General features: G+C 43.5%; 1 protein-coding gene across 1 annotated transcript; it reads right to left on the bottom strand.

The window, feature by feature from the left end:
* Positions 1–32749: 32749 nt before the first annotated feature.
* UGCG (UDP-glucose ceramide glucosyltransferase) lies at positions 32750–59213 on the bottom strand. The gene is made up of 9 exons (XM_090038853.1): positions 59010–59213; positions 44684–44825; positions 40514–40616; positions 39743–39844; positions 39309–39421; positions 36467–36645; positions 35539–35625; positions 34854–35043; positions 32750–34203 (listed from the first exon to the last, which is right to left on the bottom strand). Exons 1-9 carry the CDS (start codon positions 59105–59107, stop codon positions 34033–34035), a joined length of 1185 nt encoding a protein of 394 aa, XP_089894979.1. The 5' UTR covers positions 59108–59213; the 3' UTR covers positions 32750–34032.
* Between the last annotated feature and the right edge of the window lie 12876 nt (positions 59214–72089).

The following is a 72089-nucleotide window of genomic DNA, read 5'->3' as shown; positions in this document are numbered from 1 at the left end:
AGCTCTGGTGAACTCCACGGGGACTCTGGTACTGAGCCCCATGTAGTGCCCCAAAGTGATACCACAGTATTTGTAAATATTAGTAGAACAGAGTTATGAGCTCTGCCCTGAATGTCACCAAGCTGCCTTGAAGTCCCAAGGGGCCACATCTTGTAAACCAGGGCTTTTCATGGGGTGCTCTGCATCCGGGGTCTAGTGCCAAATCCTAAGGGCCTTGTTACATGGGACACTATGGACATGTTATATCTGTGTGGGATTATAGTCAGAACGTGTTCTGAGCAGTCACACCATAATATTTACTACACTCTCTAATATGCACAGTTTGCTGATTGTCAGTCCCAGCCCTGGGAGCCTCTGGGATGTGGACACCTGGCTTTCAGCTGGATCTTGGAGGAACTGGACAAGTGAAAGATCCAGGATGGTTCCTCCTGACATGCGTGACTTGTCTTATCCCACATGGGGGCTTGGTACAGCAGAGCAGTCCCTGGCTAATATCACAGCTAGGTAAGGGCCATCTCTGTGGAGTAGTTAGAAGAAAGCAGAGCACATGTTACTTAATACAATCTGGAGATGCTCCTCACACAGACTTCTAACTTTGCAATGATACAAGTGAACTATACATCTGTTTTACTGCTTGAAGATGTGGACCCTTATGTTTTAAGGGCATTTACCACATATTAAGTGTAACGTGCAACATGGCCCTAAGAAGTGCTGAGCCCTTGCAGTTCCCAGTGCTCCAAGTGGAAATTGCATTCTGCACCTGGAAATCTGTCTGGAAGGGAGGGTATCTGTTGTCAGAGTGGGTAGTGAAAGGTCCCCACCCACTGTTAGTTCTCATGAGACAATACAGGCTATAATACACATATGCAAATAAAGGAGTAGGCACGGCAAGTGATTACTTCACCTTCCTGTTCCCGAGGCAGGCAGTGAAGTGAAGCAGTCAACATCACCTGAGGCAGGGCAAACTGCTCTGCTCTGGAGGTGGCACCAAGTCTCCTGACCTACATACTGAAAAAGGCAAGCTGCAACCTCTTGAGCACTAGGAACAATTTAAGGGGTTTTTCTTTTGAGTCACTTCCTTTCCCATGCTGAGTGCCCTCAACACCATACAGGATTAAGCCCTGAGGAATCAAAGAGCAAGGATGGCTCTCCTAACAGCCACCCTGGGCCATAATTATCCATAGTGTTGAGCTATGTCAACTCAGTGGAGCATACAGCTAATCATAGGCTCTTCTCACTGCTTCAGAACCCACTGCCCTGCCTGAAATGAATCACAGCTGTACAACCACTTTCCTCTCTTGTTCTACCTTCCATATTTATTGGGCTCCTGTTGTCACTGCATTATTTAAGTGCCTCCCAGGCTTGAATGTATTCCTCTTTACCACACCCCTGTGTGGTGGGGCAGTACTGTTATCTTTGCTGTTCAAATAGGCACAGAGGAGCATGCAGAGGCTGTGTGGTGGAACAAACCCCAAATCCCCACCTCAGTTAGTGCCATAACAACCAGAGCATCCTTCCTCTGCTCGCAGCTTGGGAAGCAAAGCATCCTTAGAACAGTCTAATGTAGCTCACACTGAGTGTTTTCTGTCTGCACTGCCTTGAAGTTTTAATCAAAGGGCTGTCTGTAGGTAGATTCCTGCATCTATACTTAGGCACCTCAATAAGAGGCTTTTTGAGGACTGTGTATTCGTAGTCATCATGTAATATATTTGTTTATTCCATTTAAATCCAAAACCATTTGCTTGGGAAAGCATTTTGCAGTTCATATTTGTGAAAGGCATTCTGTCACATTACATTTAGTATAATTATTCATTATTTGATATTCATTATGTTTCTATGGTCTCCTCATTATTTCATACTTATTAAGTTTCTATGGTTTTTGGCATTTTCGTGAAGCTTATGGCCACAGAACAGGATAAACAGGCTCCTTATTCCACCTCTATACAAGGTAGCATTGTAATTGGGTAGTGCCTATCAAAGGACTAACTGGAAATCATCTATGTACTGCTCCAGCTTTCATAGGGGAAGAAGCTTTTCTGCAAAGAGCAGGGCAGGGGAAGAGGAAGGAACTTGAAAGTCAAAAGAATTAAAAATCAGAACATGATGATGTGTTTGAATCTATGCCCAGAGGCATGCTACAGTAGCTGTACAAGCTACTGTACACAAGCCAGTGTTAGCTATAGACTTTGATTCCCCTCACCCCCTCTGTTTCTATCACAAGTAAAACTGTCTGTGCAGAACACCCAAAAAGTTAAGTGTTTCTTTTGGACTGCCCAGTGCATAGATGGAGGTCCCTTTGCCAGAAAAGTCATACACTGTTGCCTGTTGAGCAAAACCCTTATGTGTGAGAATAAATCAGAACCCCACAACCTGCAGACCCTTGTCAACTGGAATTGCATGAGCATGTTCAGAGAACAGACTCCAGTCCCTAGTTTTTGTTTGGGAGGGATAGGGAAAGCCAGAGCCCTTATGTATGTCCAGTTTGCACTCACACACCAAGTATCTGCATAATAATTTTGGTTCAAGTTACCCACCTGGAAATGTAGGTACATATTTGTCTGTCTTCAACCTGTTATGGGATTAGTTCAATATCCAGCTTCTTATCTACTTTGTAAACCACACAAAATCGGTGCCTTACTTTATGGGCAGAGGTTGGCAAAAATATAATGGCAATTTGTATAAAAATCTAATCTTAAAGGGTATATAGTTCAATTCATTAAAGATTTAATACAATAAAGTATTCTATATTCATATATTATATTATATATATATATTATATATATATTATTCATTATACCTTTATATAGATAGATAAACCTATATATAGCTATATATAGTTAAAAAGTCTCATATAGATAGATAGATAATGTATATCATTAATATATTACATAATATATTAGGATATTTTTAGGGTTGCATAAGAATGTAAAGTACACTTGTATGCAGTCTTTTAAATTATTAAATTGTTAGCAGATCTGAATTATCCTAAGACTTAACATAAACATTATAATCCAGAAGGAATCAAACTATAAAGAAATAAAAGTAAAAGATCAGAGAGGAATAGTAACAATAATGGATGTGGGGGGAGGTCTCTTCAGCTGGAACATGAACTTTTCAAACTTCTGAAGTTGCCAGCACTTCAAACCTTCATCACAGGCATGAGTTATCAGGGTTCCAGACACATTTCATTATCCTTTTTGTCCATTTCTGCTGTGTCTTACAAAGTGTGAATCAATGCTTCACAGATGCCTGTATCAGATGTACATGAGAAACCGTTTGTAACCATTGGAGCATGCCTTCAATGCACAGTACTTAGTCAGTATTACCACAGTTGCCAGCACTGTTTTTCTTAAAATCCTGCTAGTTTTTGTCCAATTCTAAAATGAGTAAGACAGTAACTGTTTAGTGCAGTTCACAAAGACAAATGTTATTTGTCCAATATCACAGTTCCTTCCTCCGGTATTGAAATATACTTCACTGTGTGTTAGGCCCTGCTGCCTAAAACAGTGGTGGACACAGTGCTTGGGATGCTGATAGCTTTTTTTCCTAGTACAGAACTGACAGTCTTGCTGGCTGCTTGTGTAGTTACATGAAAGAAAATCCCAACACACACACACATGAATGATAACCTACGAACAGAGCTCTGGCTTTCAGTTCCCCATTCCACCCTTGCATGCACTGTAGACATGTCTAGCAGTACAGGAGTTCTCTTGTTATAATGTGGTGGGGCACAATGATAGAACAAATATAGTGTATATTTGTAGGTACCAAGAACCAGAGAGATGAGGACAGCAGGGGGGTATCAGTACTGGGGAAGAATCTCTTTGAGGAGCAGAAAGGCAGGATCCAGTAGCAGAAAGGGAATGATGCATGTATAATTTTTGAGCCCTCAGTAGAGTGGTACAAAATGCACAAGCACATGCATTCATATACATGCAAATAATATTTTATTTTATTTCTGTCCTACTACTGGAACTTCACCTTTTGTGTCTCTGCCTCTACAAATTTATCAATGTTCTGGTCTAAGTTAAATTTCCTAGGCTTCTCATTTTCAATAGACAATATTGCCAACAAACAAGCCTTTCTTATCCCATTGTGCTATGCAGAGAATTCTTAATTATTCTGAGTTTCAAGAAAGAACATGCAGCACTTGATATTGTTAAGAAAATGGTTAAAAACAACACAATCACTGTACATATTTCAGGAAAAAAAAACTATGACAAACTACTTTTATCAACAATCAATAATTTAGCCAAAACTTCCACTGTAAGTATTTTCACAATTTCTGATTTTAGACTAACTCTAAATGCAAGTAATTGTCCAGGCAAGGAGAAAGAAAAGTCCCTGTTGCATTGTTTCACTAACTTTTCGGCTTCTTCATACACTCTTCATCAGTTACTGACACAAGTGTCTTCAGCAGAATTACATTAAACTTGGTAACGATTTCCAGCCAAAGAATGAAAACAATTTGACACCTGAACTAAAGTACATCCAAACAGCCATAGTAGACATTAACTTTGAAATCTCTCTCGGCATCATTCAATCTTTCATCCTCACATAATTCATCAATATATGTTTTCCACCTTTAGGCTGCGGGCCCCAATGCAGTTGAACTGGCTTCATTGCCTATTGCTCAGCCCCTGGCAGAAACTGCCCTAAAGATGGGAAAAGTTGGCTGAGGCCTATGCTTATAGAATAAAAGCTTAGCCTGTAATCAATCCTATCTGCTGTCTCTCTGACCTTGTGTACACAGCAGGCAACCAGTACACTGCAATCCATCATCCCACTTCACAATGTTTATCATGTTGATATGGCTGTTTCTGCCTTTGTACATCTTACAGAAGTAGCCCCTCTAACCCCTCTCCCCCCAGTATCTATTGTACTGGAGTGTCTTTAGAGTTCCCCATGGCAAGCCTGAGGTATCTTTTGCATTTCATGCCAAAGAAAATGCTGTGATTCCTTCCATTTTGTGAGGGTGAACATAATTTTGTCTATAAGCAGACAGCTTTCTGGATCTTTCTTTGCAGTGCTGAGCTTTCTCCAAAAGCTCTTCCCTTCAGTGGGACTGGAGAAAATTCAGCACCGGTAGAAAAGAGGAAACATTTTTACAACACATTTTGCAAGAGCTAAGGCATTTCCTTCATTCTTGAATCCAAAGAAATGACTACACAAGTGCCGTTACATGCGTCACACTAGTAAACAAAGCAATCCTGCTTTTTAGGCCAGTTTATCTCAGCACACCAAAGTCTGACATTGATTTCATAGATTTCTAGGGTCGGAAGGTACCTTGTAGATCATCGAGTCTGACCCCCTGCTCTAGGCAGGAAACAGCGCTGAACTTTGTTTTTGAACCCTCTTATGTCCTGGCAGACAACGCCAGCCCCATACCTATGGAAGAGAAAACTAGAATTAGGGGCTAGAAGGAGAGCAAGCAAAAGGGAGTGCTACTCTATGGTGCAGGCAGGTGGGTAGTACCTGGAAACAAGGGGAGATCTGGCCTCTGCTCCAAAGTGGGGTTTATTTGCATGAATTTATGATGTACTCCAAGAAGCCAGTCATACCTGCCCAGGTCGTGGAGATAACATTACTGTGACACTTGCAAGAGGCCCATGCTGTACAGCTTCCTGTTTGTAGGAGACTGTATCTTTTGAGGAAGATTTGGGGTCATTTGGCAAAGTGTCAAGACTCCTGAGCAGCTCCTCTGGCTGTTATTTGTGTTCACAGGGCATTCCTACATGAAACATTTACTGCAGAGTAGACTAATTAGCCCGGCAGTAAATATCTGGGCATCTACATGTACAGGGCTATTAGGCTGGAGTAAACTAATAAAATCTGCAGTAGGATAGTACTTGTAACTGCAAGTACTATCCTGCTGCAGGTTTTTCACTCTGCAGCAATACACATGTAGATGCTTACAGGGCTGGCTGAGGCATAAGGGTTCTTCAGTGCAGGGACTGCCTGCTGGCTAGCTCCATGCTAGAGCACCTTCATGGCCCAGCCAGCCCCTTCACAGCACATTGAGCCAGGTCTGAGCAGCCCCAAGCTGGCAGGCTGACCCTCAGACCCCTGCCAGCCAAAGCAGCTCAACATGCTATGGTCCCGGGCATACATGTAAAATCCAATAAGCCCTGGAGTTTATTGTATTGCTTTAATATGAATGTGTAGACACATCCACAGTGGTACAAATGTTCCCTGCTTAAACAATGCCTGAGTAACAAGGCTTTGCATGTGGAGAGTGGGGTCAAGAGTAAGGGAAACTTTGTTCCTGCTCTCCTTCTGTCCAAGCTGCCAAGTTACAGAGTTATTCCATTACAGTCCACAGCCACTGTACCCTGCCTTTTAAGTTGTCATCTTTATACTAGCAGTCTTATGTGATGGGAAGAGTAATGATGTGGTCCACATGGTGATAGGCAGGCATAACAGCAATGGAGCCAGAGGCAACTGATAGCATACCAGAGGGGTGGATATAATATAGCACTGGCTGGGGTTAGGAAAGGAAGAATAGCTTCTCACTTGTGCTTTACAGTACAGCAGATTTACTAGGTGTTTTTAGAAGAAAACTGAATCATAAGCCATTTGGAGCCTGTGAAATGACTGGAATCCCTCAGCCTGGGAGGGATTTTATCCTAAAAGCTGGAGGAGGTGGTTGCAGCACCTGCAGATTGTCCTGGTAGGCAGCAATCCTAAAGGACCGCCATAGGGGGCGGCGTCATCCTCTTTCAAAGATATTTGGATCCAAGCCAGAAAGTTTCTCAAAAATGGCACATTGTCTCTATTGGGACTCAGCTGGTCCGGGGGTGTCTAATGTTATTCCAGAAAAACAGCTTTGGCAGTCCTATCTAGACTCCAGTATTCAATGTGCCAGAAGGAAGGTGTTTTTTCTTTGCCAGATGGAAAGCAATTCAAATATTTTGTCGAGTCAGCCTGGCTAAAGGAAGATTTGGTACCTTCAAAATACCCTTGTAGATCTATATTTATATATTAATAGAGAATTATTTAAACAACTTCCTTTCGAGGCAGGATCAACTGTCTCAGGTGAAACTCAGGTCAAAGTTTTCCACCTTCTCCTATTTTTGCCTGTTATGTCTAGGTGACATCCTGCTTTCTGGGTACTGCATCTATACTTGTGTGAGGTCTGCACATTCATGCAATGAGTGAAGGCTGTGAGCAGATTCAGAGTAACACATTCACTCTGTTCCTTCTCACGTACACACTTTTGATTTTCTTTACCTTCTGTTTTCCTCCATCTTAAGTACCTTCTTAAGTAGACAAAAGGTAAGGGTCCTCTACTGCTGCAAACCCCAACAGCACCATTGATATCAGCAGAGATAAATCAGTTGAGAGAAAGCACACTTTGCTTTTTGTGTTTAGGGAATGGTAACACTTTCTAATGGAGCCAAAGTAAAGTCCCTAAGAGCTAACTTTAGAGCCCTTGAAAACCAGAACTGGATGTGAATTTAGCAGCTCACAGGTATGTGCCAAGTTTGCCTGGCAAAAAAACACTTGGAAGGTCATTTTCAGTAGTTAGCCCTTGGCCTTCAGACTCCCTCCCCCTTAAGGCCTGCCAGAGCCCAAACCTGGACTTATTCCAGAATACTGTAAGACCTTCTTATTTAAGCAGGCATTTAGCACGCAAGGCTAAGTTGGGATGTTGTTTGGAGAGTTTTTGTTTTCTGTTTCCTGGTAATACTCGACCTGCTTCTGTAAGTTATTTTTCCTCTTAGAGTAAGCTGTCCTGAAACTTTCATTGGACGAGTGGCCTATAAATCTAATAAATAAATAAAAAGGATAAAGAAAATGCTGATTTAGAAAAACCACTAGAACCACTCCGTGTTGGCAACTGACTGCCCAAGAATGGTAATAGATATTTTCCATCTTTCACTGCTTTGATGACAGGCAGGAAGATATTGGCCTCTTTATACTGGCTAATCCTCAAGCTTCCTGGAAAATGTATTGCAGTATTTGGTTGGCTGACTGCTGGCAAGTGATTATAGAGTGGCTTGGCTATAGGCTGGCCCAGCACTTACACTGCAGTACTCTGGCTCCACGACACCTGCCCCCCCCTTCCCCTCAATCCCAACTAACTGTATCTGGACTGTGTTAGTGTCACATGACTTGCTAACTTCCTTGTTATAGTTGTGATGATCTCTTGATCTTAGCAACATCCTATTTCCTCTAGCCGTTCCAAACATTTTGCATACTTTAGAAATCTACCTTTTGGATGCGTTTTGAATTGTATATCTTGCAAATCCACTGATGAATGGATCCAGGGAGGTGTAAATGTCCTTCACTCACATGGAGTCCCTTAAAGATTAAAGGCACTGGCCCCTCTCTGGAGTACTGCACAGGAATGGGCCTTTGATAAATAGCTCCACTGTATATTACTGTTACAGAGCCCGGATGCAGTGGGAGGGCTGAGAGAGGTAACACGAATGAGATCTCCAAAGTGAAAGGAGTCACTCAGTCTAGGCTGAGTTCAAGGATTTGCCTCTTAATAGTGTTGCCAGCTCTTGCCATTTTATCAAGACCCACACAATTCTTGATGTTGCCCAATACCCCCAGCTCCTTGGAGTTATGAGGATGGAGCAGCCCCTCAGCTTGTTCAGTGGGGCTCAGGGTCAGTTTTGGCTTGACAATATCAGATACTTCAAGAGGGGGAGCTCCTCTTATTTAGCTTTTGCTGAATTGAATTAAACTCCCAGCTTAAGCCAGGGGTTCCTGAAGTTTTGTTGACAAAAGGCAATTTCAAAGGGGTAGTCTTGGGTGGGCTGCTTTTGGCTCATGTGCTACACGTTGGGAACCTCTAATATAAGACACATACTATAGTAGTGTGCTTGTGCTCTCTGCCACTGCCACCAGTAACAAGTCCAGATCACCAGCCATTTATAGCTGACCTCCAGTTTTGATTCAGAGCCATATTACATGCCACATTGTGGAAGAGAGGAATATGAGGGGGAAAAAACATTCCCCATACTCCAAGCAGACAAGAAAAAGAGGCCCCAGACCTGCCAGCAACCAGGACAGAAAAAAAAAGGTAAGATCGCACTCTGTGAATTGAGGGTGGAGGGAGAGATGTTATAGTCTTAGACTGAAATCATCCCAGGTATAAGGCCATTGCCTTTAAAGGGGTTACCCCAAGGAATTGTGTAAACTAGGAATGGGAAAAATATGGCCTGCTGGCCTTCAGGTCAACAGCTGCAAAGTCAAAGGGATTTGGCCTGTAGGGAGCCAGCAGTTCCAGTTGTTCCACTGATACTTGGACTACAGCGTACGAACAATGTTCAGTGGCTTCTAAAACAGCGAAGAAGTCTTGTGTCCTTTGAAAAATGCTAACAGACCCCTACAACTACGTCCTTCAGAGCAAGACATTTTGTTTCCCAGTTCATAGCTCTTATTTATACAGGAGGGCCAAACCTGGTACAAGCTGTATTAGCAGTTCTGAATCTGACTAGCTGCTGCCATCGTCACAGCTGCTGTTTGCATGGTTGCCTAACAAAGAGCAAGGATCTGATACGGAAGCTTTGCACAGGGACACTACAAAGCCAGGGATACTGGAACTCGGGAATATCCTTTACGGTGGGGGGGGCGGCTGTGAGAGCAGCACTGGGTAGGTTAAGAGCATCAATCAGGGGTTCCAATGGGTGCTAGTAGGCAACAAACCTTGAGGGAGTTGTGACACTCACATAGGACTGGAAGCCACCTGGGACAGGGGCTATGTTTCTATTCATTGTACAGCATCTCACATGCTACAGCAATACACAGAGTAAATAATAGTCACTCAGGGAGAGAGGGCCTCCCTTAAATGCAGTTAGAAGTAAATGCAAATAGGGCATTGAAAAGGAACACCAGAGCCAGCAATATTCCAACAGGAGCTCAGATTCTGCCATGGTAAGCATGGTACAAAAACATAGCTGTTGTCATCATTTGATACTTATATCGCATAGCCAGCAGAGATCTCAGTGTAGTAGACACTGGACAAACACACATGAAGATAAGGGACCTGCCCTAAAGCGTTTCCTACTTAAGTGCCACATTCAGAAACTTATTGCAGGGAGTGATCCACTTGCCAAGTAGCCCGCAGGAAGTCAAGCAGGCTCTCTGTATGGCTCTGTCAGAGAGGGATGAGCAAAGCCCAGTGGGCATTTTGAAGTGAGCAGGTAGAGTTGGGACTGAAATAGCATTTTTGAGCAAGTTGCTGGGATGGCAGGAGAGAATGAATCCATAGCTCTCTTGTGGAGGGAGCACCTTGACAGTCGAGCAGCTTCCCTGTTCTGCCTCCCTGCCGCTGGACCAATTAATGGCGGTAGATGCACAGGAGGAAAACTAGAACTACTCAGCCCTCCTGCATGGGAGGACGCTACCTGTGCTGTTAGCTGCAGAGAGAAATTGTAGTGTCAGCTCTGCAGACTCTGCAATTTATCCCTAAGGTAGCAAACAAAAGCACAGAGCTATTCTATTTCTACTACAGCTGCCAGCTTGACTGTAGAAGAGGAAAGAAGAGGAGAAGGGAAAAAAGAGAGAGAGATAGAAAATGGAAAAGAACAAAAAAGGTTGGCAGGAGAGAAAAGGAGGGACAGCAGCTTAAAGGAGTGACAGCAATAAGAAGACCTTTTCACTCTGGCTCTGACATCCTAAAAAGTTCACCTCAGGGTTGATGTGGGTGCCAGAGGTTTACAAACTGTATTATCAAAAACCTCACTGGGCTGCCATCAGCACACATTTGTAAATGTTCCCAGTGGCCAACCCAGCCGGTCACCAGCTGCACCACATATAAAGCCTGTAGAGCAGTCAAACAAAGAGGTCTGCTTATAGACCCCTCCCAATTCCTGCCCTGAGTCCTCAGTACCCAAGTGACAGCCATATCCTGTGGCACCGTTTCAAGAAAAAACACCTCAACAGATCATCCTTCAAGGCTTGACTTCAGCAGAAAAGCTAGTCATCATCCTTCTAGGGCATCACCTCCACAAGTACCTTTCCTAAGCAGGAGGGAGCTGGGAGGAAAAGGTGCCATGCTTCTGAGCCAATGGCATTTACCAGTCAAAAAACCAGACCCTCATCTGGTGCCAATCGACAGCTCCCCCAGCTTATGTGGAGGTACACAGATTTGCCACAACCAAGAACCTGGCACTTAGGGAAGTGGACTGGGCCCTTTGATGTCTGGCAGCCCACTTCACTTCTCTGTGCTTTGGTTTCTCCTCCCATCCTTTGTCTTTCTTGTCTATTCAAGCCATAAATCTCCCAAAGTAGGGAACGCCTCCCTTACTTTGTTTATACGGAGAGCCTTGCTCAGTGGGCCCCCCTCTTGCTTGGGGTTTCTGAACTCTGTGGTAATGATGATACAAACAGCTGCTGGAGGAGATCCAGTACTGTGGTAATCATTATACCTGCATCCCACAACCAGCAGGTAAGCAGGGACAGAACTCAGCTCCCCCTTGGGAAGACACAGGATCCTGTTCCATAAGCTAAAGGAGTATCACCTTTAGGTGCAACATTAGAAAGGCTTACAGAGATACTGTCAGTGCCCTCATCTCCCTGATTTACCTGTAGCAAGTTCGGGTGTTTTTGATGTTTTTAGGTATTGTGCCTAGTGCCTTGTGCAAGAAGGTTGTTCGCAAAGTTTTAAGAATAGGTTAGACAGACATTTGTCTAGGACAGTTTGGATATGGACATTAGATTACCTCTGGAAGGCCCTTCCTGCCCTACTTTTCTATAATTCACACAAAAACACCTGTGTGCACCCCATTGGAGATTGCAGCCTGTTCTGGAATCCAATTTATTCTGGGAAGTTATTCTATCAGTTCCCAGCAGTTGTGTCTACACCAGCAGCAGACTGTGCAGTTGTTACATAAGCAAGTACTAAATGACTGTGCAGTAACTTGCATTACTGCGCAGTACCATCCCCGCTCATTTTTTTTCAGATGCTACTATGCAGTAGTGGCATGTCATGGTTAGTGCCTGGTAACGCCACTGCATGGTAGTAACAAGCTACTGTGCAGTAGCTTGTTGCTACTGATGGTATCATCTTGCGTAGATGCATCCAGTAAGACTTACCCATTTGAATCTTCAAGCTTCATGGGTGACTGGTACCACCTTAGTCAAGGGGGGCACATGCCCCCCCAGAAACCAGTCAGCAATCGGGGGGTCCCTTGGCGGTCAATCACAGAGCTCCCACTCCCTGGCTAGCACTCACAGTAGGGGCACCAGAGGCACTCCTGCCTGCCCTGCCTGCCCATTGCCTAAGCAGGGAGCGTGGCCTGTCAGGGGTTCACCAGAGCTCTCAGGGGGCACACATGCATCCCCATGCACCCTCTATGTGTTGCTACTGTTCAGCTTCAATAAATGGGAATTGCTTGCATTTTCCCTCCCACAGATTTATAGGACCACTTACTCTTTGCCTTTTTGAATGGAAACTCCTGCTGACCACAACAAATAATGGAAAAATTTGATCTGGATCAGATCTATTCGGCTACCTATATTCCTTCAATGTTTCTTCTGCTCAAGATGCATCAGTGAACACAAATAAAGCCTCAAGCAATGGATTGTTCACACCATTTGCAACAATTGCTCTAATTACTCTGCTCCTCCCTCGCCCATCCACTGGTTTGAGATTCAGAACCTCAAATCCAGTGCTGTATTCCCCACATCCATGGACCAGAGTAATTGTTGTCATCTTTCCAATAGGGTCCAACCCTGACGGCACAAATGTTTTCAACCTCCACACCCCACCACCACAACTATGTCCTGGGGAAAAAAAAAAATGCAGTAGCTAATGGGAAAGGACAAACGGGCACAAAGAGTAACCCCAACACATGCTCTGCATTGCTGTGGCATCATGCTCTCCTGCCTCAGGAGAGAAGAGCACAGCAGGGGGTTGTCTCACTTTCATTTTAACCTTGGTAAGGGAGACTGCACCTGTTATTTATCAACCTAATATTCATCAAGGCTGTTTGGCCTTTCCCTCCCCAAGTTCCCTCTTCATAAAGGTTGTTTTCATAACGGTTCGTAACAGCCAGGTCACTGGTGACACGACCCTAACAACACTGAGATTTCCCTGTGTCACTAGCAAGAAGGAAGGTGTTTTCTGGTTATATCTTTTATTGGATGAACTGTATGGTTAGGAAAGATGTTAGACAAGCTTTTGGGCACAAAGTGCCCTTCATCAGATTGGTAAAGAAGTAAGTGCAGTGTAAGCTAAATACCACTACTGAATCAATAGGATATTTTTAGCTTATAAGATGTGTGTAGTAACTTATGATCTGGGTAAAGCACTGCAAAAGAGCAGTTAGGTTGGATATTTGCAACATCATCCAGCACAGCATTTATTTCCCTCCCCAGGGAACTGATCACAACTCCCTTATGAGTCTTTTCATTGATGAAAAGCCAGGATTTTCTTTGCCCGATATAGTGCAAGGTTACTACTTAATAAAAAATTGCCCCAGGTTCAGTCTATGCACCTGACCAATTGACTTGTATGAATCATAGTCCCGTGCACAGCTTCAAAGTTACACAGCAGTTTAAACAGTTATACAGTATCATGGCTTACAACATGTTGCTTCTGCCTTTCAGTGGTCATGCTCTTCGTATTGCTAAAGAGGCTTTCACACCATTTGCTCAGCGTGGCTCAGGATCACGCTTGGCTTGGCAGTGTTAGCATACTTCAAGATGAGGAGTGTTTGTCTTATTTAGCCTTTGCCAAATTGAATTAAATTCCTCATTTAAGGATATAAGCCAGGGGTTCCCAAAATTTTGTCCCCAAAGGGGAATTTCAAAGAGGTGGTCTTGAGTGGTTGACCACCTCAAAGAGGTTTGGAGGCTGCATTTGGCCTGCAGGCCACGCTTTGGAAACCCTCGATACAAACTAAATGGCCTGGCAGCATGGCTGTACTCTCTGCCATTGCACTTGAACTATAAAGGACTGGGTCAACAGTCATTTATAGCTGACCTCCAAATTTGATTCAGATTTATGTTACCTACTCATATACACATGCATGCGTGTATAAGTGAAGAAGGCTTGATTCTGGTACCAAACCTAAACAGAACAGATCCCTACCACGTAGCACATATAAAGTTGCAGAGGGCAGATTCTATGGTATATAAATTGTCTTTGCTGCACAGGCTCCAGTGAAGCCATGACAACTTTAACCAACTGAGAATCAGCCCAAACTGTCAATATTTAGAAGTGTGAACTTCTCTCTTGTAGTGTCTTGTGCCTTGCACCGCCATCTGCCAGTTGTGCTGCCTCTTGTCTCATAAAACTATGATCGCCAGCTGTTTTGGTCAGGGAATCATTTTTCAGCAGCACCCTAAAACAAAATAATATATTTTTAGATCATCTAGACCATGATGTGGTGGTATTTTGCTGGTAAATGCTGACTTCAAGGCAACCTTAGAATGCCCTACAAGAATGGCAAAAGAAAGGAAGAGCTTTAACACTACAAACTCTATTCTTGTTTGTAGCTTCCATATCTGGTGGCACAACATCAGCCAGAGAGCTGAAGGTAAGAAGGGAATCTAGGGCATTTATACATTTGCTCCAGGAATTAGTGGGTGGAAGGGAGAAGAAGGATTTACTTGGAGTGGCTCCAAAAGCTGCTCTGATAAAAGTGCCCAGAGCGTCTCATGTATCAGCATCCCCATACTGAAAATGGCAGCAGGGGCACTGCTGCAAACGGTGACAAGAGTGCCTGGATCTGTCTGATATGAAAAATGGGAGGTGAAATGATTACTGCAACGTTGTCTCTGTAGGCGCATCTACACATGCAATTGATTTAACACAATAAAGTCTGACACAGTTGTGACAGTGTGTAGTGTTTACACATGCACCAGGGACCACAGCATGTTGAGCCAAAATGGTGTAGGCTCAGCTGGCAGAGGATCTGGGAGAGTCAGCCTGCCAGACCAGAACTGTTTTATCCTGGATCAATATGCTGCAAGGGGCTAGCTGTGGCATGAGGGTGCTATAGCATAGGTCTAGCCAGCAGGCAGCCCTGCACTGTAGCACCCTTATGCCCCAGGCAGCTCCAGTCACTGTCTACATGGGCATTCCAGCAGAGTCAATAACTCTGCTGTAAAATAGTAATTGTGTTGGGCAGTACTAGACCTACCGCAGAGTTTACTACAGCAGGGCTAATTAGTTAATTAGTTAGCCTAAAGCAGAATTAATTAGATTACTCAGGCCTAATAGCACCACTTATGTAGATGGCTGATGCTCTACTGCGGAGCGAATTAGGAAATTGCAGTAAGTGTCTTGTGTAGATGCACCCAGTGACAGCTATAGCACAAGGGAGAAAGAACATGGGAAGTGGAGACGGGGGAAGAGAGCAAGACCTGTAAAAGGGTAGGAGACAGCAAGTTCTGAAAAAAGGAGAGAGAAATACTGAGAGGGAACATGGAAGAGAGAGACTGAGAGAGGAAGGAGAAGAAAGGAGGGGAACATAGGTAAGAGTGCACAGTTGTCTTCATCCTGCACACTGCCTTTGGTCTTGCTGACTGGACAAGAAACTCTGGTCAGTTCTGCCTTCCATGAAACGTCAGCGTCTGCTACAAAAAGTAACGAGTTCAGTGAAAACAAAGAAGGGTCTTCCACTTCTAAAGTGCAGAAAATGTGCATGCTTCCCAGACACAAATGCATTTTCTTATGCAGTGACTTAGGGGTGCATGACTTATCTTTTTGATTTCATCTCCATACCGATAGCTTCATAACAAGTGAGGCGTTTTGCTTTCAGCACAGAAGAATAAAATGCTTTTTCCATGCTCACTCTAAACTTTTGCAGGTTTGTAATCTGACTGATAGGAGCAGGAGGGCTTTCCCAGATTAGTACTCCATTTGGATATCAATCCAGCAAGAAATAGACAGAAAGACAGACGGGCATAACCGTGCTGGAGTTTATAGCTCTTGGGTGCAGCATTTACATGTGCACTGGGGACTGCAGCATGTTGAGCCAGAACAGCGCAGCCTCCGCTAGATAGATAAGATCTGTCTATATCTATAGTAGAGATCCACACAGACTCTGCTGCTGCATCTCCGACACTCCTGAAATGACCATCAACCTCCTTGGGGATCTTGGAGGCACAAGGAATGCCAGAGTGGGCCCAGGCAGCCCCAGTGTAGTAGGGGGCTGAGCATTTTCACTTCCTAATTCTCTTCAAGGGTTGATGAGAATTCTTAGCGTAGCACAAAATCAGACCTTTATTGAGCTTTCTGCAATAGGCAGAAAGCAATAAGTGCTTGAAGAACTGTCCAAAAACATTTTGAGACACTGGTGTACAAGGCTTTATAGTATATAACAATGATAGCATCCTGATGTTGAAGCTACAGACACAGTTCTTCCCTGATGCATGCATCTACAAGAAGTGTCTAAACCACATGGCACAAAACATTTTATTCTTAATAGAGCACTCACTAAACAACTTACCAAAAAATCCCCAAGGCTTTAGTGAGTGCTTTACACATAAAATGATACCACAAGCACAGAGGGCAAACGAAACATGTGGCTTATTCTGTGATGCAAAAGAGTTGAAAGGGGTTGGTGGAAGTCAGGAAAAGTATTTTAATTGATGTGAAGGAAAACCTGTGACCCCATGCAAGATAGGCAGCCAACCTGTCATCTGCTATGCATACCCCCTGGGCACAATCTTACCTTCTTTCTATCCACAGCTTTTGTATGGCCCTCCTTGCTATACTGAGTGCCTCAGAATCTTTAACAGAAGACAGTAAATGCTTGAAGAACTGTCCAAAAACACTTTTAGAGACACTGGTGTATATGGCTGTATGGTGTAAAATAATAAGGCGTACAGCCAACGGAAGGGAGGGGCCATCACCAGGGAGGACTATACCTCTGTTTCTTGGGGCTGTAGTGGGGCGGTCAGGAAGGCCAAGGCAGAAATGGAACTGGGACTAGCTACCCAGATCAAGGACAACAAGAAGTCCTTTTTTAAATACATAGGGGGTAAAAAGAAGGTACTGGGTAACGTGGGGCCCCTGCAAGACATGCTAGGAAATCTGGTCACGACACCAGACAGAAAAGCTAACCTATTTAATGATTTCTTTGCCTCCATTATTCTGAGCAGGGACCAGGTCACCCCCCTCCACCAGGACCCCCTCAGGCCCCAGGGGAGGTGCACCCAGGCCTAGGGTCAGTGAGGATCTAGTCAGGGAACTTCTGGAGGGACTGGATGTATTTATATCAGCTGGTCCTGACAATCTCCACCCCAGAGTGCTGAGGGAATTGGCTGAGGTCATTGAGGGACCCCTGGCACAGCTTTATGAGCACTCATGGTGCTCTGGCGAGGTGCTGGAGGACTGGAAAAGGGCCAACATGGTTCCCATTTTCAAAAAAGGGAGGGAGGACGACCCAGGAAACTATAGGTAACAATCAGTCTTACCTCGATCCTGCGTAAGCTTTTTGAATTATCCTGGCACATGTCCACGAGGGGCCAGCAGGGGAGGTCATGCTTAGGGGCAACCAACACGGGTTCATTAGAGGCAGGTTCTGTCTGACAAACCTGGTGGCCTTCTACGACCAGGTCACCAAATCCTTAGATGCAGGGGTAGCAGTGGATGTAGTCTTTCTGGACATTAGGAAGGCCTTCAAAAATGTCTCTCACCCCATTCTCATTAAAAAACTAGGGGACTGTGGCATCGACACCTACACAGTCAAATGGGTCACTAACTGGCTGGAGGGCCGCACCTAGAGAGTGGTGGTGGACGGGTCTTATTCAACTTCGAGGGATGTGGGAGTGAGGTCCCCCAGGGCTCGGTCTTTGGGCCCGCACTGTTCAACAACTTCATCAGCTACTTGGATGAGGGGGTAAAAAGCATCTTGTTCAAATTCGCAGACAACACTAAGATGTGGGGAGAAGTGGGCACGCTAGAAGGGAGGAATAGGCTGCAATCGGACCTAGACAGGTTACAGGGGTGGGCGGATGAGAACAAGATGGGTTTCAACACTGACAAGTGCAAAGCGATGCACCTGGGGAGGAACAACTGGCACCATATCTACAGGCTGGGGAACTCCCTTCTCATCAGTGCAGAGGCAGAAAAGGATCTTAGAGTCATTATTGATGCCAAAATGAACATGGGCCAGCAGTGCGGGCATGCGGTCAGGAAGGCCAACCATACCTTGTCATGCATCCACAGATGCATCTCAAACAGGTCCAAGGAGGTGATCCTTCCCCTCTATGCGGCACTGGTCAGGCCGCAGCTGGAGTACTGCATCCAGTTCTGGGCGCCGCACTTTAAGAGGGATGTGGACAGCATGGAGAGGGTCCAGAGGAGGGCCACTCTCATGATCAGGGGGCAGCAGGGCAGGCCCTACGAGGAGAGGCTACAGGACCTGAACCTGTTCAGCCTCCACAAGAGAAGGCTGAGTGGGGATCTAGTGGCCTGTTACAAACTAGTCAGGGGGGACCAGCAGGCACTGGGGGAGTCACTGTTCCCCCGAGCACTGCCAGGAATGTCACAAGCTGGCAGAGGGCAGATTCAGACATCAGGAGGCGGTATGTCACTGTCAGGGCAGCTAGGATCTGGAACCAACTTCCAAGAGAAGTGGTGCTGGCTCCTACCCTGGGGGTCTTTAAGAGGAGGCTAGATGAACACCTTGCTGGGGTCGCCTGACCCCGGTACCCTTTCCTGCCCATGGCAGGGGGTTGGACTTGATGATCTGCTCAGGTCCTTTCTGACCCTACTAACTATGAAACTATGAATTGTATCATCCTGATGCTGAACCTACAGAAAAAGTTCACTGATGCACACATCTACAATAAGTATCTAAACAACATGGTACAAAACAGAAGAAAAGATTCGCTAGACGATTTAAGAAAAAAACCCCCAAGGCTTTAATGACTGGGTACCTTCACAGTACTCCAGTGAGGTGGGGAGAAAAAGCTATTATCTCTATTTGACAGCTAGGGAACTGAAACATTCAGGGTCTGATTTACACTTTGACAGTAGTAGACCTCATTTGGAAATCTCCGCAAGGGAGAGGTGGCTTGTTTCCAAAAACCCAGTGCCATTTGGTCTTTTGTGAGTATAAGACAACAGCCTGTTTATGATCAGCACTTCTTTGCAAGCTTAAACATGGAATTCAGGGACAGTTACAATTCCCTTACTGATCCCCTTTTTGTACAGCAAATCAAGATACAACCACATTTCCCAGTGATCCTCCATCCCCTCTTAGCAGGTGTTAGCACCACCCACATGAGAAAAAGAGGCAAGAGACAGGTCTACAATCCTTTTATTGATTACACCATAAATCATGAGAATAAGCATCTATCTCAATGTCTATCTAGCTACCTGCAATGGCACAGTACAGATTTCCTTCTAGCTGGGGGAGACACAGGAGGGAGGAGGACAGTGGCATGCAGGCTAGCAGCAGGTTGTCTTGAATGAGCTGCAGTCTTTATGCCCAATATTTATATGTGGTTTATTTAAATAAACATTTTAATTGGTGATATTCAGATTTCTTTGTTTCACTGGGACTTTGGGAACTGGACTGAACCGGTTGTCTCATGGACTTGAAAGATGCCAGTTACCTGGGGTCAACAATGACTAGCCTTTTGAGAGTAGCAGTAAAGCAAAACTAGAAGTCAGTACCAAAGCAATCTGCAATCGGAGCTGGGGTCTGTGTCCGTGCAAAATGGGCAATTCTGGGAGAGAGTATTTCTTATCTCTCTCTTACCATTTGGAGTGCTACTTGCCATGTTCTGTTTCTTTTACTTTTCTGAATAGGCCAGTAGTACCATCTGCAAAATTTCATTCTGTCTGCAAAATTGCATTCTGAAACAGACATTGTGGCTTGTTTTAGCCACACTTCTGCAGCTTAGTGCAAGTCTATTGAAAGTGGCCAAGGTTGACATGGGCTCCCAAAGACACAATTATTATTACCACAGGATTCTAGCTGACTACATACAACTCCATTGTTATCAAAAGGCAAAGCATCAGTTGTTATTTTTAACTGCTGTTACACACTTTTCCAAAAAGCAGTTATTCATTCTTGACCTAGTCTAATACTAGTGGCTTGAGAAACATATTCTATTTTCTACATAACTTTCATTTAAGTTGCAAGCAGTAATTATTACTGATGTATATCAGCTTAAGCACATATCATCCATAACTCAGGCTTTTGCTAGGTCCATAGCCTGCCCTAGTCAGTATGGTCTGTCAGTCATTGGCCACATCTACAGCATATAGGCATATCTCAGCCAATGTTGCCTTTTATTATCTTAAATCAGTTCACCAGGCAGAATATGCCAAATCATCTACAATACCTAAGTACCCACATAGTTTGATTATTTTAAAAAGTTACCTGATCTGCCCGTGTCATAGCTCAAGGCTGCAACACACTGAGGTAGCATAACTGAGCGTGCATCTCTTCTCTTCAGCAAGACAATAAGTGATTCTGTCCACTTTCCCCCCATTTTTTGATAGCAGATTGGAAAGCAAACAGTGCAACTGTGGTTACTTACTGCCAGTATTCGCAAGGATGGTCCGATAGATAATAGCTTGTGTTTTTCCCCTTGCTTTGTTTTCAAAACGGAAAATATGCATTCTTCCAACCCACTAGCTGTCAGAGAGTAACTAACACAAAGTAATATCAGTAAAAACAAGACAGCTTGTTGCTTTAACACAATTTAACAAGTTATGGTAAACCTTAAACTCCTTAGATGACCTTACTTCAATCCACATAAATCCCATGTAAAACTAGATACAGTCTAAGTCTTCCTTAGGATTTTAACACATTCCCTAACATAAGGATGTACCTTCTTGACTCGTGGGACTCAGCCAAAGTATACTTCGAGAGAGTGGAAGAAGAAAAAATAATAACCTTATCTCCTAAATATCACATCACATAGCACTCTCCTGCAAAACAACTAAAGCAAAGGTTATTTGAGGCTCAAGACACTGCTGCTTTTGACATTTTAGAACTGTAGTTTCATTTCTTTTGTCATTTTCATCATGATTAACTAGAATTTTTCCCCCAAAATTGCCCTGAAACAACTATAGCCTTTATTTGTAGAACATCTTCCCCTAAGAAGAGAAGCAAAAATATCCCCTAATTAATTCCCTGTAAGCATTTTCTCATTCATATATGGACTCTGTGCATATCTGAAATGATGGTAGAATATAAAGGTTGCAATGGGAGTTTGAGATTAATTACAAGAGGTAAAACCAGGGCTAAATTATGGGAACATGTTCATATGAGGCTGCTGGGTATCTGTCTATACAACATACTGAAGACAACATATTTTAGAATGTTTGAGAGAGTTTTAAAAAATGTGGAGACTAATTTTCATATTTCTGTACAAGGATCCTAGGATGAATCATAACCAGTCTTTTTAAAATACAACTCTTGTATGTACATTAGGTGCTAGAGGGGGATTAATTAACATTGTTCACCTGGTCTAACAAGAAGCATCTTCTCCATTGCAGACAAAAAGCCTGTGTCTGTCTTATTAAGGAAAAAAGGCACTTTTAAACCTGTATCAACTCACTTCTTATCATGACCCTAGTAAACAGAAGGTTGATGGTGTTAGCTGGTTAAAGTATTTCCAGCTAATATGGAAAAAACCCATGACCTTTGCGTTCACTAAGATCAGAACATAGATTAGCTAGAAAAGTGGTTCACACACACCTTGTCTCCTCATGAAGATGAAGGCGGCTTAGTTCCCCTGCGTCTAACCCCCTGGGGCTCAAGACGAGTCATACAAACCTCTAGAGAACATAAAACCACTTCTTTATATGCTTAAAAAAGTTTTGACTTTAAAGGCTGAATTCTCAGGCCCTTCCAGAGAGTGTTGAGTCTCCTATTATAAAGATGAAATCTCCCCTTTTCCATTTTATGCCTTTTTGTAACCTACAGGGTTGAAAGATACCAGGCTTTAAATATGTCATATTAAAATCATGAGTCAAAGCAATAAGACAGAGACTGAGCCTTATCTAGCCTAGTCATTTTTCTGAGTATTTTGTCAAGCAAAAGCTACTTTTGTGGTAGATTCATGTAAGAAAGGAAGGAAGTAAAAAGAAAAAAAAGCCTCACAAAAGTAGATGGCTTCTCATGGGTTTGTGATGTTTAAATAGGGGATAGGGCACCATGCAGGACAGAAGAGCCAAAGGCACCTGACGTATTCAGTTAGCACAGTAACTCTCAGCTAGGGTGCTCTGGTATCCCGGGGTGCCAGGAGATCCTTTTAAAGGTGCTGCAGAGTGCTGCACGGTATTGGCACTGTTCGGTGTACAAACACCTACACATGATTCACAAAACAAACCCAAAGGTTTCGAATAGAAATGTATAGTGTCACCACTATTCCAAGTGACTGGGGGCTTTCTGAGTTCTTTGCAACAGAAGAATCACTCTATTCTATTTCCATACATAGTTAATAAACTCGTGTAAACTAAGAACTTTGGAATTTTCCAAGGGGTTCCCTGAGTCTACCAAAAAGGGCCTTGAATTTAAAAACATTAAGAACTAATTTAGCCAATGGGTATCACTTCCACATATGAGGTCTATCTTGACATGCACACAAATTAACTTCAAGGGAGGCTGAAGGCAGCAGTCAGCCTTATGGCTCTGGAGCAGAGGAGCTCGTGGAGCCCAGGAAAGACCAGAGTATAACAGTTTATAGAATCATACAAAAATAGAGCTGGAAGGGTCCTCAACTGTCATCTAGTCCAACCCCCTGCCCAAGGCAGGATCATCCTGATCCAAACCATCCTATAAAAATCCATAATCTAATCTCTTAGTAAAACTACAGTCAACTCTGACACAACACAAGACACAACACCCTAACCTGCCACAGATAAAGCAGGAGGACCACAGCAGCCAATGCTCTGCTTCTGTAAAAGGTTGTTAATATAAGTGCAAGAGATCCTGGATAGAGGACCATACCCCCAACTACAAAACCTCCACAGTCCATACCAAGCTGACTGGGGGTAAAATTTTTTCCTGACCCCAGATATGGCCGTCAGTCTGACCCTGAGCAGAGAGGCAAGGCCTCTAGCCAGGAACTTCCAGCAGGAGCCTTGGCACACGCCAGTCAAAATCCTCAGCCTTGACAGCAGCTAACACCCAATGCCTCTGAGGAAGGCTTAACTCCCTCTCTACCTACACACATGCACATAGCAGAATGGGAGGGTGGACTTCTTCCTAGCCATTATGGGAACCAGCAAAAAAACCCCCCCAAAAACAACCCCCCCCCTAAACCTATTGATACAAAGGGCGCATCCAGACAAGTGTGGCTGTGCAGTATGTGGTGCTGCAAACACATCTACCATATACAGCACAGTCAGGTGTTCTCCACACTGCAAGGGCATGCTGCCTGTGAGAGCATTGCTCTGAGTTTTTACCCTGGGGGGGTTTTGACCCCTGTCATTCTTGACGGGCAATTGGCTAGTAGTTTTATAACTGTCTGTCAAGACAGTTTGATTGTCAGGGGAGACTCTTCACTTGGGGACCCTGCAGCAGCTACCCAGGGAGATGAGCAGTGCCACCAGCTACATGCTACCCCAGGATCCCACTATTTAGGTGAGGGTGTGGGTAACGTTACCCCCAGGGTTACACTCTGAACTAGGGAAATTTCCCATTAAAGCTTATGCTTATGCCTAAAGATGGGAATTGCTGACCTGGATCAGAACTTGTCCAGCCTCCTATCTCTGCCCTGCTTCACAGGAAAGTGTGGGAACCCTGCAGAAGGCAAATGTGGAACAATCAGCTCCATGAAGGTTTAGAGACTGGGTTAAGAACAGAACTTCATACATCTCCCTCCTCCTACTCCTCTCTTCCCTCCTGCCTTCATGGCCATGTCCAGATGAGCACAGATGTTTGGTTCCTCAGGGAACGCTGCAGCTACTGTCTTTGGTGAACTCCCGTGCCATGTACGCTTTGGCATGCAACAAGTAACCCCGGGGACGGTGGGGGAGGCTGGCGCCAGTACTGCGCTGGCCCCAGCAACCTTACCTGGGGGCCTCCTGGGGCTCTGCCTGGCAGGCAGCCACAGTGTAGCTCTGGAGCAGGGGAGGGACAGAGACCCGGGCTCCCCCTTCCCTCCTGCTGCTTGGGGTCTGGGCCCACTCCCCCCTCCCACTACAGTGGCAGAGGGAAGGGAGGAGTGGGCCTGAGCCTGATGTGGAAGAGGACTGGGCCCGAGAGTGGGGAGAAGCCAGAAAGCAGGCCTGGGCCCACCTGGTGGTGCGAGGGGGATGTGAGGAGCAAGCTCAGGGCCAACGCAGGGGAGTAGGGGTGGCTCAGGTCCGGTGGGGGGAGGCAGCTTGCTCCTCCCCTCTCCCCATAGCTGTCATGTTGGGCCAGGCCAGGCCCCCCCCCGCAGAGATCCCAGGGTCAAAAAAACCCACAGAAAAAAAGCAAGGTGGCACACGTGGCTGCAGTGCACGCTGCCCCAAACCGGAGCCTGGCCCACTGGAGCCATGCTTTGGCTGCCAGCCAGGCTCCAAGCTGCAGGAGTGCCACGGCTGCAGCATCCCTGGCCCCCAGGTAACGCTGCTGGAGCCAGAACAGCCTCCCCTCCCCTACCCGAGGTAACTGCCATGCCAGAGGGCGGGTAGCATGGGTATTCCCTGTGGACAAGCTGCTGCTTCTTGTCCCCTGGGAACCAAGCATCCACACTTGTCTGGATGTGACCTACATGTTTTCTATATAACTCCAAACCGGGAGGGAAATAGCTGATCAGATACTTGAGGCATTTCCCTAGGAATTCAACAACTGTCTTTTCAAATGATTTGGTTACAAATAGTTTTTTCCTTGGGATCTGACTGCATTTATTTCACAGGATAACAGAGCACCAGGAAATTCCAATCATACAAGGTAAAGCTTCATAATTGCCCTGAGGAGCAAACGCATTTGATGTGGGCATGCAACAGCTCCAAGCAGAGAGACTGTTATGTTGAGAACAGTTTGTATTTTCCCCACGCAGCTGCAGGACTTCTGCCTTTAATGCTCACTGGCAAATTCTGCATTATAAAGATTGCCTGTGAGATTAGACTGCCATAGCTTCCTCTCAGATTCCAGTGCAACCAGACTCAAACAGATTCTGCATTTGCACACACACAACTTGCTTCCTTTTATCGAAAGAACTGACGTGACTCTTAATAATGATGGGCAACCCTGAGCCTGAAAGGCATGGCCTACTATTTTGATCACAGGAATGAGGGCCAGGAGTTCCAGACCCATCATTCCAGTTCTGACACTCACTCCGATTATGCCTTGAAGGCAAATAAATTACCCTCTCAGCTATCAAACACAGTTCTCAGAAATTACGGAAGGCAGACAGGAGGCAGAAATACCATGAAGCTGAATTGCAGTGACACAAAAACAATATCCTGTATAAAAAGCAGCTCAGGATGCAAAATGGCTGGCCACTTTTTTTTTCCCCACCTACACCTTATTTGCACACGCTGCAATTTTTTTCTGTCTACACAGACAAAGTGTAATTTATATATATACACACACCGATTATGGTCTAGCCACAGCCATTCTACACAAGTCTGCTTGGCCATGATTATAATCACAGTGTGAACAGTACCTCAGATAATCCTAACATTTTGGAGCTATGATGAGGTAACCTTTCCATTCTTGCACCAGAAAATAATAAAGTTGATGCTCCATATAAACAGGATTAGATCAATTCTGCTTTTAAAGCAACATTCCCACTAACATCTGCACAGTGGCTTTCTCCCTCCATTAAAACCTGTATAATCTCTTGTTTACAGTTTGTGGCTTAGAGAATTCTGGAAAATGTCTGTTATAGAAACCACTTTAATAATACTTTTAAAACATCACATGCAAAGCAAAATTCAGGGCCAAAAAACTGAAGTTCTACTTCTCAGGCAGGCTTACTCCATCCCTAGGTTCCTGCAAGAGTGTCTCTGCATTGGGGTGCCATGAAGTTTGCACAGCCAGAGAAGTTGGCTGGCTGGATTTTTCCACATTCAACCTTCAATTAAGAGGAAACCTGAGGATTTGGAACATCTTTCCACCACTGTAAATTTTGGAAATCCCCTATAGAAGGAACTCCAGGGCAACCAGACAGATTAACCTAAAAAAGCATGCCTTATGTAGGTCTAGGAGACAGTGAAACTAGCAACAGAGGGGAAGCAATTGCCAACCACAGAGCTGCATTTTACAGATCTTGGGGACCTGCCAGCTCCAGAAGTAGAACCTCTGAATTCTTCTGGGGTGGGAAGCTACTATCAGAGTAGAGCTTAGCCAAAATGCCCATAGGTCATCACCATAAAAGGACTCCAAGCTAAATGCAAGTGCTCTGTTTAATTCAGTAAGACAGACTCCCAAAGCCAAAATAAGCTACTTGAGCCTATGAAACATGTATTCCTTCAGAAGACAAAAATAGCAGCCTTATGAAGATAAAGAATTACCCTAACCATGTACATCTGACCTGTCGTTCACCCAACAAGCCGGCTGCATACAAAATTGCCACAAAGTCCAATTAATTCCAGCTGGCACATGGATTTGGTTATGGCCTTTTCTTCCTGTCAGCAGGAGGGAGAAGTGTGGTGGGAGTGCACATCTATCAAGGCCTTCCACCTTCCCCACTGGAGGTGGGGATAGAAGGAACAGCGAATATACCGGTACCTTAAGTCAACATAGCCATTGCACTTTTCACCCACTGCCCCAAACAAAGAGCATGACACTTTTACCATCACCTCCTACCTGCAGAGGCCCAAGATAGTCTTGAATGGGACATGGGAGCCCATGACATCTTGCAGAGTTTCATACTAGTGCCCATTTCTAAAGTATAAGCCCCCTACCCAGTGAGTTGCACTGACATAATGAGAGCCTTACAGGGATTCAGAGAATCTCCACCTCTTCTTCTTTATTATGAAAAACACTATTTGAGATACCGCTGGGGGAGAAGGTGGGGAGGTGATTTTAAACATGAAATCTTTAAGGGTTTCCTTTCCCTAAGAACCTGTCAGCCCCATAGAAAAAATATTGCTACTGCCACAGAAAGCAGTGAGCACTAAATGAAAGACCAGAAGATTGCTGAGCAACAAACAGGCATACACAGAGGAAATGCTGTTCACATTTTGTAGGTAAGAAGTCAGCAGAGGCTTAAATATTTCTTTTTAGGTCAGGCAAGTCCCATTGGCAGCCCTAAGTTTAACACAGACCCGGAGGACCTAATACCCAAGTCAAGAACAATATCTCATTTCATGTCAGAGGCTGGTGAAAACATTTCTTCTGACAGTTCCTGCCTCATGCTTCCAGCAAACGTACTTAGCTTCCTGCACAGCCATAAAAACAAGAACGTACGCCTGACCTCTGTCATTCACCCAACAAGCTGGCTACATATAAAACTGCCACAGAGTCCCATTAATTTCAGCTGGCACATGGGCTTGGCTATGGCTGTTTGGCTAAGGCTTTTCCTTCCTGTCAGCAGGAGGGAGAAGAGTCTGGTGTGGGAGATAAGGAGGGAGAGAGAGCACTCTCTCCCCAGGCACATTTCAGAATGCTTTTCCATTTGAGATTTTGTAGTCTACCAGCTCAGGTCTAGAGAAAAAGGCTCTTCCAGGCTTCTTGCTGGCATCAGCATTGTTATGACCTTTTGCATACACATAGGACCCTGGCATGCATTCACTTAATAGTGCAGTGAGCAACAATTGCAACGCCTGCCATACCACATGTGCATGGCTGGATGCACCATTTTGAGATCAGGATGGTCAGACATCAGTCATGTCATTACTACTTGCCATTGAAGAGACAGCCTGAAATCGTAACCTTGGGATCCATAGATGCTAGGGTCGGAAGGGACCTCACCAGATCATTGAGTTTGACCCCCTGCCCTGGGCGGGAAAAAGTGCTGGGGTCAGATGACCCAGCCAGATGCCTATCCAGCCTTCTCTTAAAGACCCCCAAGGTAGGAGAGAGCACCACCACCTTCGGAAGCCCATTCTAAGTTCTGGCCACCTTTACCGTGAATAAGTTTTTCCTGATATCTAGCCTCTGTCAGTTTGTACTCATCGTTCCTTGTTACCCCAAGGGGCGCCCTGGTGAACAGAGCATCTCCGATCCCTTGGTGCATCCCCCTAATGAATTTGTGGGCGGCCACAAGATCACCTCTCAGCCTTCTCTTTTGAAGGCTGAAGAGGTCCAGATCCCTCAGTCTCTCCTCACAGGGCTTGTCCTATAAGCCCCTAACTATTCTCCGGACCCTCTCAAGTCTATCAACATCTTTCTTGAAGTACGGCACCCAAAACTGGATGCAGTACTCCAACTGCAGTCTGAACAGTGCCGCATAGAGGGGAAGTATTCATCTCCTTGGATCTATTTGTCATGCATCTGCTGATGCATGATAAAGTGCAGTTAGCTTTGCTAATAATGTCATCACGCTGACGACTCATGTTCATCTTGGAGTCCACTATGACTCAGATCCCTTTCTGCTTCTGTGCTGCTGAGAGGGTCACTTCCCAGCTGGTAGATGTGCTGGATATTTTTGTGCTGTAGGTGTTTAACACTCTGTATTTGTCCTTGTTGTACTGCATCCTGTTGTGCACTGCCCACTTTTCTAACCCGCCCAGTGCACATTGCCCAAAACCGGAGCCTGGCCCACTGGAATAGCAAGGCAAACATCAATTTGATCACCAACTGTCATCTGCTTATCCAAGTAAAATGAAAGTGCCACACAACAACTTGCCAGTTACAAGTATGTAATTATTCACTCGCGCTCATTCAAGCAAAAGAAAAAAGAAAAGACAAACCAACAAAAAAAACACCCCACTGTTGCCTGGTGTATAAATTAATCAAAGATATGATTTGCTACAACTCTTCACTGACCTGGAGCTGCAATAACACCAAGTACAAATTCTGCTGTATTTTGGCCGTAGGCCAAACGTGAAAGCTCATATTTCAGAAGTGGTCAAAAGGAGCTTTGGATCACTTAAATTTTGGAAGTTGCTCTCTCTCTGTACACAGACATGACTGTGCTGATTCACAGTGAGGGGATCTTTACATTACTTCTTAAAAATAAGGATCCCAGCAGAAAGCCCAGCATACAAAACATAAGAGAAGTACCTTCTAGATATTTTACAACCAAGATAACAATGCCTGGGCTTCACAAGTTGGACTTTTTTTGCCTACAATTCAGCAAGCACATGTCAAAGGTTCATTTCTGCAATGAAACCTGAATATAGAACTTGTTCACTGGAGGGGACTAATTGCTTCTGTACCCCAGCTCACCTGGGTTACCCACCCCATCTTTACAAGATGCTTCTGTTAAGGACCTTCAATACAGTTAGTTTTTACCATCATGAGACTGGCAGTCAGACAGAATTGAGGTGAGGGGTGACAGAGAGCCTTAATGCAGCATTTTTGGCACTTTTCTTGTCCTTAGGGACAGAGGTTTAGTTTTCAACCGCTGAAGATGTTCACGGTAACAAGCACCAGTAAAAAGAACAGAATGACAATTTGCCCTTACTTGTTCAGCACTGGGAGTTTATACTGCGCAACAAAACAAGGATTCCACTCTTCCTCTTACCTTTCTTCAGCAAAAGCTGCGCTGGCACTTTATTAGCCAGAAAACTCTATTAACCGGCATCTGAGGGATGCGGCAGAAGTGAAACTGGAAGTACCACTTCTGGGGGACTTCCTGTTCCGCCGCCACAAGCTGAGTTTTTCTTTGCCACTTCTTCGGCCCACAGCCCAGGGCAAAGCAGCCTGCGCGGGGCCCCCCCCCCGTCCCCTGGCACCCTGATGCTGGGGAGTGCACTAAACGGTGCACATTTGTTTAACCAGCATATCTGATATCCAGGGGATGCCGGATAACAGCTTTTACTGTGTATACTTTTTCCATCTGTGGCTTTTTCTGCTGCCAATTTTAAAATGCAAGTTGCTTTAAAAAATCTACAATAAGCTAAAGCATAAGCTAAAATAAACAACTGGGATGTAATCTAAATGTACCACCACTCAACAATTTAAACTTTGTTCACCTTCACATCAACAAGTTGAAGTTCAATACAGCGAATGGCATTTCTCAGGATTTTCACCCTCCTTTACAATGCTTTATTGATTAGATATGTTTTGATACCACAGAGTTGATTGCTTAAGACAGTCTAAATAGGTGTTATAAAACTGAACAGTTGCATTATTTTAGACCTTTGGTTTCCAAGACAAAACAAATAAAAGAAAAAAAAAATCAGTGTAATCATGCCCAGATTTGGCCTCATAGAACTAGATTAACCTCTGAGGCAGGGGAAGGGTGTGCATGGAAATACACATGCAGGAAATGGAAGAACTATATAGACTGTTAGAAGGGAATAAAGAAGGATTGTAAGATTAAATGAATATGGAAGAGGATGACTATAAAGAGCATCCAGTTGCGGGGGGGGGGGGCATATAATAGCAAGAAAGTTGAAATGGAAAGGAGAGAAGAAAGTCAAGCCATGAGTATGGATTGAGCAAATGAGAAAATAAACATGAAAACGAGAACTATATAAATAGGTGGGAAAACGACTAGGGGTTCTGGAAGGGGAGAAAAAGTTTGAATGCTGTTTGTTAACGTTTAGGAAGCTGGAGTAGTCGCACGATACAGGTATGAACACATCTTTCAATGTTGTCTTTCTTCCTTTTTTAAGACACCTTTCATAATGGCTGCACTGGTGGTTACTTCTCTGGAACTCCAGCATCCAAACTTATTTATCCATCCCATTGATAAATGAAATTGCAGAAGTTAGTATATTGAAGTCCGTAAGTAAAAGCCTCAGGGTTTCTGTACATGGGTGTGGAGGCTGCTCCAATGTGTTGTAATTACAGCACATCGGTGCAGACTTAATTAAGTCAAGTAATTACTGTGCTCCACCCAGCCAGTCTCACGTACCAAAGTCCCCACGGTTTAATATGGCAGCAAAGATGCTTTATCTAAAGCTTGTCAAAAAAGCTTTCAATTAAAGTGCCCCCATTGCCGTTTTGAAGTGCAGGGATGCAGATACACACAATGCTCTGGGTGCTTTAATTAGAGCAGCTCTCAGAGCCAGTCCAATTAAAGTGCTCCCCTCTCCCCCTGCCCCAAGCACATGTAAAAAACACCCTCACTGCTGAAGGCCTTCTGCTAGAGCAGTGAGCAATAACTGCTTGCACTCTCTGTATACACTGGTTCTGGACTACTTTTGCAAGAAGTATGCAAGTTTGTGTTGGAACACAGCTAAAAGAACGGAAAGCTAAAAGAAAGGAAACCAAGCCAAGCACTTCGAGTCAGGAGACTTAGTTTTTATTTCCAACTGCCTCAAGTTCATTGTGAACCTCAACCAAGTCAGACAAACCGTGCATCAATTCCCACATGTTTCAAGGCAATGGCACCCACCCTTGAAAGCACTTCACTTCTAAAAGGACCAACATTTCTGCAACAAGCCATGCATAAGCCTATCCATAAGCTCAACTAGTAAAATTCAGTTTATTCGTCAGAGATCAAAATAAATCTTTGACAAGTTTCATTGTGAATTGAAAAACCTAGATAAATAGAGTGGAGTTCAAGTTTCAAAGCTATAGAATGGAAAAAGCAACCATCTGTTGTACTTTTGCCAAACGTGAATGGATCATCATATAGAAATACTGCAACTTAAAATGAGAATTTGATTTCATATCTGGATGACTAGTAGTGCAACACAAGAGGCTTGGGATATAAGAAAGTGTTAGTTCAGCAGAAGATGGTAAAAAAAAAATAATTATTCCAAACATTTGATTGTATTCAAAATTTTATTTTTTAAACAACAACAGGACAATGATTTTAAATAAACATGGTATATTCAACATCTGTTGATCAAACAACTTTAAATTAACTGTACTTGAATTTACGCAGTTCTGTTGCAGTGCCCTCTACAATATTCAAAAAGTATTGGTTTCCATTTCATAATCAACCCAACTTTTTAAACAATACAAGAAATCAAGCTGTTTGCTTAAGTGAAGCTTCCAATTTTCTTCAAGGAAAGACTCCACTAATGCAAAAAACAACCAACAACAATTATCTTTTAGACCAACAAAACATTTTAAAAATGAAGTCTGTTCAGCCTTTTTGGTTTTTCTATTACACTGCCCATATGGAAATCAGCATAAAGCTAGAGTAATAGCTAGGCTTCACTTTAGCAGCGCAATGAATGGCATCAACCAAACTTCATGAAACAAATAAAACACACAAACATTTGTAATCAGCAAAATTCAGCTGTTTAGTAGTGTTATTAAAAAAACTTTTAGTGGGTCACAACTAGACTGGTTTTCAGTATGCAACTTTCCTCAGGAAGACTTTCTTCCTGATTCACATGTAAAGAATGGAACATGCATAAAAAAGCCTTTGTTCAGGTAGAAAAATGCCCTTCAAAAACAAGTTTAGTGATGTCATAAGGCAAAAAGAATATGGAACCAGGTGGTGCTTATGTTATACATCTTATATCATGTACATGTTCACACATTACGTTTGTGTGCGTGTCATATACAGTTAATGAACTGGCTCAGTAAGGTGAAAAATAATCCATTTTCTATAAATACATATTATTGCTAATATGCTACACATTACGCTTTCTAACATAAAAATGTTGTCAAACTTAGACATTAAAAGCTGCCATACTGGCAAGGCCAGCTCTACAATTAGCAGCAGGCGTTCATGGTGACAACATGCCAACTCATTCTCAGGAAAAAAGCAGCACAAATACAATTATGAAAACAAAAGGCTTATGCAATGTTCCCCTCCAAATTTGCTTTGTGTCCATTTTAAACCTTTAAAAATTGTTTAGTTTAAACAAAAAGGAAAAAAAACAAGTCCAGTTCACCACAAAGTTAAGAACAATCTCACAGTGGGGTTGGAAAGCAAGCTGACAGGAGCTGAGACGGAAAGAATACAGCATGCATTTACAACCTGGTTATAATCTAGTCTTTTTAGTCGTATCACTGGAATACAAAAATCCAATTTAAAGACTAGACTAACAGTAGAAGGCAAAAAGCCAGGAGTAGACTTAGTTTGATAGTTAAATTAAGATTAGAATTTAAATCAGTAACAGCAAACTCACCCTGCCTTTTTATACACTCAATATCTACTGCAATTTAATATTTATTCATGACTAGTATAGGTATATATGCTCACTTAAAAAAAGATATTAAATACCTGCATCATGAAATTACATTCTGTTATTAATAATAAGACATTGTGTAAGAAAATAGCTTGTGTGTGAAATGTTTCTGAAATGCAATCCTCCCCCCACCCCCCTACACCTATCAAAACACTCACAGAGAAACAAAAACACCCCTAAAAAGGATGGGAATGGTGAAGGGGTCTAGCTAGGCTAATTACAGCACAGTGATTAACAATGGTTCAAAACAGAACCAGTTAGAGTTGGCCAAAAGATGCCCTCACACATGGCTAACCAATAATTCCCTCCAACCTGCCCCATCAAACTCAGTCCACTTTTGGTTCATTGCAGAGAGACAAAAATAGTTTAAATATTTACATATAAATACAAGACTCCAGCTTTGTTTTTGCAAGGCCTAGTTACCTATTAGTTTATATTCGCTCTGCAGCAACTATAAGAGGTAGGCAGAAAGCATCTAAGAGCTTCTTTCTTTGTGTCCCACTACTAGCTCAGTCCTTCGGACATTGCAGAAGTCAGTTGTACTTCTGCAGTGCTGTTACTGCCTTCCAGGCTGGTACAATCCAAATGGACATAGACTGTTTTATCCATTCTACTAGGCTAGCATACCATACAGCAAGAAGCTTTTCCTATACATGAGGATACTGTCTTTAGAGTTTACTGCAGAGCATTCAGAAAGAAAATGGATCCTGGGACCAATTCTCTCAATTTCCTTCTGTACAAGGTACAAAAAACAAGGTACCATTTGGCCAAGACTACAGATGGATTTTTCACAGATGCAAGTGCCATGCAACAATAAATTAAAGAACAGATACCAAAACGTACAAGTAATAAAACTATTGAAGGTAAATTTTTTAAAAGCCTTTATATAAACATAATTTATAATACTTCTCCTTTTTTTCTGCCTTTTCAAAATACAGTCAAAACTGTGGCTATACATCAAGGATTTCCTCTGCAGTGCCTCCACAGCGTAACCTGTAGCGTCCTGTCCTCCAGCTAATAGTAGGGTCCCACAACGCAGATAGGAAAATGTATATAGTCATGGATTCTCTGATGAACCAAGCTACTGCATAATCAAGTTTCGAAAAACACAGAGCACCACCCTAGGAATTACACAAACATACACTCATTTAATGGATTATTCCAACTACTAAAGTAAATACATCATGTGTAAACATTGCACACTATCAAGGATACCATCTCTTATGAATTAAGACTAACTCATAAGGTATTCCCCTCTAAATAAATTCCCCATGTTGCCACATTCTGTATCTGGTCAACTTTCATAACAACCAGTTTAGCAAATGCTTTTATGCAGCATCATTTCAGCAGCAGCAGAATGATTGTGCCTGATGCAAATAACCCAACAAAGTTAGTTTCTGTTATTAAACTTCACTCTGAGTTGGGCATTTAAAATACAAGTTAAATGAAAGTAGCATCCAAAAGGTACCACTGCTGCTGCTTTTAGATCAGAAGGAAACATATTTCTGTACAATTCCCACTCTTAAGAAGTGCAACAATTTGTAAAGTTAACTTGTCACCTCCTACTCTGGAGGCTATGTCAAACAACAGGACCACAGAATGATGTCTAGCAAGGTATAAGATGTCAGGTGTGATGGGTGGCAAACAGGTTTCTTTAATTTATTTAAAAATTCCCAGTCAATTAAGATCTCAAAAGCATTGAGAAGCCATTATAATTTCAGTAGCCAAGAAACCAGCAAGGTAACATGCTCCCCTGCTCAAAGCTACATACCTGGACACCTCTTAGTTGAACGTAGTCAAATATAAACCACGCCAAACAGTGACACATGAAAAATACCATTATATCCCATTTGAAGATGTGATGAGCTGCCCATCCAATAATTAAACTGGCAACAAAGCATTCAGAGATTGGCTCACAAATAATTGTAGCAGGCAGCATGTTAATTCGTAGCTTGGCCCATCTAAAGTTAACAAAAAGTTAATTTTTAAAGGGAGTCAAACTGTACATTCTTATGCAAATACCTAATGCCTTAAGCTTCCTCCTCTCTATCCCAAGAAGCCTTATACCCTAACCTTCTTTGCAAGAGAAAATTCATCTAATCCTTTGCTTACTAGATACTTCAAAAGGAAATATTCACACAATTAATACATATGTTGCAATTGAGCAGAAGATCCAAAATCTTTATTAAAACCATTATTGTGTTGCCAAAACCAGGACTGTTTGCTTATCATAAGTATCTGCTCTGTTAAAAGCTCCTCAATCTTCAATTCTCCCTTGCTTTTACAAAGAACTCTAGCATGAAAACTGCATCCATTTACATTGTACTGGACCATTAGGACACGTGATTAACTGAGAGGTGCATGATGCCTCATAACTGGGAGGCATCTAGACTGGAGTCATGAAATAGGACAGAACAGAGAGAGAAGAAAGTTATGATACAGTTAATAATCTTTACCTGATCATCCTGGACTGAAACTGAGAAATGGAATACGAACCGGAGTTTTGCATTGCAACTTGTGTGGCCATTGCAAATTTCCAACCTCTGAAAGTGAATTCACATTAGTTGGAGGTTACTTACAGATACAGTGAATAAATCCAGTGCAACTGTTTAAAAGCAATGTGTATTATTATTCTTAACAGATGTGCTATTAGAATAAAATGGTTAAAATTTCATGCTGCATAAAAGCAACTTTCCAAAAGCACATTAAATTGAAGAATGGAACTCACTCATATTATTACTTCAGAAAATGTGAAAAGTCAACAGCAGGATTTGTTCAGTGTTCTCAGAGTACTTGGGTCTTTACATACTTGTAAAATTGATATACTGATGTAATTACTTCTCAGAGGACTGATTCATACAGGGCAGCAGATAGAATAATAGTGGGCATATCTCTCTCAGTTATTGTACTGTGATTGTGCCTACAGACTCCAGGCTCAAGATTTCATTGGTAGAGAGTGACCGTACAAAGAGAGACAGACACCTTGCCCCAAAGAGCTTGCAGTCTGGATTGAAACATGAACATGGCAAACCACAGGAGAAGGGGATGAGGGAGGACTGAGAAGATTACAAGGCTACCCGGATGCAAATTTCATGGTACCAAATAATCTGAAAGTTTAAACAGTCAGATATCCTCAACTGCTGTAGGAGGATAACCTTGCACATTCATTCAGAGGCTGTTTCACGAACAGGGCTGGAAGGCTTAGATCACATAGCACATGCTTCTACCACTTCTCATGCAGTGAATAGGAACACCTACCATTGCTTCAAAGATGCACAGCAAACATACTGCAAATCAAATGCTTAGGTCAGTAGACAAATAGATGTTTATAAACATCTAGAACATACTGCAAACTTAAAGGACTCCAGGAAAATTCCACCTTACCGGTCAGCTATTGCCTTGGCCATAAAATAATCTTCAGCAATGTACTGCGCAAAAGCTATAAGTCCTCCAGCCTGGTCTAAGACATCCTTTCTCATCAAACAAGACATTCCTGTTACACATTTGAAGCCAGTTACGTTGGCAGAAATATATGATCTTGGATGTGAAGTTCCAAAATAAACCTACAGAAAAAGGTAGTAAAAACTGGTATTTTAAATGTTCTACTGTTATAATTTTAACCAAAGTCTGTTTCTAATTCACATATGGATTGCTCTCTTAGGATTTATTTCTAACAAGCTGAGGAAAAGGCCAGTTAGAGGTGATCAACTTATCAGAAGATATCTGCAAAAGGTTTTTCAAGCAATAAAAGATGTTATACTATACTGTTACTTGTTTTGAATCCCTTCTGCTTGCCTGTTACAAAACAGTGTTCCTTTGATGAAAAAAATCCTTATATCCACTTTCACGCTTAATTTAAAAAAAAAGAAAGTTTTTAACTACTTCCATTTGTTTCATGCCTTAGGAACACTGAGGTTTACATTAAAGACATAAAAAGTCTACTTTTGTATTTTTACTACTTTCCTTTCCTTTATTCCAACTTTATTCAGTTTTATTACATATTTACAAGTACACAGTTAAACAAACCCAAAAAACTCAGTGGACTTTGATTTAAAAAAAAAAGATGCAACACAGCACACTGATCTTTCTGAAATTCTCCAATTTATTAGCCTTAGTACAAAACTAGAAATCATAAACAAGCCCAGTGAACTCTTAAAAAGAAAACAGAACCTCCCTGGAAGCTACAGATTTCCTTTATTCATGTGTTGTAACCAAAATGTTAGTACAGACTTCATGAAGAACAGAAAGGGAGGGGAGGAGGGGGGAATTTATTGCTGCTATTTGTCATAAAGTTACAGATGGAGGATCTTATTTAAGAAGTTTCGTTATCAGTATAATGGGACACAAAAGGAAGTGGGTAAAAAATCAAAACTTAACCGTCATGAGCCCTATCACTTAACGCTTCTGGTACATACCATCTTTGATGTGCAAAGATGCTGACAATACTGACTACAGAATTTATAACGGCTTACAAACTGCTTATGTATCTGAAGTTCTACAGACCCATGTTTGTTGTGTTGACTCAGGGATCACACCAGTTAGGATGTAAAAATGGATCAGGATTTGACAGAAATATTTGATCTCCATCAAATCAACTGCATCAAAGTCAAAAACAAAGTTAGGGAAATATCCAAAAAAGGTGTGTTATTAGTATTAAAGCTGAAATCTGCACTAAAAAAAGCCTGGTGATCAGAAATTCTTAAAAAGCTTGAAAGCCTGAGAAAAGACAATTAGCAGGATGACTGTTTTAATTAGCAGGATCACTTTAATGTGAAACTTATGCAGACACCAAAGAGAGAAGTGTAGGGTGCACAATTTTACTTTATTTGGACCAACAACAGAGTATTAACCAGTCAAGTACAGTTAGGTATACCTGACGGTACATATTGTGGGAGATGGACCAAGTCATAGGAGTATCCATCTCAGAAAAAAAGGATTCAGGACAGTACACGGACATTTCCTTTAATCTACACATGTGCAGGTGAGTGTGAATGGAGAAAGTAAATAGTAAGTTTTGTTTTCATTTTTAATTAGAAACTTCACTTTAGAATTCTTAAGTTTTGTATATTCAAATTCCAGAGTTCAGTTTGGAAATAAGCTGTAAACAAGAGGACTAAACTCATCTCAAAGAAAGTTCTGTATGCATTTCTGCATACACATGCTCTACTGAAGTGCTCAAAAGTGTCATGAATATCACCAAAAACAGAGCCAGAGCAAGACACTAAACTAGTTCTCCTCATTGGTGAAGTCATCATTTCCTTATTGTCAAAAATATATATATATATATATTTTTTATCTTATCCTTATTGTAAAAATATATATTTTTAACCTAGGAACAGTTTTATAGAAGAGGTAAAGAATACATTTCTGTTTCCAGTTTATGCAGAGTAAATATTTAACAATACAGTAAAATTAAAAATGGCTCACAAAACACTTGCCAAAAATCAAGCTAGTCTCCTCCCTGGCTTGCTGGAGTTCAGCAGAAGGGTAGTAGGCCCCTGACACCATGTCTTTCACCCAGTACCCAGTGTCCTTCTGAAGGAAAAGCAGGGCCTAGAGATTTTCACAAGCCTGTTGCAATTAAAAGCCCCTTCACAGAGGCCATCAGAGACAGAGCCATCTAAAAGAAAGAGATTCTGCAATACATAGTCCAAATATCTCATGAAAAGACTAGTGGTTATCATTGCAGTTAAGCAGAAGAGTCATCACAAAAGGTCTATGATACCAGGGGTCAGGGTTGCTTCAGAACCTTCCCTACACCTTAAAACTACACAGGAAGCCCCACTAACTAAACTGCTGAGAGTTATGAATTTTTGTGGCCTCCTAACCCCTCGTTTTTAACCGACAGCAAGATAAAATGCTTTAGTCTTAAGTCACTAGGATCAACATAAGGATAGCTGAGCAAGGCCTTATGATGGGTCTAGTCTCATCTCCTGTATCACCATTATTCTTGCCTTAATCTAAGAAACTTCCTGTTCAGATCATGATTTTTTTATCATTTACAGCTACAAATAAAATAAAGGATGTGTACCGTCTTAAAATCACCAGACAAAAGGCTATGTGCCTCCTTGTAAACATAGGTTAAAGATGCACCTAATTTTGGGTTCTGATTATAGCTGAAAGTGAGAAGTGTTTTGTCTTCTTAAAGAGTTAACATTATTTTGAAGCTCATCAAAAAAGGATTATTTTATTAATAAAACACAATAAAAAAGAAATCTGTACTAACCTGTTCTAGAGTGGCAGCAAACCCTTGTCTGTCAGCCACATAAGGCAGCCCATGGACCAGGCCTACTTTTTCAGTCATTTGATTGGCCATATCAGTTAACGTATCTGGTGTTACTAAAAAATAAATAGTTTATTAATATTTCAGAATTAATCTATGAAATCATTTGTTCATTGTTAAAACAGAAAGTCACTAAATATACTTGAACCTCTTCTGTCAGAAGAACCATAAAAACAAAAATTATTTTTGTTGAAGTTCATTACCCAAAAATGTCACCATTGAACAGACTGTAAAATGTTAAGTTTGCCAATGAAAAGTAACAGGACAATATTTACAGCAACTTATGAGGATTTACATATTTTAGACTAGAGGACTGCAGCATTTGGAATTAAACCATAATGCACATAAACATGCAAATGACCACACTGCACACCCACCTCTGATTCCACTATCACAAATCCAGATGAGATCATACTTGGCAACTTCATACCCTGGCATTAAATTGTTGATCTTTGGGTTGATGCCAACCTTTTTGCCACCTTGAAATAAAGATAAGCAAGTTATACAGGTGTCCAAAACCCAACACTAATTTTACACATAAGTAAGTGTACTGGATATGACAGATAAATGTCTAGTTCTCACTTCTGAAAGTCTCTTCAGCTCATCCTAGCCAGAAAAGGAAACATAAAAATCCTACATTAAATGAGATGTATTCTTGCTCTAACAAGTGCTGCAGCACTCCCAAATAAGTGTTTCTTTTATTAAACTTTGTATTGCAGGAACAATCCTCAGACAATTAAAATTATTTATCGATTTAAGCACTCGGTGTAGTCAAAGACAGCTTGACCACTTACTTAGAGCATATTCTGAAAGGCAAATCATTTATGCTCATTATAGCACAGCTATTGGCAGCCCTAATACTTGTGCAACTCAGCTGCATTATATTAGCACTGTGAGCAGCGAGTCAGGAATAAAAAGTGTGGCAAATATTCAGTTGCAGAGATATTTTTCCTGAAGTTTATTTTCGAACTGATGTCATGTATATGCTGCAAACTTATGTCTTCCCTCCCAGCCATCAATTGTCCCATGGTCCAAAATCATTACCTGCAGATTAAAGAGGCTACTCAATTTAGAAGGACTTAAATCCTAGGGGCTTCCTAACTCTTTTGCAAAAGACGAGCATCCTGCCATGCAGTTGCATTACTTACCTATGAACAATCTGGCATCGACATTTGGGTATTTACCAAGAAGCTTCTTACACACGTCAATAGCTGGATCATCATGATCTTGTACACAAAGCAGCACTTCATACTAGAGAGGGAGGAAAAATTAACACAACTTGGTGTGTAACTTGTCTTAATACGGAAGTATTTACGATCTGTCAGCTAAAAAAAAACCTTGAAGCAATGGTATAGAATTAAAAGGATTTTATTTGGAGGAAAAAGTACAAGTGCACTATCATAAGTATGGAATACTTTGTTCTTGCTAGATAAGAAGTACTTCCAAAAGAGCCTTCACCTGAAACAACTTTTCTGTATTAGTAAGATACTAGCATTTTCCTGTATTAGCAAACAGGATTGTTTTTATTCATGAGGAAAAGAGTTTGTGTCACAATAGCATGTGTCCCCTTCTTGCTCTCTTTGGGGAAAGACTAGCAGTATGGGGAACTTGAATAGTGATGGAGTAAAACTACAGATGTTTCACAGGATCAGTGTCACACAGACTGATCTGGCCAACAAATATGGGATGAAATTCAATGAAGTGCATATCCTTGGAGCGAGAAAAGGCTATGCATTTCCCCAAAGTATACATTTACTGGAACTGAATGTGAACAAAGCATGGTAAGTACACCGCCTTGTAGGAGCTGGGGTATTAGCAACATCAAATGCAAACCACCTTTCCTCATTTTCAAGGCTTCTAATAGTCATTTTCCAGGCTACCATTAAGTCTTCAAAGTAAGGGGAGATGCCAATGAGCTGCTACTATAGGCCTTGAAAATGACACCTGCTAGTCAGTTTCATGACAGTAGCTTCCATTCACTAATTCTAATACAGTTACATGGAGTACAATTAGTTACAAAGTCAACAGCGTAGCTGAAAGATGCCTGCGTTTAGCAATTTCTGCATTTACAGTGGGCAGATAACTGATGTTGGCTGCAGTGCAAGCAAAGGCAACATAATCTGGACTGGTATTGTGTTAAGGAAATGATGCAGTTATCCAGTATGCATGCAAGTGGCCTACGCTTGTTCAAAATGCAATGACAAAATCTTTAACTAGAGCTCGTCAGCTGGAAACAAATGAGGAGGAAGAGGGAGATTTCTGTGTGCTACTCTATCACAGAATACTTAGGTCACCAGTCTGATGCAGCTGTGAAAGAGGCTACATCAGAAGCATTTCCACCAGAAGCAAAATAATGACACAGAGGCCCTGCCGAGACCTGTTCTGGAATACTGTGCATCATTCTGGTCATCCACGGTCAAGAAATTGAAACAGGTACAAAGAATGAGAAAAAGAACAAGGACGATCATAGGAATTGACAGCTATGATCTCCAGCCTCTGGCCCAGAAAGAGACTTAAAGGTGATTTGGCAAAAAATAAAAGTTAGGTGTCTGCTCCCCTGCTCACTTCGTATGATAGAGAAAGCAGTCCTGGCCTTGAGGAATCTACATACATGTTAAAATAAGATCACCCTGTTATGCCGGCAGGACTGTGACAGCACAGAGACTCCAAGGAAATTAAGCCTGACAAAGAAGGAGTGCTAGTCTGTTAAGACATGATAAGGTTTTGCTATTTTATCACCACTGCCCCTTGGCTAAATGAATTTGGGCGGCCAGCTGTTTTTTATTAAGGATTCAACAGGACGACTTTCAGTTCGGAATTAAGAGCTCAGCGCAGATCCTACTACACTTCCAAGTTACCCAAGGAGTCAGCTACAGAAAATACAGTAAGATTTAGCTCTCCTGATGTCTGCAAGTCCTTTACATGCAACAGCAATGTAGAGGGGCATCAAAGATGACTAGAGAGCTCTTTGCTTTGCCACTGCATTTACAAGAGGGTGTTAATGCAAACGGGAATCAAGTCCAGTAGCAGTAAAAGGGCAGAAAGGGCTCAGTATGTGTTCCAGTACAGGTGCTACTTGACTTGCTGTGTGCGCTGTACTAGGTGTACCAGAATTCTCCAAAAGGAGGATAATGCTTTTATACCTAGGAGCTTTTACATGCATTAGGACTGCAACAACTTAGACGCTTAATTTCAGTACAAGGAATCCAGGTAAAGGCTTTTTGGAACACTCACTCCTCCCCTCACCCCATCCTTCCAGGAGATAAGACTTAAAATTAGGTAGTCTAAGGGCATGTCTACACATAGCCCTATAGCAACACAGAAATCGTGAAGATCTACACATGATCACCATCTACGTTGCCGTAGTGGTGCATTCCCCCGGCCTAGTACACCACTACAGTGATGCAGCTGCAAAATCTGTGTGCCGCACACACGTCACAGTAAGGAAGTACTAAAGCATGGTGCTGTAGCAATGTCGGTGTACGGTGATGCGTAGGCACCCTAAGTGAAGAAAACAAAGTTGTCCCCATTTTCAAGGTATGGTATCATTCCTGAAATGGAAGTTAAAATATTGTCATTCTGATCATCTGAAGGTATTTCTCCACACTTTGCTTTGTGCCAGGATCTTTTACATTTATTTTGTGCATATGAATCTCACTTGGTCTTATAATTAGTCCCGTCCTTCGTTTAACAGATACCAACGCAAGTCTTAGATCTAAAAAAAAATGTAAGTTCCAGCACAACACTTTAGCTTTATTCAAATCTCAAGCAAAAGATTCTCTCGGTAAGGGAAAATTTCAAACACAAGGTCCCAACATGGAGGCCTTCTCTCAACTAAGTTTTAAAGGGTAGATAACCAAGACCCTTTTGCACTGCCTGATATTAATGCAAGCTACCATGTGCAAAGTACATCTAGGCAAGCAGCCTAGATGTACTTTGCTTACACTAAGCTATAAAAAACCGAACATGATTTGCTTAGTGAATTTTTGTGTGTGTTAAGCTTGCCTATTAAATATTGCACTGTCTCTAGATTAGGCTCTAAGAGCATTTTTACATGCACTCCTGGAGTTGGGGGGGGGGGGGCGGGCACTCTTTATTTAGAGCAGCTCTGAGAGCCACTAATTAAAGCACCTGGAGCTTCTTGTGTATCAGTAACCCCATGCTTCAAAATGGCAGCAGGGACGCTTTATCTAAAGCTCGAATAAGCTTTAGTTAAAGTGCCGCCATTTTGAAGCACAGGGAGGCTGATCTGAGACACAGAGGCTGGTGGAGCGCAGTAATGACTACACTCCAGCAGATTCAATTAGTCTAGTCTGCTCCAATGTTCTGTAATTCTAGTGCATCAGAACAGCCTCCTGGCTCATATATAGGCACCGTGAAGCACTAGAATAATCACATTTGCCTTTGTGCTTCTTAGCATCACTCCCAAACTGAATATTTTAGGGTTAGGCAGCATTTCTGCAATAAATTAGAAATTATTTTTTCTTCTTTTTTGTTTTTAAATAGGTGCATAATCAGGCAGGAGCTAACTAAATTAGAGCACACAACAAACTCCCAAAATGCTCAGCATGTATTACAGCTATGAACAAGTGCTTAAAGCTGCCCTCGTGTTTTGGGGTGAAGAGTAAAGGTTGAAAACTTTAGAAAAAAGCCATCATTCTTTTTGATAGTAAATGACATGCCCAAGGCTGGGGCCCAAGCAGCTGACTGCTTACAGCTTTCCACCTCTAGGTCATAAATTCCTTCCCTAAGGACAGTCTTATTCATTTACACAGTGGCTGGCGCACACTGACGTGGATGGTAACAAATCTAGTAATCCTCACTTACAGAAGTGACTACATTCATTAAGTAATATTTTCTAACCAATAATGAACTAAAACTATTAATCATTCACTAATATCCCCAGTGCAAGTACCGCACAACCCATCTAAACTAAGAGAACTTTGGGCTTGCATGCAGGAACAGCCACACCAATAACTGTACCTTGTTGCTCAGCAGACATCAAAAAGAACTGTATTCATTTGGATGAAGGACTTTTCAAACAACATTATTTAAAATTACCTTGTTTCTTGCAAAGCTTTCATTATACTATGTCCTATAGACTATATGAGATTAAGAATCTAAAAATCAAAATTACCTTAAGAACAAGTTTAAATAAGAGTTATACATCATTATTTGAAGCACTAGATAAAAAGTTGTAAGATGTTCTGGCAGAACGGTGAAATCAGTGTAAAAAAGTTATAATACGCCCTGACCATTCTAGCAGATGTAACAGAGCCTACCAATTCTACTTAAGGAATTATAAACCTGGTACATACTTTTGGGTAATCCAGCTCAAAGAAGGTTTCTAAGTTGTTGATCAGGTTTGGATCCACGCCTTTTAATGGCTTTAGAAGGGAGACACCAGGAAGCTTGCTATACGGCTGTTTATCTGTTGCTTTCTTGTTGAGGTGGAGACGCCTGCAAAAAACAATTGCTTATTCCATGTAGTAGAGAAAATGAGGATGTCTCCAAATGTCATCTAAGAATTAAGTAGTCAAACATACCAAGTTAAGGTTAACTAAAGTTTGAACAAAAATGGTAAAGTGTTTTAATTATGCTGCTTGTAAAAGAGAAGGGATATTTAGAAATAGTTACCATGTTCAAAAAGATATTTGGCTTGTCGTGTTCTAGTAAAACTAGAAAAGCCTTTAACTTCAATATCAGTTAATCTAGTTTGCTTTAATATTCCCTCAGCACTACCAGTCTGGACAAGCAAAAAATGAATACTAAGACTTCCTAAAAGCCCACATTAGCATTTAAATAGTTTTTCTGTTTATTTTGAATGTTTGACGGTAGATCTAGTCAGTGAAGTTATAAAAAGAAGTGACATAAATGAACAAGACAATTCTAGGAACACCTTATGGCATATGTGCTTGACAGTATTTTCAACCTTTCCTCCAGTACTATCATTGTTCTTTAAAGGAAACTACTAGTGAAAGATGAAGTATAATTTCTGCTTATAATTAAGATTTAATTTTTACTTCATTCTTGAAGGATTCAATTTGTAATTATTCTTTTCTTGATCAGGGGAAGAAAAAAGAAAAATATAAAATTTATAATATGCCACATAGCTGACTGTTTTACAATTAGAGTGCTGAAAGGCTTCTCTCTCATGCCTAGAAGCTGCCAAATCCAACAGTGATTCAGGAGAATGTGTTCCCCATATGGCTGGTAGCTGCACCTTACTGGGATTACAGAGAAGGAGTATGAATCAATGACCAGTATCATATTAAAAACAATCTGAGCGCTTTCTTATACTTTAGGCAACCCTCTTAAAATTGCAAACTGAAAAGTATTTTGAACACTTCAAGAAGCAGCTCTGCAAAAGCAACCTTTAAAGATACCCAAGAGATATTTTTTTGCTCTTTTCAACCTGATCTAAATCACTCCCATCACAAGGAAGAATTCCCTTAGCATTACATCCAGGTAACATCTGTTCATTTCAGACACTTAAGCCACCAGTCTAACACCTACAGAGACGTGACAGAATTAAAGTACAAAGACTTTGGTAGAAGAGTGGTATTTTAAACTAGAAGATTTTCTGTGAGCCATGAAGTTCCTAGACCTTAGTTAGCTTTCTTTACCAAGTTTCTAAATAAACACTTAAGGGCAAGGTAAGGAGTATCACACACATACACACAAGCAAGCAAGCTTTTCCTTTTTGTGACTCAAGATACACAGCTACTTATGGAACAGCTACAGGAAAGAAGAAAAGATAAAGACATGCAATTTGAGGACTATTGAGTGCTGCTCTGGCTACTTGCCAAGAATCAAACAGCCGTAGCCTTTTACTCAAAAAAGAGAGAGAGAGAGGACATACAAATCTAATTTTGTGTCTACTTGGGTTTTTTTGAACCTCTTTACAGCTGTTTGCAATAACAGTTAAAAGGGAAGAGGGCAGTTCAGTTCTACTTTGTGACCTTAACAAGCATATTTTTTCTATGGCTACATGCAAATACAAAAAGGAAGAAGCATCATAAGAATGGACTATCTTGACTTGAAGATGTATGCAAGGAAAAAAAAAAGAAAAGAAAAAGTGACATAAAAGAAAGATTCAGATTCAGAATTAAAAAGTGAAAAGAGAACAGTGCTAGAAAAGAGGACAGTGCTAATACATATAAAGCAGTTACAAACAGCTCAAAGTGATTCTTTAAAACCAGAGATATTACTCCCATTTTACAGATGTGAAAACTGGGACTTGGGATGAGTACATGACTTCCCATGTTTGTTCTGCCAGTTTGGGAAGAGATAAGAAATCAGTGTTATGACTAACTGATTTTTGTCAGAGTAAATGATGATGGTGGGGTTTGTGATTTACATTAGTATAAAAATGTAGCTAAACAGGAATTTGGTGATGACACTTCTTTGCCCTAAGGCTAGGGACAGAAGTTACACATAAACCAGTTTAAGTGAGCAGAAACTGGTTTAAACCTGTAACAGAACAGAAGCTTAGTGCACATAAACCAGTTTCAAAATGGCTGAAACCAGTTTGAGATAAACCTGGTTGAATGTAGCATCAGGCTTTTGTCCCAGACTCCTTCCTGGTTTTAAGTTAAATCAGAGTCCCCTAACATCCCAGCATGCTCTGCAGCACCAGGCAGGGCTGTACTCTCTGCTCCAGTGGAGCAGGGATGGCCCCACCCCTCTGCTCCCTAAGCAGAGCATGGGTGAGTAGGAGAAGGATGTGACCAGACACTGGCCCCCTAAGGTGAAGGGGACAGGGAAGAGGTTTATTCCTGCCCTCCTCCCCTGTCGCACCAGTACAGACCTGCCAGGCATTTCTCCGCTTGCTGCTCCAGAGGGGGAGGGGTTGGGATGTGGCAGCCACAGCAGTATGGAGGGGGTTTAATTCCCCCCTCTCTGTCCCACCAGCACAGACCTAAGTCTAGGTCTACCTGGCACTCCCCCGTTGCTGCTGCAGAGGTGGGAGCATGGTCAGACCCCAGCTGGCATACCCCCCGATGCAAAGGGGGCAGGAAAGGGATTTATTCCCCCTGCTGCCCCGTTAGGACCGCAGGCAGGGTCTGCCAGCCCTGCCCTCTGCCTCTGATGATTGCTCCCTGTGTGGGGTAAGCAGCAGAATAAGCTCTTTTCCTGCCCTCTTCACTATATGCTGGAGGGAAAGGGGAAGTAGCTCCCTTCCTTTCCCCCGTCACAGACGGGGGCCATAATAGCCAGCCTCTGGCTGTGCCCCCACCCCAACCGCTGAAGTAGTGAGCAGGCAGGGATCTTGATGGGCAGCAGCCCATCATGGTTTTCCAGGAGTGCAAGCCTTTTCCCAGCAGGTAGGCTGCACTGCGGGCAGGAACGGGGTGGGCAGAGCTGCCGCAGACTGCGTGGGGCAAGCAGCAGCACCAGGGCTCACAGGGGTGGCCATAGCCCACCACGCTGTCTGTGACAGCTCTACCCTCCCTGCTCCCATCTCCACCCACAGTGCAGCCTCTCTCTGCCCCACCCCCTCGTCTGCTTCTGTGCCACCAGGAAGAGACTTGCACTCCCAGGAAACCACGACAGAGGCTGCTTCCCCCATCAGAGTCCCTCCCCCATCTCTGCTCCAGTGGCAGAAGCAGGAGCGCAGCCAGAGGCTGGCTGGCATGGGCCTCTTAAGCGGATGGAGGTTATTTCCCCCCTCCCTCCAGCATCTGGCAGAGAGGGCAGGGAAAGGGCTTATTCCACTGCTCACCCCATGCAGGGAGCGATTGGCGGAGATGATGCTCAGGGCTGGCAGACTCTGGCTGGAGTTCTCCGGGGGCAGTGGGGGGAATAAACCCCCTTCCTGGCTCCTTTGCCTCAGGGGCCATGCCAACTGGTGTCTGACCTTCAGCAGAAAGCGGAGACAGCCAGGCAGACCCTGGCTCAGGGCCATGCCAGTGGGACAGGGAGGGTGGAATTAAACCCCCTCCAAGGCCAGTTTACTTGGGGCTACTGCTGGGGCTGGCCATGCTTTGCCCAGCACAGCTTCCCTGCAGCAGAAGACTCACTCTAGTGCCCCTGGCTTCTGGCCTCAGCCACTGCAGGTGTGTGCCTGCATTTCCTGAGTCAAGAGTGAAGGGTCTATTCACTTACAAATTAATTCAATCTAGGCAGGTTAAACTAACCTGAAAAGATTGAATCAATTCAGGCTGTAGCTTTTTTAATGTCTGTCCCTAGCCTAAGTGACTGCAGGGTAGATTTGATTTAATCGAATCCAATTTCTTTGAGATTTTTTTCACTGCAAAATATGCTTGGTGTTCAAAACAATCTGAAGTAGTGAACCTATTTTTGGGAATGGTAAAAGAATTAGTGGTATCCATGTCTTTCCATCACCCTCCTCTTCCCCTTCCACCTCAGGTAAGAATATAATAATACAGAGATGCAAAAGAAGCAAACATACTTGTATCTACATACTGAGCTGAACCAGCATTAGATCCTGTAGAAGCTCTAGTACTGCCAGCTCTAGTATTGCCATTATTTCCCTCATTAAATACACTTTTCAGGAAGTGCAGTGTGGAGATTAAAATAATAATAATAACAATAATAATAATAGCAATGATAATAATAATGATAATAATAAAAAATAAACCCCCCCCCCAAAAATTAGTCTGGTTTACAACAGAGGTCTCATCACACCAGAATGCGTGTAAAGCAATTGGCAACCTTTTCAGGGGATGGGCCAAATCCAGTGGCTCTGATGACCCACCTACGTACAATGGAAGAAATCTGCCTCCAGCACAGATGCACAGTTCTGTATGCTTTCAGGCAATTGGCTGATACCCTGAAAGTATTCTTTCAGCAGTACAATCTGAAAGATTATGAATCATTTCCATGGCTTCATCCCCTTTAACAAACAAACAAGTTCATTGCAGCTTAAAGTCTTATTTCCTTGTAGTTGAAAAGATAAGATAAGTAGAGATGTTTCAGAAGTGGCACTCTCATTTGTGAATTTCCTCAATGCAGGTAGTAAAACTGGGTGAATTCATTTTGCTTTGAGTCAGTAGACAAGAGCCAACAAAGGGACAGTTTCGGTTGCAAACCCCTTAGGCACTACTTAAATCCACCACCACTTGATGTCCCAACCCACATTTTTAGAATGCCAACATTTTCATTTAGGGATGTATTTGGTAGCCACGTTGGTTTGAAACAAAAAGAAATGCCAAGCTCTAAAACTCGTGGTTCAGAGAGGATACCTTTTATTAGACCAACTAAAGAGATCGCAAAAAAAAAATATCTTTGTGATTTGGTCTAAGAAAAAGGTATCCTTTCTGAACCAAGAGCTTTAGAGTTTTGCAACTTTTTCATTTATATCCTGATTTTCCTTCCAAAGATGGGTGGGGTAATCAGGTCTTTTATCCCTCTCATCTCTATATACTGCTAAGGATGTTATCTCTGGACCCAAAATCCAGTCTGAGAACTGAAACTAAACATCGCAGAGATGCTTAATGGGATCTTCTAGACTGAGCACTGCATCCCATTGGGTAGAGTGGTTTTCTTTAATCTTTACTAATCTATAAAGGAGCCTCTGGAAAGGGCCCCTAATATAATCCAGGGCCTATTGTGACCTATTTATAAAAAAAACTTTTCTAAAAAAATTACATGAATATATTGTCTCAAAGAGTATATAATTAGAAGTTATAATCCCTATTCCATGATGGTAACTTTGAGCTTTAACGTATCTTATATTAAAGCTATCTTTATATAGGTTTTTAAAAGCATCTTAACAAAAATATGATTAAATAAAAATGATTTTTTATATTAAATCATTGATTTTTATCCACCCTGCATCCCAAGGTACCATGGCACCCTTGTTGAGAATCACTGATATTTCAACATCTGATTCTAACATACTGAAGCTGTTTTGCTGTGTTCCAAAACCAAACCAAATTACAGACACTTTAAAAGCCACATTTAAAGTGAAACTAAAGAGGCATTCCTTCCCTTGACAGCAACTACATATTTCCTCCACCAAACAAAAGCTGTTCCCCTAAAAGTCAACAAGCAGCTGCATTTCAAACAGAAGGACAGGAAACAGCTGAAGAACATTTTAAATATACAATTCTTTAAGGTATGGAATGAGACAAAAAAGGTTCAGGGTCTTCTCTAGCGGACTCTTGGCATCATAAGCAAAATAACATAAGCGAGTATAACATGCTCTAGAGGTGTATATTGGAAAATGAAGGGCAATATACATAACATCACACCATAACTGCATAGTTGAATTTAACAGGTGAAAGAAGCAGAACAGTGCGGCATTCCTTAGCTATTTGTTACTTCCATCTCATTTTAAGGTGGGATTCCTACAAAAATATATCTATTTCCTTACTACACTCTCCCATACACTGTACCTTGACAAAGAGGCAGATGAACCTCATGAAAACTGAAGGCTGATTTTCACTTGTGGTGCATCTAAAGATGAAATTTAGCTAAGGCAAAAGTGGCCTAAAATAGACTGCAATACAAATAATAGATAACACTGTAGACAAATATAGCCATTCAGCTGCACTATGGTAGGTTTTATCAGAAGGGAAAATTCAATAGCAATTTGGCCTGCTGGAAAGTTGTTGGACATTTATATTTCCCTGTAGCCTAGCAAACCAGCAAGCCAGGCTAGATCCCTGATGTCAGAGCATCTTTGGCTGAAATAGCATGATGATGCTAGCTCAATCCACTACATAGTCCTTTTCCCTTCTTTGAGTTCTGCCATCTTCCTAGCTAAATAATTTTACTGCTTCTGCTTAAATCAAATCCTATGGCTGCAATTAACATACCAAAGACAATGGTTGATGCATTCTTGAAAGCAGGGGTGGGCAATTCTTCTGGCTGGAGGGCCACCTTAGGAATGTTGTGAGCCCAAGGGTATCCACCCTGCACCCACCACCTGCTCCATTCAGCATCCCCAGTGGTGGGTGCAGGGCAGACAGGCTGGGGTGCCCAGGCACAGCTGGGTCCAGCAGCAGCGGAGACACTAGTGGTGGCAGACAATAGGAGCCACCGTGGGAGGGGCTGCTGGGAAGTGGAGTCTGACTACTGCACCACCCCCACCCTGCCACGTGCCCAGGGGCAGCAGGAAACCAGCCACACATGCCACAACTTGGGCTTCCCCCTGCACCTGCGCCAGTGGGGCCAGGGGACCCACTACAGGCTGGACAGAATCCTTTGGCAGGCTTGATCTGGCCCAGGGGTCATATTTTGCCCACCCCTGCTTTAAACCCTGAAATTCCCCCATCCTACTTTCCTATACACAATATCTTGCCACTGTCTTGCAAGAGGTAGCTGACAAAACAAACATATCCTCTCTCTTCTCCAAAAGTGCCAACTCTGTGGATACCCCAGCACTCAAACACCCACCAAAAAAAATTAGCGAGTGCTCAGCACCCATAAGCCACAGTCATTTTGCTCGCAGACATTAACTGCCCCCCCCCCCCAAACTTTACTGGAAGCAGCAGCAGCACAGTACTTGCTCTACAGCATCTGTAAAGATCAGGCTCATCACCAGGGCTTTAAGGCACTTTTAGCTAAAGCCACTTCAAAAAAGCCCCACTAATGCACCTGTTCTTTACAGAGGCTGAAGAGCCAGTTAAAATAATGTGCTGCCCCTTCTTGGCACGTATGGGGCTCTGTGCAGAAACATGCCAAGTTTAAAGTGCTGGGTTTTTGGGGAGTTTTTTGTGTCTGCAAGCACCCAAAGTCAAAAGCAAAAGCCAAAGTCAGCACCTATGCTCGTCCCTGTAACTTGCCTTCTCTTCATGCAGCCTACACTTCTCTGCTTCTGCCCTGCCAGGCAGTTTGTCTGCTCTACTGTAACCCCTCAGTTTGCCCATGACATGATCCTATCTCTAGATCTCATCACAGCTCTAGCCTCTCTCATCTTGAAAAACCACTCTTGTGCTTCCTTGAATGCTTCCTCTACTGTTACTTCTCAGTTACCACCCCTTCAGTACAAATTTGTGCCTTGCAGTCTGCAAAGGGACTCAGTCTCTCCTGACCTCTTTCTAGCCAAATTTCAGTATGAGCAATGACAGTTGTATCAAAGCTGACTGAGTTGATGATGGAATTAAGTTTCCAAAATCTTGTCCTTTCTTGACTCTGTAGCTCAGTCAAATAAGAATTCAGTTCATTTCCTGCCTTTCTAGTCATTCCTTCAGTGGGACTTATGGTCCTCCACATCCCAAACAACATTTCTGGCATGGTTCTTCTAGTCTCTCCCCTTAGTCTCCTCCTTTTCTCCTGCTTCTCTCCACCTCATCCACAAAATTCAAATTCAATTACTATTTCAAAGCAGAAGACTCACCAGATCTACATCTACTTTGCCCCATCTCATTCTACACAAATTAAACTAGCTGCCTCTGACATCTTCTTGTGGAGGTCTAACCCTCAGGCTCAAGCTCAGCTTGGCTCCCACATCTTCTGTCAGTTCCTGTTGACCCACCACCACCCTGCCTATCATTCAGGCCTACAATATCATTATCAACTAAGATTTTTCTTTAGGTTTTCATATCTACATGTCTAAATCTTATCAATTCTTTCTGTGCAAGATCTTTATGATACCATCTCTCACCCACTCACACAATTAAATACTAGCCAGGGTCTCAGCATTTTGAATCTCAATTACCACAGCATCCCTTTTGTTTTGATGATAGGAGGAGTCTTGTCCCCTTGTGCACATTCAGAATCCCGAGGCAAAATTGATTCTCTTAGAGCAGGGGCAGGGAATTATTTCAGGCAAAGGGCTGCTTATTAAGTTTTGGCAAGCCATCAAGGGCTGCATAACAGGCAGCCAGGGCAGATAAATATTACATTTTCTAAATTTTTTAGCACCACCATGGGCCAGATAGAATGGCCTGGCGGGCCACATCCAGCCCGCGGGCTGCATTTTGCCCACCCCTGTCGTATAGCAATACCTTGAGTTTCTCTACTTATGCTTCCTTCTATTCCTCTATTACAGCAAGCATGTGCTACTTGTCTTCATTTTAAAGGCCATTTACTACTACTATCTACTGCCTATCTACCATCCTATTCAGTATGAAAAGGTTGACTTTAGCTTTCAACTCACCTGTAAGGCCACTCACATTTACCTACTACATTTTCCAAAATTTGAAAACTAGACCTGTTGAAGAATGCCTTGCATTCAAAAGCTTGTCTAGCTCTATCCCAGCTATGCAGTTGGTTCAGTAAAAGATATTACCCTAAGAAATCCTTGCCTCTTTCCAAATAAATGTCATCTTTATGTTTTTTCTCCCCTTTGCCTTGCCTTCAGACTTGGGAACTATACAAACAGCCACACAGCAACTTTCTTACTGCTCTCCAAATCCCTCCTCAAAAGGGTTGTGGGGAGGAAGGAGGGCAGACAACTCTCCTTTGGAACATAGTTAAGCCAGTGATATACCGACATATTATTCAACATGCCTCTCAACACTGTCTCCTCATACTCTGCCAACTGTCTATTAATCTTTTGTCTTTTGACCTAAACTTCGGTTGTAGGTCTTTGGGGCAGAGATTGTCTTTGTTCTATGTATATACAGTACCCAGATTGGGCTCCTGGTCAGTCCCAGCCCCTAAGCAATACAGTAAAACAAACAACTCACTCAACCACCTTATAATCAGTCTAAGAGCAAGATATCCATTTTAAAAGAAATGTCATATTCAGTAGGCCTGCGTGAAACAGCTAGTATTCGCTTCAGATTCAGCTGATTCAGGGGACAGTGATGCTATTCGATGACTTGAATCACTGTCTCAAATTGATTTGGCTGAATTCAGAGATTCAGCTCCTGCCAAATCAGTCGAATCTCCAAATCAAACAGGCCCCATCTCCTGCCCACTCTCCCAGCCCTGTCAATGGCTGCCCTGCCCAGCCCCAGCCTCCCAGCTCTTAAAAAAACCCTGGCATTCACTGGCTGCTACCACCCACTGCCCCGCACTGCATGGGGGTGCTTCTGGGGGCTTGCAGCAAAACCCGAGGCCACTGCAGCAGCTGGTGAGCATGGGGCTTTTTTTTTTTTTTTTTAAAGAAACAGGAGCTGGGGCTGGCTGGGGCAGCCATGGGGGGGGAGGGGCTCAGACAGCAGGCAGGGGTCAGGGGTGCTCAGGGAGGCTTGGGGAACAGGCAGGGGATGGGGCCTGGCAGGTGTCCCTCTATGGTCCCCACCCCCCTCCTCCAGGCCCATCCCTGCCCCCTACTTACTGACACGGAGTCCAGGTCTGGCTCCCTCCGGCAGCAAGTCAGGACTGCCCAAATCTCTGAAGCGCTCCAAATTGATTCGGAGACCTTCAAATCAATTTGGATCTTTTCACTGATCTCCTGATTTGGCCGCTGAATCAGGCCGAATCTCCTCTGAACTGAATCGGCACCTGAAGCTTTGCACAGCCCTAATATTCAGAGAAGTGTTCTTTACCTCCCTCTAGATTATCTATGTACCAACTGCACTCACCAGTTTTGTGGCCAAAATGTTGTAGTGTGCATGTTGTCAAATTTATCTTCAAAATATTTTCATGGAATAAAAAGTAAAGTATTTTGCTTATTTTATAGGTGAGCATGGGAGGCCCAGGAAATTCAAGTAGCTTGCCCAAGTTGTACAGTTGTCTGGAAAAGCTTTAGAACAGGCTTGTCCAACATGCGGCCCTCTTTGAATATGGCTCGCCGGCCCACTGGGTGATAAAAAGTTCATGATCCAGCCCCACATTCAAAAAGGTTGGACACCTCTGCTTTAGAAAAAGCTGAAACCTCAGTGCAGATCTCTGAAGGACTGATCTGGTACACTAGCTTGCAAAGCCTGCCTGCCTTCCTCTCACTTGCAAGTGCTACAGGAAAAATATTCCTGAAAGACCTTGAGGATTCCCTGAATTAATTCCCATTTTCAAGAACAGAAAAAAAATAACAGGGGCAACACTTCTAATTAAGGCTGCCTGACACTTTGCTTTATGAGAGACTTTGTTTTCGGTTGCTTATAACTAAAAACACCATCAGGCCAAGGCAGCATGGAAAATTTCAGCCTGAATGGTTTAACATTGGCAAAGTTTCAGCTAAAAATGGTTGAGCTGTTCCCAAGAACAAATTTAAGGAATGATACACTATTCCATGTTAAAATAATTCTGCCATGTCATCACAAAGCTCAGGTGCCTGAGTGCTTCAAAGCAGGGACCTGCATTTGGCACAGGGAGGCTGTCACTCTAGTCTAAGAGACAATCTTTTGCTGCCCTCACAAAACAATAGGATACACTCCATCTCAGGGCTGCAAGACTCTGCAGGTCTTCACCTACAATTACTGTGAGCAGCTGCCAGACACCCAAGAATAAGAAACTTGCTCCCTCTTGTGCCTCCAATGCTTTTCTTCGCGGTCTAGGCCAGTGGTTCTCAGCTTTTTGGTACCAGGACCCATTTGTAAACATTGATGGCCAGGCCTGACCCTCTGCCCCCAGGCCTCAGCTTCTGCCCCACAGCCTTGCATGTGTGGCAGGGGTGGGTGTGTTGCAACCTTTTCATATATTCTTGTGACCCACTTTTGGGCTGCAGCCTATGGGTTGAGAAGTGCTGGTCTAGGCAATGTGGGTAAGGAAGAGGTAGTCTGCCTGACATGCAGAACAGTCAGGAGGTAGGAGGGGTCAAAGACAGAGTGCGATAAGGGGAAAGAAAACACAGGCATGAATTTAGAAGACTGGAACAGGCAAAAACTGAAAAGGGTTGTAACCACTAAAGTTCACTTCTCTAAAGAAACAGAAATTGAAGTCCTTAATTCCAACTCTCAGCATTCCTTTACTGTCTAGGAGACAGCTGTGCCAGCAGTTTTCAAAGCATGTCTCCATCCCCCACCTAGTGGCAGTTCCACAAAGACAATAAATAGCTTTGTACTGCTACCAGGTAGCATTAACTCATGCAGGTGAGAAATATGTTATGCAGCTAAAAATGACATCCCTGCTGATGAACCACACTGCAGTGAAGGGAAACCACGTTTTGTTTTGTTTTTTAAAATTTGAACTGAAACAGATCAAAATCTCAAAACTACACACAATAAGGAAGTTACTTTTTTTTTTTTTAAAGTCACATTAAAAGAAAATGAATATTGCAAAGCCAAATACTAAAAAGCTAGGAAAGGCCAGAGTTAAGATTGCCTGGACAATCTTATGATCCAAGGGCCCAAACTATATTCATTATCATACAGTCCATAGTTATATGACCACATACAAGTTTTTCCAAAGAACCACAGAATGGGCAGTGCTCAAAAGGAGGCAGCTGCACAGGTGAGACAGACTTAAGCTTTCTGAATGCAGTTTCTCCAGGCCCAGGGTGGAGGTGGGGAACAGATGACACTATCCCAACCGTGCAGCTGGTCCAACAGAACATATTGCCCCAAAAAGTCCTTGCCTCTCATGCATTTCCTGGACTATACCGGCTACACCACCACTCCCCACCGCAATAGCTATGTAATATTTTTTTATGCTCAAGCAGCATGGAGGCTCACAGACTACCTACTGCACAAGATCCAAACTCTGCACTGAACACAGCTGTTACTTTCCATGTCAACTTCCCCAAATAGATTAATCAATCCAGAAAATCAATACATGGATTTCTGCATCCCAATGAAGTGAGCTGGTAGTATAAAGCCACATTTTACACATGGAGAAATGAGAAGTCTCAACTGTTAAACTTTTTGGGTGCTGAATTTGAGAAGACTGGGGTCTAATTTTTCAGGATATATAATATAACTTGACATTTAGATGAGAGCACCCATTGACCTTAACTGAGGAAGAGAAGTGCCAATCACACAAAACTTCAAATTCAGCCTCCAGGAGCTTCAAGTTAGGTATGCAGACAGTAAATGGCCAATTGTGAGAAGCAAGGGTATTTTGGTGATATCTCATATTGAACCAACTGTGGACAAATTTGGTTTAAGCAATTTGCCCAGCAACATACAAAACATCTTTGGCAGAGACAGGGATAAAATCATATTCTCAAGGGTAGCCTTCAACTTCCTTAACCACAAGGGTAGCCATTCCCTCCCAGCAATCGCCTACTTCAATTACCACACACATGCCTCATTTGCAACAGAAGCTGTATAGATAAAATGGGGGGAGGAAGAAAAAACCCCAGTATATGCAAGGACATGGTATGCACAAGAATACAGCATTTAAACTGCATATACAAATTTAATTCATGCATTTCCTATTTTCTCCATGCTGGACTTTGCAGCTATATCCATGTTAAAAGGTGCCAGTCTTGTTACGGGATCAGTAGGTGGACCCCTGCACTTCAAAAAGTGACTCCATATAGACACAAGGGTCTCATTCACAACCCCCAGCCCAGGAGACAGCTATGCATAGTGGCTCAACTGAAATGCTTCAGCCCTCTTAGCTTTACTCTATACAGTCAAGATACTGTACACACGCAGTATTCAGCCCAATTATTAGGGTCCAAACCCTGCAGCCTTTATTCATGAAGGCTCCATTTAATGAGTGGCTCTAGATATTTATGGGACAAAACCATTATTGGTTTTATAGCTGCACACATTAAATAGCTTTATTTAAAAAAATAGCCATTTGCCATGTTACAACAGTAGTGACTACTTAAGATTTTATCAACTCAGCTGGTTTATTTAATTTCAAGAGGTACAGGACCACATTGTGAACCAATTACCTGACTGTTTAAATCAATAAAACCACTCAAGTTTTTGAGAAAAATACAGCCAGCTTCAACTTAACCAAAGGCTGTACATTAGAACAAGCATTCTTCTCCAGATAGGTTGGATCTCATCCCTGTGGGCACCCAACACACACAAATACACATCATAAACCCTTATTGCAGAACTGCTGATATGACACGAATGCTGGCAATTCTTGAAGACATTATGGAAAAGAGTCCTCAGCCCAGCAATGTTATTAAGTATGTGTAATGTGTGCATGTTTAACTCCCAGCACACAGATCAGTGCTTTACTGAATCAATGGCACCCTGTCCAGTTGGCTGTAACTGTAAGACTGCAGGGTAAAGACATTTAAGGTACAGTCTTGGTATACAGGCAAAAGATATTTCTAATTACTATAGCACCTAGAAACCCTACTCGGGGACTAAGAGCCCAGTGCCGCGTGGGGAGGAGAGGGGGGCATGGCTACACTAGCCCCAATCAGGGACTAAGATCCCACAGCGCCGCATGGGGAGGGGGCGAGGGGGCCATGGTTAGCCACACAAATGCACACACACACACACAGAGGCACACCCCCTCCCCTGGTCAGGGACTAAGATCCCACAACACCACATAGGGGGAGAGGGGGACATGGGGGCACGGTTACAAGCCTAGTCAGGAGCTAAGCTACCACAGCCCTGTACATGCGCACACCCACTCAGGACTAAGATCCCCCAGCGCCGCATGGGGAGGAGCGGGAGCAAGGTGGCAGACGCACAAGGCCGGCCGCCGAGCTGCCCATACAAGCGGCCCCGGGCCCGGCCCCCCGCAGGCCCCTTGTCAGTGCCAGCGGTGCGGGCCGGAGCTCGGGCCGAGGAGGCAGCCTCACAGCACCGCCCGACGCGGTCCCCCCGCACGGAGCTGCAGAGGCGGCGACTCGGGCCCGACACCGGTACCGGCACGGCGCGGCCGGGCCCGCGGGCGAGGGGCACCCCGATGGCGGGGGGCACTTACGTGTAGACGATGGACATGAAGTGCATGAGCCACAGCACGACGAAGAGCACGAGGCCGAAGAGGGCGAGTCCCTGCAGCGCCAGGTCCAGCACCGCCATCCCCGGGACCGGGCCGGGCTGGGGGAGGGGGGGGGCGCTCCGCACAGGCCGCCGCTGCCGCCGCCGCCGCTCTCACACTGCGGCCGCCGCCCCGCCCCCCGTCACACCCGCCCCGCCCGCGCTGACGTCACGCAGGGAAACCCCGCCCCTCCCTTCCCGCTCGCAGCTGCCCGGGGGCGAGGGGGCGATTGGTGGTGACGTCACGGGGCTGCGGAGAGCGCGGCCAATTGTTCTTTGTTTCCTTCCCGGTAGGGGCGGGGCAGCCTCGACCTCGACCCCCTTTTCCCGGGGCTTGCCGTGGTGGGGGGGGGCAGCGGACCTGTTCAGGCTACCTGCCCTGCTAGCCGGGGAGCTGGGGGCAGGCGCCTGCTCGAGCAGTCCCTGCCTGCTAAAAAATGCAGACATACATCTCTGGTGGGCTTATCGCTTCTCGGCCTCTGGCGGGCCCAGTGCTTGCCTGCCAAAGGGAGGTGCTGTGGTCACCACAGTTGGCTTCCTAGTGGCAGCCAGGGGAAGCCCGCTCTGCTCATGGGCGACGGGTGCTTCCCGAGTGTGCGGGGCACGACCCGAGGGCCCCCAGCGGTCAGGTCCCCCACTTGCTGCCGGCAGAGCCAATTTCTAGGTGGCTCCAGCGCTCTCTGTGCTCCCTACCAGCCGGAGCATTCCCTGTCAGGGGTGGCACATGCCCCCCTACACATCACCTATGGCTCTGCTGGCAAGGGATAGTACCCGCACAGGTAATGCACAGTTAACCTTGGCTTTATGCCCACCTTATGGAAATGGGAGACTCCTCCCTAGCTTGCTCCTTGGGGCCGTATGGCTGGGGGTGAGCGAAACCCGCGGGCATCCAAACCCCGAGCCTTCTGGCTTGGGCCTGCTCGTAGGACGTCTGCCAAAGGATTTAGAAACAACTGAAGCCCCCGGTGGGGGTGGAAGATGTTTGCCGGTAGTAGGGCCACTTGCAGTTCTTGAATGACTCACAGATTTGGAATTGATTCGTCTTGGAACACGAAAAAATGTCCTTAAAAAAAAATAAAAAATTTGTGACCAGTGGTTTTAAAACCTGCTCAAGGCCAAGCAAAGGTGGGGTTGTTCCAGCCAAGGAAACTCAAGCCACCTAACTGCAGGGCAGGTGTGGGGCAGGCAGCTGCCCTAGAGCTTGCCTGGCATGGGGAGCGAGCACTGGGGTGGCTTGCTGTCTTCCCTCGGATCACCTTTTTAGGTACTAGCCACCTGGCTTTGGAGTTATTTAGACAGAGTGCACCCAGGTGTAACTTGCAGTGGTCTGCTTCAGCCACTCTGCAATGGTGCCAGCTCAGGACAGTCAGCCACCTGCAGTAGCATCCTGAAAAAGGTGTTGGCATCAAGGGCTGCGCTTCTAGCATCAGTTTCATTTGACATGGGTCCTCTCCCAGTAGCCTTTACATAGTAACAACTTCTGGCTGTCACCAACTTCTGTTGAATTGGAACTAATGCCCTGTAGGTAAAAGGCTCTGTCTTTTATTATGTCATATATCTTGACTTCAAAAAAGCCTTCGATCTGGTATCCCATGATCACCTCTTGGCAAAACTAGCCAACTGTGGCCTTGGGTCCACCACGATCCGTTGGCTGGGAAATTGGCTCCATGGTCGGACCCCGAGGGTTGTAATTGATGGCAGTCACTCATCATGGTGTCCTGTGACCAGTAGGGTCCCCCAAGGCTCTGTCCTTGGACCCATATTGTTCAACATCTTCATCAATGATGTGGACATTGGAGTCAGAAGCAGACTGGCCAAATTCACCGATGACACCAAACTTTGGGGCAAAGCATCCGCACCAGAAGACGGGCAGGTGATCCAGGCTGACCTGGACAGGCTCAGCAGATGGGTGGATGAGAACCTGATGGTGTTTAACACTGAAAAATGCAAGGTTCTCCACCTTGGGAGGAAAAACCTGCAGCATCCTTATAGGCTTGGCAGTGCTACGCTGGCTAGCACTGTGGAAGAAAGAGACTTGGGGGTCATCATTGACCACAAGATGAACATGAGCCTGCAATGCGATGCTGCGGCTAGTAAAGCGACCAAAACGCTGGCTTGCATCCATAGATGCTTCTCAAGCAAATCCCGGGACATCATTCTCCCCCTGTACTCGGCCTTGGTGAGGCCGCAGCTGGAGTACTGCATCCAGTTTTGGGCTCCACAATTCAAAAAGGATGTGGAGAAGCTTGAGAGAGTCCAGAGGAGAGCCACGCGCATGATCGGAGGTCAGGAAAACAGACCTTACAACGACAGGCTGAGAGCCATGGGGCTCTTTAGCCTGGAGAAGCACAGGCTCAGGGGTGACCTGGTGGCCACCTATACCTATCGGGGTGACCACCAGGATCTGGGGGAATGTTTGTTCACCAGAGCGCCCCAAGGGATGACGAGGTCAAACGGTCATAAACTACTACAAGACTGTTTCAGGCTGGACATAAGGAAGAATTTCTTTACTGTCTGAGCCCCCAAGGTCTGGAACATCAGAGGTGGTTCAAGCACCTACATTGAACACCTTCAAGATAAATTTGGATGCTTATCTTGCTGGGATCCTATGACCCCAGCTGACTTCCTGCCCTTTGGGCTGGGGGCTGGACTCAATGATCTTCCGAGGTCCCTTCCAGCCCTAATATCTATGAAATCTATGAAATCTATTACTAATCCTTGGAGCCCCCTAGTCTTGCCTTTGTTTCTTATGCAGTATTTATATTGCAGCCTTGTTTGTTGTGGTGTGCTTTACCTCCTTTTCTGGGAACCTTCCTGCCACATCCAGCAACTACTAGAGTCCATAACAAGTACTTTTGTCTCTACCTGACTGAGACCGCGGAAATCATTCTTGACAATGCTAGGGAGGGTCCAACATCTTTATTAATACCGTTTTCCGGAGTCTATCTCTCATTAGCCTAGCAAATACCTCTGCGTGACATCTCTGTTTCTAAGGTGGGGCATTGCAGCTGCAATCAGTAGAAATTATTTGAACTACATAATAAATGTGGCCAATGTAAGGTTTATTACAGAGCTGTCTGACACTGCAGGTCAGGGAAGCTCTTAAAATTTCCAAAATCCTTATGAGTATGTGTATCTGCAGACCATACTAACTTTCCAAGCATGCTGGTACAGAGCTGTAGCCCTCTTTAGGGTAACTTTAGCAGCACAGAAATGCAAAATGGGGAAGGCTGATCTTATGAACAGGGAGTCCTGAGACTTCTGTTTAATGTCCAGAGTAACTCAGATTTCCTCTGTGACTTTGCAGAAGTTTCCAGGGGTCAGATTCAAAAGGGACTCTGCCTCTGCAGTCCTGAGCATTGCAAGACCTAACTTCTAGGAGGAGTCTGGAACCCTGGTTTGTGAGAGGCTTCAGCTGCCTAAACAGGGGCATGAAGTCATCTCATGCTGAGACCCATGAAAACCAATAGGGAGATGGATAGTCATGAATTCTTGGTTCAGAGATGATACCTTTTATTAGCCTAACTAAGAAATTGCAAAAAAAAAATCTTTTTCTGCAAGCTTTCGGGCACACACATCCTTCCTCAGGCTCAGTGAAAATTAAAGATGGTAAAAAGTCCCCATAGATAGAAAATATACTTCATCTAGTGGATTTGGGATGCTGCTGCAGCATTCCAGTTGGCACAAGGGGTAGTGTCCCCAGGTATCAATTGGCTGGGCCCCAGAAGCTCCTGAGAGCAAGTAGCCCTGAGCTACTTGCCAGGGCAGGTTTTGCATGGATGGGGCCAGGACAGGGCAGCTCTTTATACTGCTGGGGACAGCACAGGTGCTGGCCCCAGACTCTAGCTTCCCCCTGGCTGCAGATCTGGGAGGAGCCAGGCAGGGTTATTTTGCCCCAGGTGGCACAATTTGCTCCACAACAAAGTGCATGTCTGGGTGCGTGCACTGAGGCAAAAAGCCTGGCTCAAATTTGCACCGCTTCTATTTGAGCTGCTGGACGCACATGCTTGCATGTGTGGACATGCCCTTTGAGACTAACTCGAAGATGCCATGCTGTTCTGCCATCTAATCTATCAGTTGTCATCATGAATGAGAACTTGGAGAGAGATGTGAGGAAAGCTAGTATCTTGTGTTCTGTTGACAAGAAAAAAGCAAATTGACAGACTTTAAATTAAAGGTGGAATTCAAATTAAAATAAAAATGAAAAGTTGCAAACAACTCCAGGCATAAGAACAGATGAGGAATCAGTTCATTATGGAGCTAACAGCACTATTGGATCTAATGTCATGGCCAGTGGTTTAACTTCTAGTATCCAGAAACTCACTTCATGTGGAAGAAAACTTTTAAATACAGCAAATAACTTTACCATCTCAATCTTAACTTTCACATGCCTTCTGCAAACTTTATTGAAATCTAGCAATAAAGTTATTTGTGCTCAAATGATTTGCTTCTATTTGATCCTGAAGTTAGAGTTACAGGACCACACATATTGTTGTAAGAGACCATACCACTATTAAAGTCAGCGGAGTAAACCACAGTCTGCAAGTAGTGAATGTGGCTTGTAATACTGACTTTTTGACCCTGGACCAGACAGTCATAAACACATAGTTATGACTTCAATGATTTAGATAATAAAATCTTTCCCCATTCCTAATTGGTTGAGACTTTATTTGTAATTAAGAATTCCATTTTGCATAACTCATCCCTTTCTTGCAAGAGAAAAGAAAGACAGTACAGTGGACTTGGGAAAATTGATGCCTTATCCACATGGGAAAATTGAAAAGACTAGCTACTGCAGATTAATGGCTTCTATCCTTCCTCCCCCACATTCTCCCCTCCCCCCCTCCCCCCCCAAGAAAAAGATAAATCAATAAAAAGGTATTCTTATTCAGGAAAAAACTGCGCACACAGGATGCTGTTGTGGAACAACTATTGCAAAGCATCTGATTCTGCAATAGTTAATCCAGACAAATTCCCTGTGCAGGCAAACCCTAACATGATTTAGTTTTAGGGGTGAGTTTAAGAATTGATTGTTTAAAATATCTTATATTTGTTTATCCTAACATTGCATCTCATAGCTCATATAAGGAGATCCTGTTTAACTAGGAGTCCAACTAAATCCCACATTTCATGCCATGAAAGACTTCAAAATGTACAAGCAGTATAGCTCTGACATAAATGCATTCAGTTTACCAAAACTCTCCAACTTTTTGCTACCTATACCAGAAAAAGATCCAGTCTATTTACTTTGCCTTCTTTGGAAGAAAAAAAGGTCATCCTCTGATGCGTGATTTAAAAAAGGAAAATCAATTCAGTATTTTTTAACTTCACAGGGACCTCCATCTTTCCCAGAGATATTTCATCTCAATATGCAGTTCCAATATACTTTCCATGAATTCTTAAGCAATGCTATAAGTAAAATCAAGTTATATGGTTAAAGCAACTGTGGATCTGCCTCAAAGTCTATTGCTGTTACCATAAAATGCAAAGATCTTATTTAAAGAAAAAAAAAGATGTTGCATTTCATTTGATATACACCTGTCACAATTTACTCCTTGACATGGGGTAGCTTATCAAGCTGCCTGAAAGGCATGGTACATTCTGCTCTGTAACCAAATGCTTTGGCCTTGTCCCAATTTATCTATGAGTATGGAATGCTGTTTCCTTTTTATTTTTTAGCAACTCTCAAAAAGAACATAGCTGCCACTCCTGGCTTGTAGATTATTTACTATTCGGGCAAAATTATGCTAATAAAATACAGAAAAAGTTGAATGCAGCTTTGTTGTAGGCCGAAGAAGTATTAAAATCAAATAGAAGTCTCTCCTTTGGCTCTCCTAGGCTGAGATTACATAGCATTCGGTGCTGCTAGAGAAAACAAATTACACAAATAAGCTGTAGGACCTTGAATTCTTACAAAAAACAAACAAAAAACCAAACCTATTCTTAGAGTACTAGGAAAAGAGCATAATTTGTGTATGTGTATATGTTTGAAGTCAAGGGACAACTGAAAAACTCTCAGTAACTTTACTGAAAGTTCCCTGCCTAAGGAAAATCCTAAGGAAAAGCTTCTGGATTTCTCTTCCTTAATTACAGTAGTGTTCTTGATTGGAATTATGCTTATTCATACACAACACACAATTTAAGTGCATACCTCAGGGCTAAAAAAAGACCATTCACTTATCACCACCATGCACTTATCCAAATGTAAGATAAATAATCAAAGGTGGTTAAGTACACAGCATTGTTGTATTAGCTGTAGTACTAGTAGCCTAAAAACTGACTAGGTCCCAGCCTTTTTCAAGGCCGCTAATAGTCACTGTTGAGTTGTGGCTAGATCCCTTGAAGACAAGGGAAGCTGGCTATGAAATGAATTAACACCTTTCATCTTCCAGGCTTTTATTAACATCAATTTGAAGCTGCTTCCCCTTTACTGCTTCTGGGGTAGTGAATGGGTACAGTTAGTTACAAAGTGGGCAGTTACATTTACAGGGAGCATGCAGTTAACCAAAGTACATTTAAGTTACAGTGTAAACAATGAGGCTGAAAGGTGCTATGTGCTTAAGTATTTTATACATTTAACCTATATGCAGATAACTGGACTTTGTTAAAGAGTGAGCAATAGGCAACACTTTGGGACCGGCATAACCATATTTTCCATTTATCCTGCATGCATGTAAGTGGTATATGCTCTACCTAAAAAATCAGCAGCCATGTAGCACTAGAGGGCAGACCAGCTTGCTTTCCATTGTTTTACACCACTTCAGGCTCCTTTCCAGACCTGTGGAAATGCTGCCCTCATTCCAGGGTGCAGTCCAGCAATTTTGAGCCACATATATTCAGTGTTTCCATGCTCCCTCCCCCTGACTAACGTGACTCCTGTTAGGAATAAAGTGGGGTTGGACTTGTCATATATTGAATACAAGCGCAAATTAGCATTGTTCATGTTGCACTGAACTCTACCTTCACAGGGAAGCAAAAATAATAAATGGGCAAAATTTGGTCCTGCACATGAGTGTCAGTTGCCCCAGCTCTCAAATTGTTCTGTAATGTACCTTGTTATACAAATATCACATGTCCATGGAAATTAACTGTTGGTTGAAATTAAACTTGAACTTAAAAAAAAAGAAAAAAAGTATTCCAGCTCTGGAGGGTCCATAAGGATCAAGCAGAAGCTTGGACATAAGAATCCATTATTAAAACATACTTCTTAAATAACAGCCGAAAGAACACAGGTTGATCAAGTGTGTCTGTGTATATAAAAATAATTGTTGTAATAAAAATATATAGAAAAAATAATTGTTGTTTCTTTCATCTCCTTCTATATGAGGTCCTTTCTCTCTCACCTGCCAGTTATGGTGGTGTTCCCTATGCCTGACACTAGATTCTCTTGTTCAAAGTTGTTTTTGTTCTTTAAACAAGTCACTATCTCAGACATACTCATTCCCCTTGCTGCTCATTACGAACTGCTTCTCCTGAGCTATTCCTCCCTTCTTGTCTTAGTGCAAACTATCATAATGCATTTTTTTTTCTATGGCATAAGACATGATTTCACATTTGTCTGCATACCCTCCATTCCTCATTTTCTCTACAACTGTTTCTTCACTTATCTCAATAAACTATTTGCTTGACTACTATTACAAGGTTTTTAAATGGGGAATATGTCTTCTTTTAGAATCTCTGTACAGCAACAGACATTCATTGTATTTAAGAACATTACTATTGAAGGATCTCAGATAGCTGCCTTTAATAGTAAGTCAGTTATTTACAAACCATGTACATTTATAGTCTGTGGGAAGACAAAGCACCAGAGCGCTGACAGAAGTGACGTTTGTTGCACAATCAGCGCCTTGAAAGCATTCTATGGCTGTGCCCTGACAAAAGTGCACGATTGCAGAGCACTTTGAAAGTGCGCAATCGTGCAACAAATTAACCCTCACTACACTTGGGTTCAGATGAAGGCATTCCAAAGTGGCACCTTCATTAACTTCTTTCTGTCCCTGTACATGATGGAGGAGGGGGCTGGTGCAGCCCAGGCTTGCCCCCAGTGCTGTCTGCAGGAAGGGATGGGGAAAAGGGAAGGGAAGGGAGCTGCAGGCTGTGCAAACCCAGAGTGGGGAGCTGCATGTCTGTCAGTGTCCCCAGAGTCGCTTTTCAAGTATAGAAAGGATCTTTATTAAACCACTGCTTTCAGATATTATTTCAACAAACAATTACTTTATTATTAAACAAATATATTTCCATCTCCAAGAGCAGCTAAAGAGACAGCAGTGCCATCCTTCCTGAAAGGATGTATTGTCTGTGCTACTATCATCCCAAAAATGGCAAATGCTAAAAAAATATGAAGTAAGTTTCATTTTACTCTTCAGTGGACTCGTCTTCGCATGAAATTAATTTGATGCAATAACTTGACCTAGGGCACGCCTGATAAAAATATCCAGCACGCCTACTGGCTGGGAAGTGACCCTCTCAGCAGCACAGAAGCAGAAAGGGATCTCAGAGTCATAGAGGACATGAACATGAGTCGTCAGTGTGACAAAATCATCAACAAAGCTAAACAGACTTTAGTATGCATCAGCAGATGAATGACAAATCAATCCAAGGAGGTGATACTTCCCCTCTATGCAGCACTGGTCACACTGCAGTTGGACTACTGAGTCCAGTTTTGGGTGCTGTACTTCAAGAAGGATGTTGATAGACTTGAGAGAGTCCAGAGGAGGGCCACTCGTATGGTTAGGGGCTTACAGGAAAAGCCCTATGAGGAGAGATTGAGGGACCAGGACCTCTTCAGCCTCCGCAAGAGAAGGCTGAGAGGTGATCTTGTGGCTGCCTACAAATTCATTAGGGGAATGCAGCAAAGGATCGGAGATGCTCTGTTCACCAGGGCGCCTCTTGGGGTAAAAAGGAACAATGGTCGCAAATTGACAGAGAGTAGATTTAGGCTAGATATCAGGAAAAACTGCTTCATGATGAGGGTGGCCAAAATTTGGAATGGGCTTCCAAGGGAGGTCATGCTCTCTCCTACCTTGGGGGTCTTTAAGAGAAGGCTGGATAGGCATCTGGCTGACCCCAGAACTCTTTCCTGCCTAGGCAGGGGGTCAAACTCAATGCTCTGTTGAGGTCCCTTCCAACCCTAGCATCTATGAATCTATAAATTTTGGCACATATCACACTGGAGTTTATTGCTCCTGGGTGCTGCACTTATACATGTGCCAACGCACATGGAGCTGGGTCAGAGCAGCCCCATCTTGCAGAGGTCCAGGGGGTCAGCCTGCCAGCCCAAGGCTGCTCCAACCTGGCTTAATGTGCTGCAGAGGGGCTGGCTGGGGCATGAGGGTGCTCCAGTGTGGGGCTAGCTGGCAGACAGCCCCCCACACTGAAGCACCCTCCTGCCCCAGCCAGCCAGGTCAGCATCTACACGTGTTGCAGAGGTGTTATTTACTTTGCCACAGGATAGTACTTGTATCTGGCAGTACTATCCTGCAGTGGAGTAAGTAAGTTTTCTTGGGCCTAATAGTGTCTCATGCATAGATGCTGACATTTTACTGCACAGTAAACATCTGATGGAAGTGTGCCCAGTGTAATATATGGAGCAATGCTCCTATTTGTAAAACATTTCATCATCATCTGCAATAAGCTGTCACTTTAAACTGACCTCACAGGAAACAGAATGACCTGCTGCATTTGGAATTTATAGCCAACATAATTTGTTGGTTAGTCAGCATGGTAACAAAGAATAAAAATGAGAAGGTTAAGCTGTCTATGTAATAATCTGGGTGAAATGGGTGAAAATCATGTGGTGAAGATCACATGGGGAAGATGGCTGAGCATTCCTAATCTTTCTCATGTGAGCATTTTTTCCCATTGGTTCCACATGAATGCTTCACTAGCAAACAATGACACCTGAAGTTCAGTATTCAGCAGTATATGTACACAGCATTTAAAGCTCATAAAGCCAACACTCCATATAACTACTAAGTTTGTTTGCAGGTATAGTCAGAGAAGCCCAAATGCTGAAAAAAGGCTATATGAAAACAAAATTTGATTATTTCCCATCACGATCACAAAACATTCATATTGACTATAGGCAGAAACCACAGCAGGGGGTCACTGGGGGAAAAAGCCAGGCAGCAGAGTCCTCCAGCAACAGCTACAGAGAGAGATACATACACAGATACATACACATACATACATTTATTCATTGCAAATAATTTATTCAGCATTGTAACAGGGAACCCATGCCCTGTTACTGGGAAGTGGCATGGCCCCTTTAAGAGCAGGGGTTTTGTAGCACAGGCACAGGCACCCAGCAGAGGGGAGGTTAAGAAGGAGCCCTATGGTCAAGTTAGCTGTCAGGGGATTCACATGATGTGAAAGGGGCAGGGTTTTATAGAATCATAGAAAATTAGGGTTGGAAGGGACCTCAGGAGGTTGTCCAGTCCAACCCCCTGCTCAAAGGAGGACCAGCTGCAACTAGATCATCCCAGCCAAGGCTTTGTCTAGCCAGGTTTTGAAACCCCGCAAGGCTGGAGCCTCTCTGAGTAACCTGTTCCAGTGTTTTACTACCCTCCTAGTGAGAAAATATTTTGTAATATCCAACCTAAACTTCCCTTGTTTTGTCACTTGCCACCACTGAGAACAGTCCAGCTTCATCCTCTCTGGAAACATCCATCAGGGAGTTGAAGGCTGCTATTTAGTCCCCTCTCAGTCCCCTCTTCTCTATACTAAATAAGCCCAGTTCCCTCACTCTTTCCTCACAAGTCATGTCCCCCAGCCCCCTCACCATTTTTGTCACCCTGTGCTGGACTCTTCTCCAATTCGTCCACATCCTTTTTGTAGTGGGGGGCCCAAAACTGAACACAATACTCCAGATGTGGCCCCACTAGTGCTGAATAAAGGGCACTAATCACTTCTCTGGACCTACTGGCAACACATCTGCAGCCCAGCACGCCGTTAGCCTTCTAGACAACTGGGACACACTACGTGTGGAAAAATCCTCTTCCAGACTCCCACTTTTTTGTTTGTTTGTTTTTATTTCCCCTTTTCTTTCACTTGGTCTCCTCACCTGTATGTCAATCTAGTTGTTCTGGGTTATGACATATGTGACCTGGATCAGGTTAGAGGGTGTAGCTTGGGGCTGTATGAAGCTTTGGGGCTATACGATCACTGCTCTGGTCACTGATTCAATCTGGCGGAGATTCAGCCTGATTCAGTAGCCGAATCTCCGAATCCTAATTGAATCAGGAGACCCTTTAATCTCTCCAAATCGAATTGGAACCCTCCAAATTGATTCAGAGAGATTTGGAGAGAGTCGACGATTTGGACACAGACACAGCTTTAAATGTTTTTTCTACATACCTCAAGGTACCAGGTGGCTCGTGAACACTGAGATGCTGGGGCAGATGGAGCATCCCACGGGAGCATGGGGGGGATCCCCAGCATACTTGGCTGCAGTCCCAGAAGTTGACCAGAAGCACTCAGCAACTGGTGCCTCCTAGGTCTGGTAGGGCACCCAGGGTTCCCTCACAGCCTATTGCTGAGCTGGAAGGGTGCGGGGAGCAGGGGGTCCCCCGCGCACTCAGCGGTAGACCCGAAAGTGGACCAGACATACTGTAGGATGCTCCATCCGCCTCAGCATCGTAGCATTCTTGAGCCACACTTTCTGTCCTTCAGGTTAAAGGAAGCACACCAAGATTTCACAGTGGGTCAAGCACCTTCAAGATCTACAAGGCCTGTGTACCCCAAGGAGCACAGGACCTGAACAAAGACCAGACCCTAGGTGGTGGCAACAGTTACCCCAGGCTTGCAGGTATGCTCCAGGAAGGGGGCTGGCCTGACATAGGTGCTCCAGAGGAAGCACTTGGTTTTTGGTCAGGCACAGTGAAGCAGGTAGCTGAGCACAGGAGCAGCCCTTACTGGCCCACTACACTGCTGACTCATATGCAGTGTATGTAACCCTGTAACCCTTAGGTCCTTTTCTGCAGAGCTGCTGCCCAGTCAGGTAGTGCCCAGCCTGTATCGGTGATGGGACTGTTCCATCCTAAGTGCAGGACTTTGCATTTGTCCTTGTTGAACCTTATGAGATTTCTTTTGGCCCAGTCCTCCAATTTGTCTAGGTCACTCTGAATCTTAGCCCCACACTCCAGTGTATCTACTCCCCCAGCTTGGTATCATCTGCAAACTTGCTGTGTGTGCACTCTATGCCATCTTCTGGTCGTTGAGGAAGAAATTGGACAAAACTGGCACCAGACTGACCCCTGAGGGACTCCACTTGATACCAGCTGCCAACTAGATATCAAGCCATTGATTATTACTCTCTGAGCTTGATGCTCCAGCCAGTTTTCTATCCACCTTACAGTCCATTCATCCAGCCTGTACTTCCTTAGCTTGCCTGCGAGAATGTTGTGGGAGACCATATCAAAAGCCCTGTCAAAAGCAAGGTACACCACATCCACCAGTCTCCCTGCATCCACAGAGCCAGTCATCTCATCAGAGAAGGCAATCAGGTTGGTCAGGCATGACCTGCCCTTGGTGAATCCATGCTGACTATTCCAGATCACCTTCTTCTCCTCCAAGAGCTTAGAAATGGATTCCTTGAGGATCTCTTCCATGATCTTTCTAGGGACTGAGGTGAGGCTGGTCTGTAAATCCCTGGAACCTCTTTTTTCCCTTTCTTAGATATGGGCACTATGTTTGCCCTTTAGGAGTACATAAGCCAGAGCCAGAGCAGGAAGTTAGACTTGCGAAACAGTGGAGGGAGGAGGTCTTGCTGTAAGATTGCTGCTATTGAAGACTGCCTGACAGGGAGCATTGGGAATGCAATTGGAGGGATCTGGTTTGGAGCTTGGAAGAAGTGTGGCAGGAAGCCGGTGGGCTGCCAGAAAGCTTAAATTTATGTTTAGGTTTTAGTGGGTGGTTTGGGTGGGACTAGGAAGGGGTGGCTTGGAGGCCTCATTTGTGCCTGACTGGCACATGACTACTTTGAGCCCTGCAGGGGGTCAGGCTTAAGGGCAGAGACAAGAGCCAG

Source organism: Crocodylus siamensis, chromosome 3 (genome assembly GCF_052110815.1).
Source record: "Crocodylus siamensis isolate JL-2025a chromosome 3, ASM5211081v1, whole genome shotgun sequence".
NCBI classification, from domain to species: domain Eukaryota; kingdom Metazoa; phylum Chordata; order Crocodylia; family Crocodylidae; genus Crocodylus; species Crocodylus siamensis.
This window is presented reverse-complemented; position numbering and strand designations above follow the sequence as displayed.

What these genes read in the sequence shown, in the direction of transcription:
- UGCG (XM_090038853.1), bottom strand. Translation starts at nt 59,107, where the DNA reads ATGGCGGTGCTGGACCTGGCGCTGCAGGGACTCGCCCTCTTCGGCCTC. An exon ending in TTCATGTCCATCGTCTACAC is followed by an intron (nt 44,826 to 59,009) that starts GTAAGTGCCCCC and finishes TGTTTTTTGCAG; the next exon opens with GCGTCTCCACCTCAACAAGA. An exon ending in TTGTGATAGTGGAATCAGAG is followed by an intron (nt 39,422 to 39,742) that starts GTGGGTGTGCAG and finishes TTTATTTTTTAG; the next exon opens with TAACACCAGATACGTTAACT.